We start from the raw sequence: 62,056 nt of genomic DNA, 5'->3' as shown, positions 1-62,056 counted from the left end.
TTTTTGGTCGCACCCGCCCACACAGACGAACAGTAGAGCAGCTTACTAAACACCAAAGCATTTATGATTGTTATCAGCGTTGATCTGTCAAATAAGTGCTTGACACGATTTAATTGACACAAGCTACCTGTACATTTGGATACTAAGTCTGTGACATGTTCATCGAAACTTAGATGTGAATCCAGAACAAGCCCCAGACTTTTGGCAGAAAGGGATGGTGATATCTCTTTGCCAAGTAAGGAAACAGCAAATCCCTCTGGTACGCGAGCCAGCATCTGAGGAGTCCCGAGCAGCAACAACTTCGTCTTGTCCGGGTTAATCAAGAGACTATGCGCACAGCACCAGGCCGCAATCCTTTGTAGATCTTCGATCAAATGCACCTTAGCCACCTCTGTCTCTTGGACTCGAAAAGAAAAATATAACTGCGAATCATCGACATAACTCTTCAGGGAGCAAAGGTTGGGGACGCTTGGAAGATCGTTTATGTAGATGTTGAAGAGCGCCGGTCCCAAGATCGACCCCTGAGGCACACCATGTACTACTTCCCTGAGATCCGACACTTCGTGGCCAATTCTTACACGCTGAGCTCTGTCTGACAAATAGCTCCTAAACTTTTTCCTCCTCGTTGACCTCTACTTGGCGCTAACAAATCCAGAGCTTTCAGCCTTGTCCAAACATCGTTTGAAAACTGCTTTGTTGGCGAGGTGTGACCCAACTTATTCCAAACTTTCCAGCAATTTCGAATGGTTAAAAGTGAGCTGCGAGAGTAAAACATCCTGAAAGCAGTCCCTTGTTCTTAATAAATTGTGTAATGACAGAAAAAGTGGTGAAACGTTTCCACTGAAGAGGGTAAAAGAAATCTTAAACTAGAACGCTAAACTAAGCGGCCGCAATGGCGCTAATTACATGCAATGTAATTAGTAATGTAACATGCATGCTCTTGGTATTCAAAACGAAAATTAGGGGTAACCATGCTTTATAATAAAAAAAAAATGTCATACAATGCTTTGTATTTTACTGCTTATGAGTTATTTTTTGCTTAATTGTCTCTGAAAAATGCGTGGTTACCGCAATTTTGGTTATGGATTCCAATAGCCCTTGCTCAAATCTGCTTTTCCCGCATTGTCATAAACCGCACAAAAATACTTCTGTAGTGGTAGGCACCGTCCTTTACTGCATTTCACATCATGACTTATTTCAACTCTTTGAAAATTGCAGTCCAGGTCCCAGTTGTTCAAAGAGCGGATAACTTTATCCACTGGATAAGTCGCTATCTAGCGGAGCAAATGTACTCCAACCAACACTTCTGGCAAGTTTTCCACGCAATCCCATACTTAAATTTGACGTATGTTTCTACTCTATTCACAAATTTTAGAATTATCGGGAAAATACTGCACACATTTTAACTGCCGGATAGCAACCTATCCGGTGTATAAAATTATCCGCTCTTTGAACAACTGGGGCCAGGCTCACCTACAGTATTAAGCGATGGAGCAATCAAACACTGAATAGGTTTAAAAAAGAAATCCTTTACTTTGAAAATTCTTTACATAGTTGACAAAACTAGAAACTGTTCAAAAATAAGGAAATATATCTTGCTTCTACACAGAAGTTTGCAGAGCAGCTAGATCTATAAACATTTAAACGACTATCGTGTAAAAATAACTGATTCCAATCTTCAAAAGGCATATCATAAACAATTCCTGCAAAAATGTCGTTATTTATACAAATATATGCTTGCCAAAAATGTTGAAACGTCACCTAAATTGTCCTTCATTGAAAGTTCTTTGAAAACATGTTTTTTTTTTGCCCACCTAATAGTTACAAACATTATAATATTTAATTATGATAATTATAGTATTATATGTAATACATGTATTATGATTGGAATTTAGTCTGTCCAAGCTAAGGAACATTTATTTAGCCTTGTTCCCAGGCCTTTATGTACAAATCGAGTAAATTGATCGAGTGAAGAGAGCCCGGATGGAGGACTAAGGCTGAGTGCGTTAATCTTTTCTGACCAGTTCCACGGGTCACGTCATATTCGATAACAGTCTACGAAAAGGAAATGAAAATTACTACTTAAGAAAAATGCACTCCTTCGATTTCCCTCGTACGCGTAACTAGCTTTTCTCCGTACAAGCTCCTGCTCCGCTCTACAATTAAACTCAACAATGGAATGAAATGTTCAGGATTCGATCGGTGAATTTATTGTTTGGGTAGATACGCATACTAACCAAAAATAATACATCAATCTTCTTTTCGGAAAATCAAGTGCTATTTTGTCCCACTTTTAATTTTTTTTACAGACCCGTTGAAATCATAATGTAAGGTAATTATATACAAGGGAAAACAATTAACAACAGAAATAAGTGATTTCCCTTCTGGAAAAGTGTCCTAGTCTAGACTTGATGTTAAGTTGTTTTGGCTCCTATTTGAAACATTACATTTTTTTTAAGTTTCCTTATGAACATTTTACTTTTTTGCGCCTTTTGTTCATACGGCCTAAAAATCATTAATATCTTCTCAATTTTTTTTGGATGGGGGTGGGGGGACCACACCAATGAAAACGCGACCAAAAATAAGCCAACAACCCACGCTACTTGTCCTATTCATGTGTTAAACTGGGTTTTTTCATGAGTAAAAAAGGTTCTGTCAAGCTGGTTGTACGTAGTCCACGTATATTAGCGAGGAAACAGCTTTTCCAATGAGACAAGGAAAATTGTCAGTTTTACCATTTAATCGGTCGACAGTGCAATTTGCGTCCGTCCGAGTTTTTTTTTGCTGACAAAGTGGACTTGAAATTTAGATTCTTTATCATCTAAGTGATGTCGTTGCCAGTGAGTAGGTTAAGATTCTCTCAACGACATCAATTTTCACCTTAACATTCTCAGTAGTAATTGAAAGGCATAAGCGGCTCGCATGCTTTGACTCAAGTAGATTTTCTTAAATCTTTAAGCCCTAACAATGATAATCATCAAATTTCTCCTTGTAATATCCATACTTATTCAACTCCTGAGGTCATGAGAATTAGGATCACCCAAGGTGAATTTTCTTGATATTTTAATAACTTCTCCCAAGTACTTCTATAAGAAAAGTATGAGACAAGATAGGAGAATTTATTCTTTGATATCAGTTAGGGTTTAAAGGGTTACCGCGGACAAACAAAAACTTGTAACGATAAGAGTTTTTACTTCGAGAGCTCAAAGCTGATAGTTGTTTTGTGAGTCTGTGAGTTTACTAAATCATTTTACGATTTACTAAAAAAAGTTTCAGAAACCATCGGGTAAATTGGTTTTCCGCATGTCACACATCCCTATGGCACAAAGCGCCAACTATTCTCCACAGACATCATCTTCATTAAGTAGGGCACGAGGTACCTTTTGCAATCTATCAACGACCTACGTTTAAACATACCTTTCCGTAACTCTTATACAACACTAGTAGCCTGTTCCAGGCCTTGCGAGAGACTGAAAGAGCGGGCGAGAGGAACGAAAACGACATTGGGACTCGTTTTCGTTGCTCTCGCCCGCTCCTTCGCGTCTCTTGCAAAGCCTGGAACAGGCTGCAACACTAGGTCACCGTTCATTTACCATAGCTTCACCACAAGTATGAAACTCTCTTCCATATCCATAAGGAAAACTGCCATAGTTAACCTCTTTAAACGTCAGCTTATTAGACCCACTATTTTACTCTTAGAATATTCTCAGCTTAGAGTTAATTATTTGGAATTTTAATTTTATTTCATGCTATTTTCATTTTGATCTGTTATTTTAAACTTTTAGGCGCCATACAATTGGCAATTGTACACGGATATATCATAATTATATTGATCTACACATGCAAAGCGCATACTATCATTCCGTTTTGTAGCATGCGCTGTATAAGTTAATAAATCAATAATCTATTATTAGTTATTATGCACAGTTGATAAACGTATGGATGCTAACATAGAACCACATAGGGCGCGCAGCGTAACCTATGCGATCTGAAGGAACTATAAAGTAAAGATAAAAAAATTGTCGATAAAAGATAAAAATCTAATAGACAATCTAAAGCTCTGATACTCAAACTCCTATGCTATTCGCTCAGGGAAAGTCAATTGACGGTAGTTTAAAGTTCTCACTATGTTGAGAGAACTCGAGATGGTAGCCTTCTGCATCCTTCTCAATACGTCATAGCCCCTGCTGCCAAAGAGCTTCCTCATTGCCATTATCATTATTATTATTATTATTATTATTATTATTATTATTATTATTATTATTATTATTATTATTATTATTGTTACTTTGCTTTACTTTACTTTAAAAAGAGACTTGAAACCTTTTTAATAAATAGTAAAATAATAACTCACAGCCTCACACACAAAAAAATTCTTTCAGTTGTTTGAGCTTGCAAAGTAAAAGCCGTAAAAAAAACCTTACGTTTGATCGCGGTTTAAGTTTTTCCATTTCGCATTATATCATTTTTTTTTTTTTTCAAAAGTAATGCCTTTGACCAAGAAAATATATCTGAACGCACGGACACTAATAACAAGGGTCCTGTTCTTTCCAAATGCGATTAATATCTCGAGAACAAGTATAAACGATGGCGATGCTGAATGTTGTAGTGTGTCAGAGTGAGGTCATCCTTTAAATCATAGTTTAAATAGGTGATTAAGAGTTGTTTGTCTGGCAGAATTCCGATTATTTCTTGAATTTTCAGCTTGACGCTTTTTAAAGTTTCACTTGGATCGACGTGCAACGAAAGCGTCCTTATTTCTCCGCCGATTATTGCAGTTTTTACGAAGATTTTCATACCGTATTCGATCAACTCCACAGTTGATTTTGCTTGGATGTCGTAGTAACTCAGACGGCGGTTATCTTCAAGCTCCTGCCCATCAAGTTTAAGAAGTTGCCGGGAGGCTGGTATCCCTTCTGTGACTTCAATTTTGTTTTTTACCATCTTGATGGTGTCACTTGACTTGAATTCAAAACTGATCCTTTTGCCGGTCGGCAATTCCACACAGATGTTGGTCTTTTCTTGTGGAAGATGAGCCTCTACATGTAAAAGAAAAAAAAATCATTTTACCAAAAACGTACATCCAGTCTTCTTTTATCGCTGCTAGGCAACGTCAAGCTGATATGCCAAAGGTATATCATTCTAATTTTTCTACGTAAAAAATAAAATAAAATAAATGAATAAATAAATCAACTTTGTTGAACGAGCGTGACACTTTACAGTCTGTTACGACTGACAAACCTGTGGCCCTCAGATTCCAGATCGAATTGGAATTTAAAAATGTTGGTTTTTGAGGAGAGGGGAAAACTGGAGTACCCGAATAAAAACTTCTCGGAGCAAAGACGAGAACCAACAACAAACTCAACCCACTTATGACGCCGAGTTCGAGAATCAGACTCCGGCCACACTGGTGGGCGGGGAGTGTTCTCACCACTGCGCCATCCCTGCTCCCAATATTTTCGGCACGATCGGTATGAGAGGTTATCTTCTCTTTCCCTGTCAGCTCACCGAGGCTCCACGTTTTTGCGGAGAAAGAAGAAAAAACCACTGGGAACAAGGTAACTGGCCATCAATGATGATCTAAGCACAAGGGGGCAAGGGAAAGAGAAGGGGGCTCACCTAAATAACCTAATTAGTTTTGCAGAATGGAATTAACAAAATGATCGTTGTGAATTAGATTTGTAGCTTTGATAGTGTAAGAACGTACCAGACAGTCTGACAAACGTTGTTTCCAAGATTTAGTATGGTTGTCGAGTCTTACAGTTATTTAATCCAGTATTGTGATCACCGGCTGCAAGGGCTGTACCCTCAGCTCCACATAATGTTCTTTCTTTCTTCAACTACAAGTTTTAGATTTTATCTCAGATTTTAAAGACTAGACTTTAGATTTTATCCGGGCGTTGTCCTGGGCTCACTCGCTCCCTCCCTTCCTCCCTCCCTCCCTCACACACGCACGCACGCACGCACGCACGCTCGTACGCACGCACTCACACACTCACTCACTCACTCACTCACTCACTCACTCACTCACTCACTCACTCACTCACTCACTCACTCACTGACTCAAATACTAATTGGAACGTTTACTATGTGGAATTACTCACCAAGTGCATCAACAAGTTCTTGTTCTTTGTCTGTTGTATAGCACGAGGCTCTAGAAAAAAAGATAACTGTGAGTTTATAAGTACAGTACTTATACTGTCATTATCCATTAATTTTTCTCTGTCGTTCTATAGTCTTTACGGGAATATAAAAGGATCGACAAAGACTAAGGTATTCACCATGTAAGCCTCAGATTAGCATAAGATATACCCCCCACCCCCACCCTCCCCCGTCTAGCCCACCATAACGAGCATCCCTTACAGTTTGGGGAGGAAGGTAATGTAAATGAACACGTTGATTTTTCCTGTACTGTCCTAGCTACCAGATAAACGCAATGAAGACAGCGAATAAGAGAAAGATAGGCACTTTCAAATTAGCAGGCAAGAGCGATGCTGATGAATTAATTGACACTGTAAGTGTAAGTAAGAGAGCCCTCAAAGTGATTAAAATCCGCGAACTAGCGACAAAGCAAAATATTGACGTGTAAGGCGCCTTCTTTAAACCTTCAACGCTGATTAATATGTAAATTCGTTTTCAATCTTGTTATTCATTTATCGATCTACAGCCCACACACGGTATACCTCAAAATCATGTACCTTATCTCATCAAAAGTCTCGTCCACTTCGTCTCTATTTGTGATGGTTACTTCCAGTTCCTCTTTGAACCCGATTCCTCTCATCTGACTTTCCAATCTTTCCTTTGCTTCTTTTCTCTCAAAATCCAACAGAAATGCCAGGAATCTCTGCCTCGAGCAACACCGCAGGGTGACCAGAATCGAACCCGCTGTAATGTCCTCCACCTGAATCCCTGGTGCTTCCAGTACGCTTCTTAAGAGTGCCTGACTGTAACTTTCGAGAATCGCTGGCCAAGCTTGAAAAATCGAAACTCCTGATAATTTGCCTGAAGTTTACTTTTGGGGAACTATCTTCGAAAATATTATTTGAATGTTCTGGAAATTTTTAGTTTTCGAGAATTTTGGAGAAAACAAAATAACGGGTTTTGCCTCATTAATTATGCAAAAATCTCACTCAAAATTAGCCAAGTTCAATACGCTTGTGTTGAAACAGTACGCAACGCTAGAAAGCGAGGTCGGTTTTGAATAAGAGCATAACTCACCTACTTTCTATCAATGGGACCTATGTAAACTTTTGTAGAACTTTGGAGGGTTTTATGGCTCTTTGAAAAAGTGACATTTTGAGGACTTCGCGATGAGGCGAAAATTGAGTAAGTTTGAAGGTTTAAAATGCATCTTGGTATGTCAGGTATCGACTCGAGAGGAACATTGTGATAAAGCTTGGGTCTTCGTCTTTAATAATACGAAATAAAAAATCTGGGCAATCAATGCACGCGCTGACGAAAACCAAAGTTAGCGAGGCTTCGTTAACAAATTTGCATAATTCGCAGCTGTTGAGAAAATGCTATGTTGTGGCGACTCGGTGAAAACATTGACCCAGGCTATCTTCAAATGGTTATTTTACCCCACATTGCATTTGTCTGTTTCTCTTTCTTGTTTTAATAAGGTGTTAGAAAAGGTCTGGAAAAAAATGCGTGATCGGAAAAGAAAATATTCGTCAAATTCTGGTGGGAAATTTGCATAATGCAAATCTTCCAATAAATCTTTCTGCAAAGGAATCTGATTGGGAAGGTTTCGTTAAGAGACCATTTGACCGAAACACCCCACATAAAAGGAGTCAAAACAACGTTTAATAATTCGATTTTAACCAATTATTGTCCAATCTTAACCTTTAAATTAATAGTGCCAAAGTGATACTCGCTATTGCGTTATCTGCGTCACGTCAGTAGCTGTCGATAAGTCTTAGAATATAATGCCCACAAACCAACTTGTGCTGCGAAATTGCCAATTACAACAACTAGAAAAAAGACCTTTATTTACTGGCATATGAGTGGTTTTGATAAAAGTAAAACGTTCACATGACACTTGAATCACGTTTAAAAGATTCATGCTTGTCAAATGAGATGCGAAAGTTGGACACAGGGTCGGTCAAAGTGAATATTTTTAATTAAATCAAGTTTGTTTACTGGAATGCATGCTTTTTCAAATAGCTAGTCCAACCTTCTTCAGTGGCCTTCCAAATAATGATCACCCAGAATTGTGTCAGTCAAAAAAGCTCTCAATTCGTGTTGTTTGATACTGTACCTTCGCAAGTGACTGAAAAACAATGTCAGCTGGCACGCCATATTTTAACGTAATTACTGGTATGAAATATCACACATGCACGGATACACGCTTCAAAAAACCTGTGTGCCAATTTCCGTTTGACAAAATAATAACCTACCTACAGTCCACATTGGCTGAAGGGCATGCATTTATCTTTTTCGAATGTCAACAACAGAAACACGGGTATCTCAGTGACACTGTATACACGCAATGTCTAGTGCATACATCACAGTTAGCCGAAGCTCTATGACCTTTGTTTGACCTTTATATTTTGATGTCACGATGAGTGTTACGCAATGGCGTAAATTATAAGGGTTTGTATGGGAATTTACGAATGTGTTTTGGAGTCGAAAGTAAAGGGCATGAATTGAACAAAAATTGCTTACCTTGTCTCCTTGATCTCTTGCCAGTGTTTGTGCGCCATATTTTGGCCATTTTAGTACGATTCCAGTGGGTTTTAAAAGTAGACGATGAGAAGTCCAAAGACTACTGCAAAGCTGACACAACGTAATATATTTTAAAACAATATTTCGGCTGGCCAAACCAGCCTTCTTCAGGTTTAGATGTTACTAAATTATATAAATGAAATTACAATATATATCATGGAGGATGTTGCAATACATGGGAGCAGCGGAAATGACGTTTACGAGGTGGTACCAAAGGATGAGGAAATAAGTAAAATAAAATAAAAAAATTAAAAGGTTTGCTGAAAATTTTCCTCTCTCTATACGATATCCCACTATCGATATATATCCCCAAAATCGTGGTCACTTTGGTAGCAATAGTATTCTTTGAAATAAATTGCAACGTTAACAACGCGGTCATTTTAAAACACGAGTCGCAGACGAAGAACTGCGGACCACGGGGTGCGCATAAAGTTCGTATCAGGATAGGAGGTCTTTGGACTACGAACTATGGACTGACTCCACGCCCTACAGTTTACATTGGCTGTAGGGCATGCATTTATCTTTGTCGAATGTCAACAACAGAAACACGGGTATCTCAGTGACACTGTATACACGAAATGTCTACTGCATACATGTCTTTGTACGACATCTAGATGATTGCGCACGTGGGCTCATTGGCTGATCACGATCATGATCATCAAACATCCTTTTGCGAATTTAATTACGCCAGTTTTCACCATATCGAACCCTGAGATGAATGCTTAAAACTAAAATGACGGCTCTCTTCAGCGCGTATTTAAAATCCAGCTGTTTCGCTGAGATAAAGCAAGATTTTATGTTTGCACTGTCGATCCTCACTATTTTATTCCAAGTCCTTGTTTTGTTTCTAAAAAAAAAAAAAACAATAAAGGGACAAAAACAACTACCGAAACTTGATTTGATACATATTAAACTTACTGAGAATGAATACAAGAAAAATATGATTTTCAGACTTCAGTTCTCCTTTAAACCCAGTCCGTAGTCCGTAGTCCGTAGTCCGAAGCCCGAAGCTTACTTTAGTTTCTCTTTTATACCCAGTCCGTGGTCCGCAGTCCTTTGTCTGCGACTCAGACTTTGTACTGACCTCATTGTTGACGTTGCAACGAAAACTATTGCTACTGAAGTGACCAACCTTTTGGGGACATATATAGCAGGATATAGAGCAAGGAAAATGTTCAACAAACCTTTAAATACCCACTGGAATCGTACTAAAATGGCCAAAATATGGCGCACAAACACTGGCAAGAGATCAAGGAGACAAGGTAAGCAATTCTTGTTCAATTTATGTCCTTTATTTTCGACTCCAAAACACGTTCGTAAATTCCCATACAAACCGTAACGATTTACGCCATTGCGTAACACTCATAATGACATCAAAATATAAAGGTCAAACAAAGGTCATAGAGCTTCGGCTACCTGTGATGTATGCACTAGACATTGCGTGTATACAGTGTCACTGAGATACCCGTGTTTCTGTTGTTGACATTCGACAAAGATAAATGCATCTCCTACAGCCAATGTGGACTGTAGGTAGGTTATTATTTTGTCAAACGGAAATTGGCACACAGGTTTTTTGAAGCGTGTATCCGTGCATGTGTGATATTTCATACCAGTAATTACGTTAAAATATGGCGTGCCAGCTGACATTGTTTTTCAGTCACTTGCGAAGGTACAGTATCAAACAACACGAATTGAGAGCTTTTTTGACTGACCCAATTCTGGGTGATCATTATTTGGAAGGCCACTGAAGAAGGTTGGACTAGCTATTTGAAAAAGCATGCATTCCAGTAAACAAACTTGATTTAATTAAAAATATTCACTTTGACCGACCCTGTGTCCAACTTTCGCATCTCATTTGACAAGCATGAATCTTTTAAACGTGATTCAAGTGTCATGTGAACGTTTTACTTTTATCAAAACCACTCATATGCCAGTAAATAAAGGTCTTTTTTCTAGTTGTTGTAATTGGCAATTTCGCAGCACAAGTTGGTTTGTGGGCATTATATTCTAAGACTTATCGACAGCTACTGACGTGACGCAGATAACGCAATAGCGAGTATCACTTTGGCACTATTAATTTAAAGGTTAAGATTCGACAATAATTGGTTAAAATCGAATTATTAAACGTTGTTTTGGCTCCTTTTATGTGGGGTGTTTCGGTCAAATGGTCTCTTAACGAAACCTTCCCAATCAGATTCCTTTGCAGAAAGATTTATTGGAAGATTTGCATTATGCAAATTTCCCACCAGAATTTGACGAATATTTTCTTTTCCGATCACGCATTTTTTTCCAGACCTTTTCTGACACCTTATTAAAACAAGAAAGAGAAACAGACAAATGCAATGTAGGGTAAAATAACCATTTGAAGATAGCCTGGGTCAATGTTTTCACCGAGTCGCCACAACATAGCATTTTCTCAACAGCTGCGAATTATGCAAATTTGTTAACGAAGCCTCGCTAACTTTGGTTTTCGTCAGCGCGTGCATTGATTGCCCAGATTTTTTATTTCGTATTATTAAAGACGAAGACCCAAGCTTTATCACAATGTTCCTCTCGAGTCGATACCTGACATACCAAGATGCATTTTAAACCTTCAAACTTACTCAATTTTCGCCTCATCGCGAAGTCCTCAAAATGTCACTTTTTCAAAGAGCCATAAAACCCTCCAAAGTTCTACAAAAGTTTACATAGGTCCCATTGATAGAAAGTAGGTGAGTTATGCTCTTATTCAAAACCGACCTCGCTTTCTAGCGTTGCGTGCTGTTTCAACACAAGCGTATTGAACTTGGCTAATTTTGAGTGAGATTTTTGCATAATTAATGAGGCAAAACCCGTTATTTCGTTTTCTCCAAAATTCTCGAAAACTAAAAATTTCCAGAACATTCAAATAATATTTTCGAAGATAGTTCCCCAAAAGTAAACTTCAGGCAAATTATCAGGAGTTTCGATTTTTCAAGCTTGGCCAGCGATTCTCGAAAGTTACAGTCAGGCACTCTTAATGCTTTTTTAACTTGCTCCGGTTGTTTGTAAAGCAACGCTGCCAACGCACCGCCAAACCCAATGCCCTGAATTGCTGCCTCTGCAGTTAAGAGTTTATCAGCAATTTTCAGGAAGAAGGAGTGTGAAAAGTGCAGAACATTCTTACTTGATGGCTCTTCAAGTTCTGTCACGGATCGAGGTCAAAGAAAAAAAGAAATATTTATTTAGACGTGAGCTGAATTAATAAATAAGAAATTGTTATTGATGTGGTAAGTTCCTCATTTGGGATAGTTTCACTTCTCATTATAGTCAGTGCCAGGTATAATCCAAGTTTCAACTTACGATGGAATACGCATCTTGTTGAACTTGTTGAAAGTGGAGCGTGTGGCTAGCCATTTACAGAGCGACGTAAAGCAAAACCAAAGCAGGTGCAAATTTCTTTAATTGGACACTCAAATGAAAACTGCTTTACCATTGGCCTGATTTACTGTGATTTTTGCCATATATTTTGAGGCTTCAACTACATACATAAAGTTATTGCAACTATAAATTATAAATTATGAGAATTATTATTCGACGAAGCTGAAATGAACAAATTAATTAATTGAGTTTAAGTAAGGCTTAGTTTTTTACCTTGAAATGTGTCAGACGAAGTTAATTCAGATTTAAGTCGTGAGTTAGTTATTATTTGCAAATGTAAAATAATTCGGTCGACAAATTTTGATGTGTAGCTTTGCCCATGCAATTGAATCCTGTAGTCGTGTAAAGTAACCTTAGATATTACAGTGATTTGATAAATATAAGGCATTTTGCCTAAATCTGAACCAGGTAGGTAGGTAGGTAGGTAGCGGGTAGGTAAATTAGAGAAAGGTATCTAGGAAGGTTGTAGGTTAGGTAAGTAAGTGGGTAGGTAGGTAGATAGATCACGGGCGGTAGATAGGTTGGATGGTAGGTAGGTCCGTAAGTAGTTGAATAGGTCTAAATAGGGTTGTAGTTGTATTCTAAAGTAGATAAGTAGGTTGGTTGGATAGGTCAGTATGTGAGTAGGTAGGTAGGTACGTAGGTGTAGGTAGGTAGGTAGGTAGGTAGGTAGGTAGGTAGGTAGGTAGGTAGGTAGGTAGGTAGGTAGGTAGGTAGGTAGGTAGGTAACTCGATAGGGAAGTAGGAGGATTCTTTTGTTCTAGAGAATTAAGTATTCGACGGGGGATATGATAAACATCAAATTAAACTTACCATCACTGGCAACTTCGCATAAGGTTGAAGACTTTTGAATATTGTGCTGAGCGAGAGTCGCATCATCATCGAGTTGTCTTCCATCATAAGCCAGGATAGATATATTTCCAGGTGGGAAGCCTTCCACCTTCTCTATTTCTCTTTTGACCATTCTAATAGTGTCACTTCGTAACACGTTCAACTCGACTATCTGTCCGGATAGCGTTTTGATAAATATTTTCATCACTATTTCTTTCAAGTTCGAGTCTAGGATGGATTTGTGCTCAATTTCGTACTCTTCAAGTTGCTCATCATCTTCCAGAACCATGTCACCAAAAACAAGACGTTGTTGGTGTGATGGAAATCCTTCCCTGTGTTCAATTTTCGTCTTCACACTCGCAATGGTACTTGTTCGTGCCACTGTTAGGGTGATCATTTTTCCAGTCAACGTTCTTATGGCGATATCAATGTTGAAGACATTTGCATGTGCTGAACTTAATAATACCACGCAGCCATTGTGAATGTTGTAATCACTCAGAGTGCCGTGATCACTCAGAGTGCGGTAATCACTCAGAGTGTTCCCGGATGTCCAAAACGAGAAAGCTAATAGCTCTTGTTTGTCGGTTGGAATTCCTATCTTGTCTTGAATCTTCTCCTTTACGTTTTTGACAGAATCATCTGAGTCGGCTGCTAACGCGAAATATCTGTTAAAGCTCCACATTCGTATGATGATTTCAATTCTACCTGAAGAGATGCTACCAAGTTCACCTAAAAGAGAACAATTATTTTTACTCATTTATGTATAAAGTCTTCCCTCAAATGAAACATCCTTCACTCAGCGTTCAGAAACATGGCAAATATCCAAGTTTGAAACACACGCGCAATCTGCTGTAGCTAGGGTACAAAACTGAGTGTTTATTAACAAAATTAAAAAATACTCCTCATCGGCTAATAATAAACCAATAGAAAGTAACTCTCACAAGTAATCCAAAAATATATTCACGTCGTCGTTTTGTTCATCTTCTGATTTTTGCATTTGGGGTTTTCCTGTTTTTAAATATACCCTTCTGAATTAAAACCAATCTTTTTCGAAGAGAAGGAATAAAGGACATCCTTTTGAAACCTTACGCATTGTTGACAATCTAAAAGTAACATTTTCAACAGTTTGTGTTTTTATTATAGTAACGAAGTGCATGAACAAGCTCGATTGTCTAGTTTACGAAATGTTGCTAATAAGAGAGTTAACACCATCTCTCAATGTCCAATCGGACTCAATTCAAGCAAAACTATTTGCACGACATTATATATTCAGATGTTAAGTCAATTTTGGTAAACTATTTCTGACATTGACTCTATTTCAATTACTCCAAACTTGATAATGGCGTCATGACGACACCGAAACATTGCTCGTTTTTATCGTTTATTTTCACTTGCTTATGAATCGCTTTTTGGTGTCTATTTTGGCATTCTGTTGCCACTTTTTTCGCTGTCTCAAACAAGCCCATAGCTACCGTGTAGCACGAAAATTTTGAGGACTGGCGATTTTTTGTGGTTTTCGGGAACAAATTTTTGCGGTTCGAGATGAGTGAAATTTCTGATGAAAACTAATTTTTACGATGTTCTGTTCAAGTAGCAGAACATTTAAGTGGAAGAAACTTTAACATTTTCAACTTTTATTGTACGGTGTGTTGAGTCACAGTTCACTGTACTTACATATTAGAGACATATCACTGCATGTAATACCTAACTGACCTGGGAGCTAACAAGAAAACCATATGGCTCATTTAGCTTCCTTGCTTGCACATCACTTTCACTAAATTTAATTAAATTCTGTATATTCCTTTACACGATTGTAAAAATCAACCATCCACACCGAAAAAAGCATAACAACGATTATCATTATTCTATTCTATGCGCAAAAGGACTTCACAACAACCAAAAGCTTACCCCTACCATGCACAACAAAGCACTGTTTCATTAATAAGGTTTGCCACGACCAGTATTACCGTCTATTATTTTACAAGAGGGCAGTATGAATGTTTGAATTACCGTAGTTGCATGAAACCTTTCTAGGCTATAACCAATGGAAAATCACGTTAATGTTCTTGCTTGAGTCCAATGTATATCGCCCCAGTGGCACAAGTCTATTAAAAGCGGAGTTTTTAATTTGACTGAGGGGAGTTAATTTTTGCGGCGTTATATTTTGCGGGTTTTTCCGCGGCAACTAATTTTTGAGGATCTAGGTCAATCTGCAAAATCCGGTCGTAACTCTTCCTCAAATATACTAGACACACGATACGAAAATCGAGAATCGTGCGATCTAGGAGTGGCAGCGGGAAACGGCGAAACGCGATTGACGGGCCTAGCGAACATACGAAGAAGAAATTAAAAAAAGTGACTCAATGCTTTCGTGCGGTGATGACCATACGAATAACGCACACTTACATTGGAGCACTTAGCGGTACTACGAATGATAAACTTACTGATCATCCCTATAACGTCTTCAGAAATTAGTGTGAACCTTTAAGAAAAGGATTGGTAGGTAGCCACAAAGTTTTGAAACACCTTAAAGTAATAAAAGTTTATACAAAACAATTAATACGTATTTTTGTGTTTTTGCAAACGGTTAAAACATAAATTTAACAGGATTTAGAACCCAAGAAAGCAACCATGCAGTGAGAAGTCCGATATCGACAATTATTCTCGCCATGGAGAATCCTGAGCAGTGTCAAATTGTTTCCAGCCTTTCAAATTCCTAAAAATGAATTCAGTGTATGAAGCAATGGAAACTCGCACAAATCACTTCAACTGGCTTTAAACTACCTCCAAGAACTTATAAATGGCAACAAAAACAACTTTTAAGTTTTAACTTTAAAGCACAGTGTTTTCATTGAGAGTTCTTTGATATTAATTTCTAGCATTGGAGTGTATTGTATTGCGAAAAAAATACAGCCGAAGTTCTCGTAAGCGACCACCTCGGGAATTGTAAAAAGTGGTCGTAACTAGAGCTGGTCACTTACGAGAATGTACTCTAAGCACTCTGTTAGCGACCAAAAGCTAAAACAATAGAAGCTGGTCTCTTACCAGAACCTTTAGCATAAAGCTTGTTATCTCGGTCTCAGGGTAACACTCTCGATCCAGCCGTAAATCATCTTGAATTTTATATTCGAGATCTTTATTTACGAGTCACATTATTAGACAGTGCTTTATTACTGTAAATGTGATCACAAAGAGTATACTTTATAAAGGGCGATTTACACGGTACGACTTTGTCGCATGCGACAAGCTTACGACAGGCCTACGACACGAATTGTTTCGTGTAAATCAACCTACAACTCGCTTACGACTGTCGTATACGTCACAAAAAAATGTCGTAGGATTTAAAAAAATGTTTTAAAATCCTACGACAATCGTAGCTTTAGGCAATGTTGAGTGACGAGAGTTATGTGCGATGTTTTGCTTGACGCGAGGAGCGCGCGCTTTAGAAATCGCATGCACGATTCAGAATCTTTGAGTGGTTGTTTATGAGAGCTTAATCAAAGACTCCTGTGAGCCAACTCGTGAACGCAGAAGTGAATAGTGGTAGCCGTAAAGCGGTACTCGCATCAAACTATGCTACCAGGATTCGTGGACGCCATGCCGCATTCAGTGCGGAATGCGTTATGTAAACAACTAAACAATTAAATTACACACGCACTCTGATTCCTTCCGATACGCCAAGCAACGCAAATGTGGACGTGTGCGTGTTTTTGGCGGTTTTGCGTGATTGCCAATCAACAAGAAAGCGTCCAGTTTTTCTTTTAAGAACCTCAGTAATTTTTTTAACTCGCGCTGTGTTGTTGCCGAACGAAGCTTGATACATTTGAACGATTTTGGTTGCCTAGCACGTGACCTAAATGTTGCTGTTTTCAACACGGTAATATTTCTTTCTACGTTCAAACGACGGCTTTTGTCGCGTTTAATAACATCGGGAGAAGGTTTCAATCTTGCTTAAGTTGCTATTTTAGCTTTATTCAAGCGAACGTTAATATAGAAATACATCAAGCGTTGCCATGCAAAGTTTCAGTGATTACATTTTTTCTGTTGAATCGATCTTATCACATAGACTGAATCCCAAATGAATTTTATTGCGGCTTCTGTCTGAGCGAATTTCATCCGCTAATAGCCCTTTTCACGGTTAATGTTGCTCATTTGCATTACAATGTTATCCAACGTGGATGCGAGGTAATTTCGGGCTAAAACAACAAAATAGCCCGAAATTGCCTCACATACATGCTAGATTTCATTGTAATTCAAATGAACAGAGTTAACCGTGAAAAGGGCTATTGCGAGGGCGTGTTTGTTTACATTACGCTTAGTTGTCACATTTCATTAATAAAAATAAATAAAAACAAAAACAAAAACAAAAGCTTATTCAAATAGGTCTTTCTACAGGCCTAAGCAGCAAAAGCGTATAATTTTCGTCGCGAAGCGACTTGCCAGCGATTTGAATTCAAAATTTTGAAGCGAATTTATCAGAGCACGTTTATCAAACATTTTGCAAGAACTGTTCGGAATACGAAAAATCGGTCTATCACAATAGTATTTCAGTACAAATTCACAATCAAACCTGTAATTATTTGTGTGTTGTTTTCCTAGAAACACTGATTTAAGATCCGCCCGATCATCGGGATAATAAAATCAAAAATCGAAGAACAATTTCTTCGCCGTCAATGCTTGCTTGATTTCCGCTGTTGAAACTGTTGAGCATCCCTTAGAAGTTCCTCTTACGATTCACCGTTTCCAAGAGGTGTGTTTCCCTTCCGAAAACGCAAAATTTGCTTATTTCGACCAGAGCCAGAGTGAAATTCCGCCACATTACGATCACTCATTCACTGCGCACGCCTGGAAGTTAACAACCCACCAAGGACACAGCGGCAAAATGAGTGCGCATGCTCGTCACGCGTGAGCAATCTTACGTGGCGAAATGGCGGTATTTTCGTTACGCGGGGATAAGCCCAAATCAAAATAGATAAGGTTGCCGGGCGCTTTCAGGAAAGGTTCCTTCGAACTTCCTCCATCGCATATGTTATTCAACAAAAAAAAAATTATTGTGGTAACAGGTGTGAATTTGGCGATTGAAGTGGAGCATTCGTAATCGATTCTCGCTCGAATCACAAATCTGCGGAGCATGCGCACTCATTTTGCCACTGTGTCCCCATTAAAGTGCCCCTAATCCTTCAATTTGTTTTCTTTTGGTAGATTTCCATATCTGTGAAGAACTCATTTTCGAAGAAAGTTTTTAGAAATATTGAATCCTTTTTTTTTACAAGCGCTAAAAGTTACTGAAATTTTTAAATTTTTGCGCGCTTTAAGCCCCGCTGGACAAATTTTTGTCTCGTGGGCTCATTAGGAACGAGCCAATGAGAAGCGTCCGATATTTGACACTTTCTTAGTTGTGACGTAAGAAAAGGACACCAGAAGGATTCAGAAGGAATCTTATGCATGCTGATTCCTTTCTCTACATTTCGAGAGTTGCTGCATCCAAAAACCACACATTTTTCAACCATTTTCTCTGTTTACAATTGAAGCATTATCGCGAATCTTCGGATATTTTTGCACGATGTCCTTTTCTTACGTCACGCTCTATATTTGGCCGAGTGGGGGACTAATGCGAACGATAGGTGAAAATATCGACAATACTGCCATCACTTCCTAGCGCTCGTAAAAAAAAAAAGGATTCAATATTTCTCAAAACTTTTTTCGAAAATGAGTTCTTGAAAGATATGGAAATCTACCAAAAGAAAACAAATTCAAGGGTTAGGGGCACTTTAAGCAATCAACCAACCAAGTGAAAACCCCACTCATCGCTATAACTCGTTCATTGCGCATCCGCGCTTCACGAGCTAAAGGCAAAGGAAAAGACCAGTTGGTAATCCCCAAAAGTAGTCGCGGTCGCTTATGGGAGGCATACGAAAGCTTTTGATTAAATAGTTTGAGTGACATTTCTAACGGGGTTTCACAATGGTCGTCGTAACTAGAGAGTGCGCAAGGAGAGTTTTGACTGTATTATATTTTGCCAGACTCGTCCCCAGACGTCCTTGGCGCGCGGTCAAATGTGACGTCACGCGTTGACCGGATCGGGAAGACGCTCTGCCATCGACAAGCTTAGTCGGTTACTTCGTTAGACAAGCTCAGTTTCTTGGATAAGGCTTGGGAACGAAGCTGGTATTTTGCCGCAGTGTGATAATATATGCTTCATTTGGAAGAGGTTAATACAGTCGAACCTGTATATAACGGTCACCCTCGGGACTTGAGTAACTGGCCACTTAATAGAGGTGACCGCTTAATACAGGATGACTAAAAAATACTCACTGGGCGTGGTCTAATGTCAATTTTAATAGCGTATTAGACAAAAACACTTCATGCAAGGAAACAATAGGACAATCAACACTCTTTCAAGTGATCAATGGCCCACTTTGAAAAAGAGTGATGGCCTGGGTCGAGAGTAACTGCCCAAGTGATTGTGGGATTGTTTGGGGGGACGATGGCTATTATTATCGTCCCCCCAAACAATCCCACAATCGCTTGGGCAGCTACTCTCGACCCAGGCCATCACTCTTTTTCAAAGTGGGCTATACTTTAAACAAAGTTCAGTGACAACTTGTAACTTAACGGTATAATATACGTAACATTGTGTAAAAGTACTATGCAATAAATTGTCCTCTACTCTCCTACGGTATACAGTGCTCTATTTCTATGACTTACAGCTCACAACAAAATATCTCATTCCGTCATTTCATAGTTATTACGCTCAATGTTCAATGTCACATGGCTGAAGAACAAGTTAATGAAAGAGGAATTTTCTTGCTAAAGAGTGAAGCATATTCAAAACAAACTTTTTTTGAGCGTTCGTGATATATGGTACTGTACTTCAGCACATTGCGGACATCTGAAAAGCGTTAACTATATTTAACGGCCGAGTATCAGCTTACAGTAGCTTTGTACATGTTATTTCTTTATAGTGATGCTGGATCGCATTTTAAACACAATAAAATACCGCATAAAATGACATATGGCTTAGTTTCCATTCAAGGGTGGCCGCTTAATACAGGTAGAAATAACAAAGAAAGACAAACATAGGACTGCTACAGGGTGGCTGCGGCCGCTTAATAGAGGTGGCCGCCTAATACAGGTAACAAATACAGCTTTTGTATGAGCAAACAATCGGGACTTTAAAAACTGGTCGCTTAATAGAGAGTGGCCGCTTAATACAAGGCCGTTATATACAGGTTCGACTGTATATCCGCAAAATACACAGCTCATAGACGCACTAATTCTATCACTCACTTGGTCTGAATACTGAGGCATGACTTGCCTGATAATTTGGCTTGTTTTTGTCTGAAGGGGAAACATTTGATCAGTCCCCTAAACTCGACAAGCAGGTCGTTTCAGATCTCCTTATTACAGACCTTTGGATTCTAGTTCGAGTAAGATTAAGATTACCAGATTTGATTTCAAGTCTTTAGCGAAGTACTAAGAAGAGATATCTCCCAAGATGCTTCATTTTAGTCTGTGAACGACGAACTTGACGCAGTTGTTTTGAATGATGATAGCTAAGTCCTTTTGTGATTCCGAAAAGATAAGATCACCTAAATTTCGAGGACCTTTTTTCGCCACAATGCCGCTCTCATAAAAACTGGTAGTAAAATGACGACAGCGTATCTCGTTTTCCCGCCATAATGACACTGGTTTACAAGTGCACACTCTTACTCTATTGGAAAAAGTCGTACTCGTACTAGAATCTTATGGTCTCTTTTAATCTACAAACGTTGTTACTTGTTCCTTTAGTATTTACACCAGCACGTAATTTCCTAAAAATGGAGAGTTTGTCGGATACTTAACCTTGTCGCATTTAGAATTTTGCTTGTTTAAAGGGACACAGTCAGCTGGTGCACATGCGCATTAGAAACTATTTCTTAGATGATTTGCAATCACACTTCATCACAAGCCTCGCACTGAGAAGCTCATCCTTTGAAAAATCTAAACAAACCTTATCGAGATAAAGTATTTGCCAGTCAAAATAGTGATTATAGACCTAATTTCATATTAGAACACTCATTAGTTAATACTCAATCAAGAATTTACTGATGGACTTGTCCAGGGAAAGCCAAACGTCAACGAATACTTCTGAAGTCGAAGAATCATTTAATCGTTTATTTCGGTATCCGGTCGCCTGAAAAATTATCTTAGCTGTTTCTACGTTTCACAGTGTTAACATGAGAAGCAAATTGAGTTCAAATATTAGTAAATATGCCAATTTTAAAACGTAGCGAATCGACTGAACTGCAGTGTAGCGAAACGACCAATCAGCTTTATTTCTGCTTTCAATAATATGTTTTGCTTTTATAATTTCTCCACTTTCTAAATTTAGGAACCAAACCCATGTGATTGCATGAACGCTTGCTCAACCCGTAGAAAACAAGGTTCTACTAGAGGTTGTCCTTGTCGAGGAGATAATCGACTGTGTACCGAAGCTTGTCTTCGTCTGAGCTCCAAACCAAGCAGCCATGACAAACCTTTCACCAGGTTGAGAAAATGCGATCATGATTTTCCAAATCTATATCATAGTGATTTGCTCTCGAATGTTTTTGATTGGTTTCTCTCCACAGGCGATTTCTCCCGCCCGGCGCCTTCACGTTTCCCACCTCTTCTTTTTATGTTCTGTTGGAGACGCAATCCATACTGTTTTTAACCAAATATGATAAAATAATATCACAGGATGAGCAAAAGCATACTCAGAAACATGTTATCGGTGAAAGATTGAAAATCCAATAAAACACTGGGAAGATTAAAGCGGATTTCTGGATGTATTCGACGCGTACTTTTGATTTCAGGTTGAGGTAGATGGTTTTCAAACTGACAAAACTAATGTCCAGGTCACCGCGGTCACAAAGCTGGCGCCACTTTGAATCGACCAGTGAAGAATTTCTGTCCGAGCAAAACAGTTCAGTGTCACTTTGGCAGTTACAATCATGACAGCAAAGCCATGAAATAAATCCTGGTTCAAGTTGGTTCGGTCAAAATGGCTAGGTATTGGACGTCGATAATAAAGATGCAAAAAATAACTTCACCAATATCCAGCCATCTTTAACCAACAACGGAACAGACTGGGTTAATAGCTCATACATGCTGCGTTTCATCAACAACAGAGAGATGTGGAAAATATGTGATTAAACATATGGATAATGGTATTGGAGTTTTTAAATTGAAATAAAGAACGTGACTCATGGTTCCAAACATGGGGGATAGGCAGCTAACTTTAATCTTGCCGTTTTTTCGGCTGTACGTGATTGCCCCAGTAAAAAAAATCTTTCAATCATTCGAGAATGTTTCGGAAACATGCGCGAAAAGTAGTTCAACTCGTTTCAACGTCTGCCGTATTGAAATGTGGAGAAGTCACTTAGATATGTTTCTGTCCGAAGAGACAGCTAATACCTGATTGATAATGATTATTTTATCACTGTTTTCATTTTTGCAGTTTGATAAACCCATTCTTTAAATTTTGAAACGGCATTTAAAAAGACTTGCGGAGGTATCAGTAATTTGCTATATAAAAATAGGCAACCGGACAACCCTTATTGAACATTGACCTTACATGCACAACCACTCCATGCACAAATCCAATCCACTTGGTTTCAAACTATAGAACTTGGATAGATGGAATAAGGCTAGAAAAAAGTTTCTTTTGGCTTAGAGCATAATCATCAGGGTATTCACATATCCAGATTTCTTAAATAGATTGCCCTCAAAATGGTGGGTCTTCTCAATTTGCTATAGGTCTAACTTTGCAGTGAAAGACATTGCTTCTCTTGTCCAACTACAAATATGTGACGCATGGCGCACATTCTCTGGCTTTGGATCTCTGCAAGCTCGGCATCTGAGTTTAAAGGAGATTCGCCATCCACAATATCTCGAATTCATTTAGTCGCAGTTTCAAAGCTAGCAGAACAGCTCATTAAATACTGAAAAGTGGAAATATTTCAGAAATTCCTTCTCTTTGAAACACCAATTCGCAGCCCCCACGTTTGCTGTTAACGGCTTAGTCTCATTGGGTCAAAATTCTTAACTAGCGGAAGTTCTCCAAAACATGTTTTTCTTTAAACATGCTAGGTTGCAACATTCATACTATCTTCACTTACCATGAACACATTGCCTTAGTAACTTCTTTGACCAAATCCAAAAGCACTCTCGACCTTTTCTGTACTCCGACTCCATAATTGTTGTCATGAGTTTCACCTCAGTTAGGCCAAACTCCTTCAGCACATCCTCCGTGACCAGATACTTCTGTGCCATTTCATTTAGATAGCCTGTGTAATAATCTTCCCACAGCTCGTCCAGGATCAGCAGGGAGCTACACTCGACTGTGATTATTAAGCTCCCTAGCTGAGCATCAACAAACAGCACTTTGCGCATGTCTTGAAGATACTGCAGAAAACCATTATACTCTTCCTGGGTTGATGGTTTTACATCCTGAAGGTAATTTACTGCAATCGACCTCAGAATTTCATCTGCAGATGGAATGTTCCTACGCTGAGTACCAGGTCCTGTGATTGCTTTGCACTCAATCCTCATATGAAGACTAACTGTTGGTAAAGAAAGCCTCCATAAGTTTTAACTAAAACAAATAAAAAAAAAAACAACAACAACAACAACAATAAAAACTCAAAAAAGGTGTTCAAAGACCCAATGCAGAGGTATGCCGGAAAAGACAGGGATCCTCCAACCAAATATACTGATGATAAAAGAAGCAGAGACCGATACAACGTAGAATTACGGTTTTAAGGTTACTATATTTCGGCTGGCCAAACCAGCCTTCTTCAGGTACAATGAAAATTTACATTGGGTCATACGCTTATATAACAAATATTTGCGCAATAGCGGAACTACGTAAAATTAAATTGATTGACAGTATAAAATATGAAGCAAATGAAATAGTAATAACAAAAACTAAAAAATAATAAAAAATAATAAAAAAACAACAAAAGGAAAAAAGCTAGTAAATTTCTTCGGGAATATTGAGGCCATGTGGAAGAAGTGTTAGTGAGAAGTGTTACTGAGCCTGTAAGGCTATGCATGACACTAGAGGCTCAAGGGGAAACTATCGTCAGCTATCACGAGTTTCTTTGAGATGTCTGACCACCCGCTTGATACTTGATAATAGTGGATAATAGTTTTGACTATTATCAACTATTATTGACTATCACGCGCCGTTTGACCAGGGCTTAAAGATTCTTCCTCAGACTTCCTCGGAAGTCAGCTTATTATTATGCGCATGCGTGACCCTTTGTTTTCCGAAACAATGTTCCTCGTTTAGACACCGCGGCAGCAAAACATTTTCTTTGCTTCTCGTTAATCAAGGCACGACGGAAACATAACAAGAAACAATGTTTCCGTAACAATGTTCCTAGTTTGGCCAGGCCTTAAGGAACTTAAGGTTGGTGTAAAACTACAATTATAAATTTATCACCACTCCAGGAATTTAAAAAAAATATCGATTTCAAAGGTCGCTATTTTAACTTCGCTGGGGGTCTTAATTAAGGAATGAGGCATGCCTTATTTGCTTGGGTTTGTCCCAGTGTAGAGTTGCAAGACGATTGATTGAAACAATCAGTGTCCCAAATATAACAAAGACCGAATTTATACTGAGAAAAGTTTAATACCTTAGGTTCCCCGACATGGCTATCAATGGTTCAATGACTTAATCCCTGGGGGCACTAAGTAACCAAAACCTAATATAGGGCAGCCAGATTGAAAACGTGATTCAAAAGATTGCTTCTTGCAGTGCAGCCATTGACCTTTTGTCCCCTGGTCGTCATTATAATTATCTACAAGCGTTAATTCAACCGCACTTCGATTATTGTAGTCAGGTTGTACGGGGGAAATTTTGGCATAAAGCCATCGAAACTACACGCGTTCCAAAATCTTGTAGACAGTATCTTAAACCACTAGGCTGGAAAAATCTTCTAAATACTCCAAAATTATAAGCCGAACTTATACAACTTCATACTCTTTTCGAGATTCCGTAAATAGCTTGGTTATTCTACACTATCACGGAAACTGTCTTAAAAAGAGTTTTTCACTACAGTATGGGTGGTGGACGTTTGCACTTTGGAATTGTTTTCCAGGAATTTACAACAAGCGGAATCTCTATATAAGTTAGTATTAATGCAATACAAATGATTCAGATTTTAGCTTTTGATATTGTAATAAGTACTTTAACCCCACATTTTGTATACCTCCGTTATTTACTTACTTTCTAGCACTTACGTACCTACTCACTTACTGACTTACCAGCTGGCTGAGTGCCGGGAGGAGAGGAGCTCAGTCTGTCTAAAGCCTCATGTATTTCTCCAAGCTGATCTTTTACCTGAGCTGATCCTTTCTCCAAACGCTCGATCCCTTCACGGACTTCCTCAGTCACTTCACGGACTTCCTCGGTCGCGCTGTTTAGACGTTCTATGGATTTCTTAACTTCCATATCGTCTTTATACCATCTGTCCAGTTCTTGGGTATTTTTTTCATCCTCTAATGTAAGGGGATCCTTCAAAAAATTATCAACGGTCCTCTGCCATTCATGTTTCCTTGCAGCACTGATCTGTCCTGCAATTCTCACAAGAGCTCCGCTGATTTCTTGCCAAAGCGATGGAAATTCGTCATCTGTCACCTCCATACTTTGATTCACATGACCGTAAACTGAGTTTCTGTAATATTTGATTCTTGCCAATTCTGCAGTCACGCTGTGGTCAGAACTGGGAGGTAGCACATCCCAGCCTGTGGCAGGAGGGGCGAGGCCACATATTGTCCTCAGCAAACGGAAGATAAGAGTGACATCAAAATCTGTTGACTTGCCGTACACCGCTGGGGAAGGGTAAAGACAGTCCCACTGTGGCTTGGTGAGTTTTGCTGCCTTGAGCTGTTTCTGCGTGACAGGATTGCTTAGCATTGTGGGAAGATTACTTGGTGGACAACGGGCATCAAAAATCTCCCTCAGTAAGCTAGTTCCGCCAGCAATAAGAAGCCGTGTGACACGTTGGAAATTTCCTTTTCCAGCTGTCGAGCGGAGCACTTCATCTGGGTCTGGAGCAGCTGCCATTTGAAATGGTAGCCAGTTGACGTTTTTTTACCTCAAAACGTATGACTCTGTTACCATTCAGGTTTCAATGAGCAGTTATTCAACGACGTGTCAAATTCCACGAGGAAATCCACGGTCAATAACATAACTGTAAAATGAGATCAGAGTCAGAATTACTGAATCAGTAACACACTTGGATAGAAAGGTTAATTTCTAAACAGACTGTGGTGCTCCGTCTGCTGAGGAGGAGTGTTTGGTTTTATCAACACCAGAGTTGATAAGGTAATTTGCCCACCGTAAAGAGATTCGAGTGCAAGTCCTAGCACTCGATTCTCTTTAACGGGGGGCAAATTACTTTATCAACTGTGCTGTTGATAAAACAAACATTCGTAATATACTTTGTATTTTTTTTATTTACTCCACGTGATCTTAATAGTATATCAGATTACAGTACAAAAGGAGTGCAGAAGGGCATAATATAGTTAGCTAATTGTGTGCCCTTTAAAATTACGTTACAATATTTGGTAAGATAAAAAAAAAAAAAAGAAAAGAAGAAGATGGAGAACTAATTATAAATAGAGGAGATGAAAGACAGGTTGTGTGGCACTGATTAATACTGTGCAAAATAATACTGGAAGAGAGCTCGTTTAAATAGTTGTTTTGTTGGTTTTTGACGAATAGATATAGGAATATCATTGCAGTAATAGCATCCAATAACTGTTGGGCAAAATTTCCTAATATTTATTCTGAAAGGACCACGATTCAGATGTTGTAGGGAAGCAATTCGAGTGGCGTAATTATGTTGCTCAGGTACTAGGGTAAAGGTGAAATTGGAAGGGTTTCCATCTACAATACAGTCATAAAAAAGTTAGCAGGTATGAAATTTAACGATGTCAGGAAGCTTGATAAGACCAAGATTTACATAATGAGGGGTGATGTGATCACGAAGCGGGACGTTATTTATGATTCTAACTGCTTTGTTTTGTAACTTTACCAGTTGTGCTAAGGGTGCCTCATAGTTATACGCAACCAAAGGTTAGATAGGGATATACACGAAGTGCATAATTAGATACTTATAAGTGACTGGTTTGTAACATGACGTTTTAAAAGTTTTGTGATAACATTTACACTTTTGCTAATTTTACTACTTATATAAACAATGTGGTCTTGCCAAGACGAAAAGCAATCAATGACTACTCCTAAATATTTTATATTATGAGACTGCTTGAGACGCTGATCTGCTAGTTTCAGAGGGCGGTAAATATTATAGTTAATTTTTTGTTTTGGCTGAAATATCAAGTATTTCGTCTTGCTTAAATAGGCCTTATCACGGTTTTCGACGCCATTTTGACGAGCAGGCAAACAGGCTCGAAATAACAGTGTTTGTATGGAAATCCGATGTCAAATAATTTTCATAAAACATCGCTTCTGAAACATTCATGAATTGGAAACTTTTGGCAATAGGGAAAGGATTTTAAGAAAAAAATTGGAGGGATGTAGCTGTGCCAGAAAGCGTCCAGTCGTGTTTTGAACTTTCCATACATCTGTCTGTTAGAGAACCAGCCGTGAAATGTTTTCTTAAAATCCTTTTCCTAGTGCCAAAAGTTTCCACTTCATGAATTTTTCAGAAGCGATGTTTTATAAAAATTATTTAACATCGGATTCCCATACAAACACTGTTATTTCTCACTGCCTACTCGTCAAAATGGCGTCGAAAACCGTGATAAGGCCTATTCAGGGTAAGTTTATTTGAACATAACCACTCATAAATGACTGGCAGTTAATGGTTTGTTTGATGAAGCAAAAGGTCTAGATCTTTACCAGTCGCAGTTAAGGAGGTATCATCAGCACAAAGTCTTAGTGAAAAATATTTAGTTGCGTTGACAATGTCATTGATATAAGTCAGAAAAAGAAGTGGAGCTAAGATCGACCCTTGTGGTACTCCCGAATTTATCACATGAGAATCGGACAACACGCCATTAATATACACCTTTTGCCTCCTTTTGCTTAGGTAAGACCTAAACTACTGGTTTTCAAGATTTATTATTCCGTATAGGTCAAGTTTGGATAACAAGATAAAGTGATTGACTGTGTCAAATGCTTTACTTAGGTCGAGAAATAGAGATACAGCATAACTTTCTTCATCCAGGGCTCTCGTTATCTCATCTATTAAGTCTACAAAGCAGTCAGTTGTCGAGTTTCCAGGTCTAAATCCATATTGATTAGATACCAAAATACGTTCGGTCGTTAAATAATACATTAGCTGGTTAAGAATACACCTCTCAAATTATAAAACTTTACTCAATGCCGAAAGAACTGAAATGGGCCTGTAGTTATCACAAACAGAACGAGAGCCCCGTTTAAAAATTGGAATAACCTTGGCAGATATTAGACTATCAGGAAATATAGCTTGCTTAAGTGTTAAATCAATAATATGTGTCAGTGGTCTAAATATTTCGAGCGCGGCAGAAGATAATAGCAGGGGGTGAACCTTGTCAATACCAAATGATTTCTCTGTATCGATATTTTCCAATAGCAGGAAAACTTCAACTTCATTTACTTTAGTAAAGTAAAAAGTGCATTTTTCCGCTTCATGTACGACGAAAAATGGCGACCCGCTTTAGGCAGTTTAGATGCAAGGTCACTTGGAACATTGCAGAAGTACTTAGTCCATTGAGGCATGGCATGACTTCTGTGTAACGAGAGAATACTTGGGGTCGGTCACCTATTTTTAGTGCCAATTTGAACAGCCTAAAAACATTATTTGTATCGGTGGAAGATATTTACGGCATATTCTTGGTTTATGTTTGGAGAACGCTTCCTTGTCTGGTTGATGCCCGGGGATTTCGTGGGTTTACGGTATAATCAGGAAAAAATCTTCAAGGAGTTTGTTTCGATGGGCTCTCATGTACCATTTTTGGCAGTACTAATTGTCATCAGTGAATACAATGTAACGAGTATTGCCAGGCGTGATCAATCGATGAAACCCATAATCGATAACAGTCGATGGCAATCAATGACAGTCGAGAACAATTAATCGATTGATATCGTAAACTAATGACCAATCGATGCCCGAAAAATTTGGTTTTTCATTGCCAACGATTGTTATCGATTATTATATATTGTCATCGCTCTGCATATTTTTTCGAACGCCACAAAGAACTATGGAGAAGAAATACGGAGAAATTTAAATACATAACAGTTGTAAAAATTGCAGGGTACGTATCTAGCGAGGCCCAAGTTACAAGCTAGCCAAAGAAATTAAGAACGCAATATAAATGCAGCCGGGCCTCCTAGACCACGAGCAGTCCATTATTTTTCTCAGGGATAGTAAAAGCCAGTGAACCACGAGAGGAGATGCTCCTTCGAGGAGACGCGACGCGTGGAGGGAAGCGAAAAATAACGTACTACAGACAAAGCCAGAGCGTTTGATTTATGGTTGTGTCTAGAATGAATACCCCAAAAATTAGTTGCCCGCTGGGAGACTGCATGTAGTTGTGAATAGCCGGGTAACCGTATTAAAAGCGGTACTCGCATGAAACTAAGCTACAAGGATTTGTGGACACCATGCCGCATTGCGGGAATGCATTATTTACATAATGCTATTTGCTTAGCACGCAAAGCAATAAAATAACACACGCACTCTGATTCCTTTCCATAAGCGATACCCGGGGGGGTACTTGGGTTCAGTTTTGCTGGGTATGTGCCGCTGGCCTCTCAGAGCCCCTGCCCCATTATAGTCTAGTTTGTGGCCAGTTATAGACCCCATCTTAGTCACTTTTGGGAAAACGTAATTTTCGCGATCCCAACTGTCACTTTCTACTTATGCATTTACTTTATCAATCCTTTAAATAGGTCATCCTAAAATGATTGAAAGAACGGAATGTAGTGCGAAGTGATTGTTACATTTAATAACCAAGAACTTCTGAACTTTTTTACAGAGACCATTTTGAATCCCTACTTAATAGAATTTTCTTACCCCAAAAATCCGAAAATGTGCGACCCCATTCTAGTAACTCCATTGAAAATACAACCCCATTCTAGTCAATCCAGTCGTGAAAATGCTACCCCATCCAGCGGCACATCCCCATTAGCCTCTTATAAGGAAGTAACCCCCCCCCCCCCCCCCTCCCGGGATGCGATGCAACGCAAAGGTGGACGTACACGGTCTTTTGGTGGTTTTGCGTGGTTGCCAATCGACAAGAAAGTGTCCAGTTTTTCTTCCAAGAACCTCCGTAATTGTTTTTCCTCGCATCGTGCTCTTATTGAATGAAACTTGATACATGTGGACGATTTTGGTTGCCTAGCACGTGACTAAAATCTTGCTGTTTTCAGTACGGTAATATTCCTTTCTACGTTCAAACGACGGCTTCTGTCAGCGTTTCGTAACATCGGAAGAAGCTTTCAATCTTGTTAAAGCGTTGCGATGACTGTTTGCGAGGGAGGTTAATCGAAGTCCGACTTTTGGAAAATATTCTTCCTGAAAGGAAAGTTGCCCCTTAGTTTCTTTTTTTTTTTTTTGATACAAATTTTATTTTAATAAAGACAATACTTACAATACTTATTGATATACATATACGTACGTAAAGTACTAACTAGTACTACACTAATACAATACTAACAATATTTACATTACTTACTAACAATAAAATACTTATGCTATTACATACAATACTTGCAAAAAATGTCGGCCGTTAAAATTTTGGACGTTTTATTTCGGACGCTTAATTTTCGGACACTTTTTCCCTCGTTTCGGACAATTTTCGGACAAAAATTTCGGACACTGCGCTGAAACATGCCTAAAGTAAATTTACGCCTAAAAAATATGAATTAAACTGAAATAAAATCGGTGGAAATGATAGTTTTACTGTACCTTTAATAAAAGAAACAAATATTTTCCTTTCCAGTGACAAAAAGAATGACTGAGCAAAGCCGCCTAATCCGAATTCTAGCCATATCATGCATATTGGGTTTGAATATGTGATGCCGTCGCCCAGAAAGTACTTTTAAAGTTTACTATACTGTAAAAATTTCGGACGGTTTTATTTTCGGACACTATTTTTGTCCGAAATTAAAATCGTCCGAAATTTTTTGCAAGTAATGTAATACATAATACTCTTCCCCCACCCCCACCCCCCCCCCCCCCAAAAAAGTAGAAAATCTTCAATATGTATAAAATTCTATAAATACCAAACCCAAGCGCAGAGCCGGTTTTTAATAAATACACTTATAAACAATTAAGAATATTGCAAAGTCTAAGCACAGAGCCCACTTCTTATTGAATTTGTCCATGCAATTGGTTTTAACACATATAAACTTTTCTGTTTCGTATTTAATTTTCGCCCTATGTTTAAAGCCGGTTATGTTTGGTAATGTCTGATTTCTTCTGCAACCCCATATAAATGAGTTAGCAATGAGCAACAAATAATTCAGTAAAGGGCATTTTGCATATAGTATTCCGATCATGACACCTTGCAAAGTTAGGTGGAAGAACTCTTTTATCAATAAGTCAAAATAGTATTCAAAGTCTTTCCAAAAACGTTGTACATGACTACAATAAAAAGGACATGATAGAGGGTTTCTGGTTCCGATTTACAGAATGAACAATTATCATCAGATGTAACCTATCTTACATAACTTTGTATTTGTAAATAATATCTAATTAAGGACTTTCAATTTAAATGCTTTTATATAAGGTTCAAACGACACTTTGTGGGGCAGCCGAAAGATCTTTTTCAAGTGATCTTGTCATAAATTAAAAGCTTGTCTCAGATGTTGAGAACTTTTTGGAAACTGGGCTTTTCTACTTTTGATTAATGCGTAGTAATCCTTAGATTTTTTTTGGTACATATCAAAGTCCATATTTTCAATCGTCAAACAATTAGGGAAATTTCCCAAGGAACACAGATGTCTGTTTTTAGATATGATGGCATGGAGTGACGAAGTCCTGCCCAAATCGAAAAATTAGTTTTGCTGATTTTGTTGTTCCACAATATAAATTGCCACTCTTTTCCAGAATCAAAACCGTCTCGAAATTCGGACCACCACCGAATTAAATCGGAATAGAACAAAGAAGGGATAGAATGATCCTTAATGTCATAATTACAGTAAAATAAAAAGAGACCTCCGAAATGCTGCAATGAAACGGGTAGATAGCTTTTCCAAGCACCATCATTCTTTTCAAAGATTCTTTTCAACCAGGCTAGCCGTAATGATTTGATCATACTTTCAAGGTCAATCATTTTAAATCCACCGTTTTCATAGTCATTTATCGTCGACAGTCTTGTTACTTTATCAGTCCCTTTCCATAGAAATTTAAATAACAATCGGTTTAACTCTTGGATGATTCCCTTGGGTGCAGGGAGAAGTGACAAAATGTAGACAAATTTTGGAATAATTTAAAAAGACTTAATAATTGTCACTTTCCCATAAACAGAAAGACCTCTTGAGGGCCAAATATTTATATGCTTTTTAACACTATCTTATCTTTCAATAAAGTCTTTTTTCGTGCAGCAATTTAACGTCATAAGTATAATAGATTCCGAGGGCTTTCATTGGTTCATCGGGCCATTTAATGAATTTATCCTAAGTCCTGACAGTTCCTTACAAACATCCAAGAGAGTAAATAGAGTCCGTGCTGAATCCATATCTGACAGAATTGCTGTCGTATCATCAGCGTATTGGAGAAGCTTTGTCTCCTCTTACCAATTGTTATACCTTTTATCGCTGTATTTTGTCGAATGGCTATTGCAAGAGTTTCCATCCCAACCACGAATAAATACGGGGAGAGGGGATCACCTTGTGTTACACCCCGTTTCAAAGCAAAATAATCCGTTGTAAGGCCATTATTAATAACACAGCTTTGTATATTATGGTACAATGTCTTAACCCACCGAATAAAATCTGGACCAAACTGAAATGCTTTTAAACAACTAATAAGATAATTCCACTCTATGCTGTCAAATGCGTGATGGAAGTCTATAAAATCATTAAACCTGGGATGTTTTCTTTAAGAGTAAAATCCATTAAATTAAAGATTGAACGCACAGTTTCACCTATATACCGATCCTTAGCATAGCTACTCTCGTTGTGATGAATAATATTTGGTAGGACGTTCTTTATCCTAACGGCTAAAACCTTGGGCATAATTTTTGCATCCACGTTTACAAGAGAGATTGGTCTCCAAGTTTCTAAAAAAGAACGATCTTTTCCTGTATTTTCAATAAGGGTAATTACTGCTTGTTTCTGTGATCACGACATTTCACCTTTTTCAAAGCATTCATTCACACAACTAATGAAAGGTTCACTAATAAGTGGCCAAAATGTTTTGTAAAATTCAACTGGAATTCCGTCATTTCCTGGAGCTTTGTTGTTTTGAAAACATTCCAAAACTTTGGCACATTCTTCGAAAGTTATTTTGCCTTCGCATGAAAGCATTTGTTGTTCTGTTCGTCTAGGAATATTTCAATTATTCAAGAAAAGTTCCGTTGCTTGCAGGTTATCTGCATTGTTATACTTGCTTATACTATATAATTTTTGATTAAAACGTTTTCCTTCAGATAGTATGTTAAAAAGGTCAGTGACAATCGAACCACTGATTTTCAATTTCCGCACATGTTTTTAACATGGTTTCTTTTCTCTAAAATTAAGAATTTATTTTGTGCTCTTTTCACAAATGTTCCCACCAACGCGCCCGTGCACGGATGATGATATCTTAAAGTTTTTCTTCATAAAGAAGTTCTAATTTTTCCTTGGTTGAATTAAGAGCGTTTGCAATTATGTCATTAGGGTCGGAATCAAATATTTTTTTTACTTTTTCAAATTCCCTTTGAAGATTCATTTCTTTTTCTTTTCTTTCCATTGCTTTTTGTTTCGCATGCCTAAATGTTGTATTTAATCCAATTCTATTGTCTGTCAGTTCATTACAACCCTCTGTCAGCCAGATAGGTATTTTAGCTGTAACTTCCCTGATATAATCTTTATCCTCTAAAAGCGAGCAATTCATTTTCCAAAAAGTTGCCCCTTAGTTTCGGTCAAAGGAATGAGTAAGCAGGTAACACACCTACTAGCTGTTTTATTTGTTGAGTTGATTTTACGTCCTTACTTTTTGTCTCGTAATGGCAGCTGATTGTGAATAATTGACTTATAAATAATTTCTGCTTTTGATTAAATTCCGATCAAATTGATATAAAGTTTACAGCTTATCGAGCGAGCGAGTGACATTCAGCCCACAGCGGTAACTCGCTCATTGTGCAAGCGCATTCACGAGTTAAAAGGGGCGAAACATGCCTAAATATAATGAGTCCTTGACATCGCAGCGGTTAGCGGTAGTAGCTGTTCATACACTGAAGTTATCTATATGACAATGGAGACTCCAAAACAAAGGTTGGATACCTTAGAAAAATTGGGAAGTGCTGACCCACGAGAACCCATAACCGAATTTTCAGAATACATTGATACGTGTAACATTCCTGTAAAAAAAATTAATAAATAATAATAATAATAATAATAATAATAATAATAATAATAATAATAATAATAATCTTTATTAACATATACCAAGCAGCTGAAATTGTTATTTACAATTTAAAAGTTGAGAAAAGAACTATTAGAACCTATTTACAATTCATTCCGCTTTCGAGACTAATTTTCAAGCACAAACTTTTCAAAAGAAAATACAAATGTCATAATAATAATAAAAATAATAAAAAACAACATCTTAATCAACATATTCCAAACTATTTACAAGTGAAAAGTTCCGATTCCAAAAAAAAAAAAATTCACAGAAAATCAACGGACACACGCTTGGCCAGCGTTTAGGCGACAGTCATCGATGAAATCCCCTTGTGGAATTCTGTGAAAAGGTGTCCTGGAGCCTCTTACGCATGTGTGTACCGACCTTAAAATCTCAAAAGAAAGCAATGTTCTAATCCAAGTGATAGTAATGTGATAAGGTTCCTCATTCTTTTCTGAGAGCTTCTCGGCTAGGCGTTTGAGAAAGCAATTGCAGTCGGCTCCCATCCCACCGTTGGTTCCAAAAACTAGGCATAACTAGCATATAATAATAAAAATAATAATAATAATAATAATAATAATAATAATAATAATAATAATAATAATAATTATAACAAGAGGGCAAAATTACTAACTCCTGATTGGTCGAAACAGAGGACATTTTTAGTTAATTTTGCTTTCAACGAGGGCAAAATTACTAACTCCTGATTGGTCGAACACCGACAATACTTGCTCCTGATTGGCTGAGCACGCCATTTCTACATTTAGTTGGTCTCTTCATTTTGTGCAGCAAGAACAACGACATCTTTCAGGTGATTTGGAGTTTTAATACGGATTGTTTGTGCCAAAACTGTTTAAAAGACTTGGAAATCAAGTGCTACAGCTAAAAGGAAATTCCTGAAGGTGAACTTTCGTTTCTTAGAAGAAACAGCAAAAGATTATGTGTCAAAAGTAAAACTTTGATCGGATTTGTTTGGTTGAAAAACTGAAATCATTCATTGGACCAGAGGCCCGCGACCAAGTGCTTCTTTCACCTTGCTACGGCTTCTTCCAACAAACAATAACCGAACAATAATAGCAGTGCCCGGCTCAGTTTTATGGGAGGAAGAAGCAAGTCAAATTCAGTCAAACAAATTACTCTGCAAGTTCCTTCTTTGGACCCACGGTTTGCTATTTTTATCGATCTGTGTTCGTGTGATTTTCAAGCGGTAGAAAGCTTCACAGTGCAACTACAGGTGAATTTGTTTTATTCTCGTTAGTTTGCTCATGAATTAAACTTGTATTTTCTCTAAATTACATGTTATAATAATCAACTTTTCTCGTTTTGTCTGATTTGTAAGTTAAGAGACAGGTTGTTTGTTTTGCTCACGGGTGAGTGTTTTTTCTCCAGGCCGGGGCGGACTGTTTTGTATTTACGAAGCTAGCGCCTTGATAGTTTCAAGACAATTTTGCCCTCAATGTTATAAACACGTAATCGCAATGAGTCCTCGTAGAATTAAGGATTAATTTTCACTTGTATTTTCAAAGGTTTCGCAAATAGCACTTTTCACGGTTGATTTTTCTCATTTGCATTACAATGTTATCCAACGTGGATGCGAGGCAATTTCGGGCTAAAACTACAAAATAGCCCGAAATTGCCTCACATACGTGCTAGATTTCATTATAATGCAAATGAGCAGAGTTAACCGTGAAAAGGGCTCTTGCTTAAACTTTGAAAATACGCGTGAAAATTAATCCTTAATTCTACTCGGCCTCATACGATTACATATACTTATAATAATAATAATAATAATAATAATAATAATAATAATAATAATAATAATAATAATAATAATAATAATAATAATAATAAGTAATAATAATAATAATAATAAGTTAAGAAATTATTGTTAGGTTTTTCCAAATAAAGTGATAGTTGTTACATTCCCATCCGCTGTGTGCTACTAACAGCTTTTCTAAGGAAAACTGCAATACATAATACCTTTCATTAGTGCGCCTTTCAATAACATAAGGACTCAACTTACTGCAGTCGATATCAATCATAATTACGCCAACAACTGGCTGACCGAAAAAATACAGACACCGACAAAGTGGATCGAAATCCGCAAATCACAGCGCACGAACATGACCTCTTGACCGCGTTGAGCCAAACGTTATTGTTTCTAAGGGGGCCGCTGCGGTAATTGACGGCAGTGAAAAGCGCAACGGTTCGGTTGAATTTTGAACCTCGGAGTCCGCATATTAGGGACCGATCGTTCATTACGTCCTAGGGGGGGGGGGGGGTGGTTTTTGAGGGGGGGTAATGTTTTTAAACGAGCTCTTTTTGAGGGGATAATTTTTTACCTTGTACGAAAAGTGAGGGGGGTAAAATTTTAAGGATACCAACTAAATGTATTTAGCAATCATTCTTCTCATCAATCATAGAGTTGGTAAAATCGACTAGATGCTTCTCCATATCGCTACTATTCTTCAGAGCGACAAAGATCTTGCACGTAATAGGTTGAGTAATGACATAGACAGGCAAACCGTGTATTTCATCAACCAATTTATCTCTGAAGGCTTGTTTATCTGGGCATAAAAATTGACCAAAAGACGAATAGAGATGGTACGCTTCTTCAAAATCTATAAATCCACATCCTTGATCCACATCCATACATCAAATGCTCCTGTACTGCTCTCAAACCCCGAGCTGCTTTGACCTTCTGTGTACCTTAATTCTTTTGACGACTGAAGAATAGCCTCCAGCAATAACAAAACATCGTTATTATCAAGACATTCCCTTACTTGAATTTCGCCTAACTTCTGATTGTTTCCCTTGCCAGTTCAGATTCAGAGAGCTAGCGATTTCCGTCACTGCAGTGGGGGGTAAAACGTTTGTTTGAAAGATTTTTTTTTTTTTTTTTGGGGGGGGGGGGATTTTCATACACTCGATTTTTTAGAAACCCCCCCCCCCCTCCCCCCCTAGACGTAATAAACGATCGGTCCCTTATTGAAAGACGCAGTGTTCTTGCTTGGGACAAAGTTACCTTCCCAAACACATCAAAGTCGTTGAAGCTATAATGTTTACATACCTAGTTTATTTGATAAGTAGATTGTTAAAAAAGTACAGCCACAGCTGATGTGGATCCATTATAAACAAAGAAAAACTACAATACACAAGAAAAATAACAAAGCAGGAAGAGAACTATTTACACAATTCTTCCATTGCAATTAAAATATAAAATATATTAAAAATAAATAAAATCTTTGGTATTTATTTAAAATCATGACATTCTTTATTGAAAGAAAATGCATCAACATGCGAACAATTCTATTAAAGTGTTGTAGGTTGTCCGCTACATCAGAAAGTCTATTGAAGGATTTCAAACTAATGCAGACTTCTAAATTGAAGTTAATAGACAACGTTAAAGGAGGTAAATATTCTTAGTGAGACCGGGTTGAGATATATTTTGGATTTCATTATGGCCAACCAACGAAAGGTTCAGTTTCCCATAGCCCAAACGACTCAATTTAATTATTACTGTTATTTTTCTTTTGAAAAAGGTTCCTGATTCATCACATGCTTCTTTTTCCCAGGTGTTTCTAAGTTTTAACAAGAAGCTGTTTCCAGCTTATACTCGGGCCATATTTGACTGTGTGGTGCGTAAAGCCTACAATCTTTTAACAGTGATAACCTCCAGCATCGCCAATTCCCCCAAATAGATAGCCGGCGAGCAAGCTCTCTTGGGGGTGGATCCTCTTTCCCCTCCCGCCTCCCACCCCCAAGAGAGCTTGCTCGGTATGATCTAGACCCTTATGTGACCTTAACGGGGACGTGCGGCCCGATAGGGTGTGGTTTTCAGGGTGTTTTGTCTTGAACAGGGTATCTATTTCATCACTTTCTGTCTTAAACAGGGTATCCCTACATGACCTAATGGCTTAAACAGGTTGTGCTTGCCAATGCATTAAAATACAGTAAGAAACTAGTGTATTCTCATTTCATTCTAGCCTTAAACAGGGTGTGATTTTGGGTTAAATGTCTTAGAAAGGGCCTCAAAGTTTTGAATTCTGTCTTAAACAGGATAGGGTAATCGGAGAATTGTGTCTTAAACAGGGTCAGGGTTTGAACGCCCGGGCCGCACCTCCCTACCCAAGCATCTGTTGAGTACCCCCCCCCCCCCCCCAGAGTAACGTTACGCATTACGCGTACGTTTATATCCTTGTACGTTTTTCAATGTTTCGCTGTTTACATGTATATTTTCAAATGAAATTCAGGGGAAAGCATTTGTTATTCACCTTTCATTTGAAGACAGAAACCGTTTCTACATTGATTGTTTTTCTATGGTAAACGTGAGACGTCTTTATCTATCTTGGCCTGCGAGGTCATAGACGTACTGATTTAGTAGCCACCTTTTCGGACCGAGAACAATAACTCGTGGCCCGAAGTCTTATCTCTCGGCCCATCGCGACCCCCAAAAGAAAAAAGAATTTGATAATGCTACCGAAACCTTAACTCGGTCCGCCTTACGGCCCGAGTAATAATGTTTGTCTTGGCCCAACTTACTGGCCCATCTTCTAAGGGGGGAGGGGCAGTGGGGGCGATGGGAATGGCCTATGATTAATTAATTTAACAACTTAAAGGGGAAGTATCGTGGGGTTTTTGACCTCTTTTGTTAAAAATTGGGAAATAAGACCTTCACTTTGCTACAAAATATTTCTAGAACAACGAGAGGAGAGAAATCAACTCAATTCTTGACAGGAACAACTCGTACTCTGTTCTAACGCATTTTGGAAAGAAAAAAATTAATGCGAAAACTTGAAAAACATTAGCCTAACTTTTTCAAGTTTCAATCCATTCCGACCTACTCTGCCTCTGGCCTGGGGCACTAATCGACAGTTTTATTGCACTGGGGCAGGCCCGTGGTAGGGGGAGGGGCAGGGGGGGGGGGGGGCTTGAGCCCCCCCAGAATTTTTGGAAGTTAAAAAACAATGTGCTAAAAAATATATCATTAAAACAAAAAAAATGTGCCCTGATCAATCAGTCTAGAATTCTGATGCTGAAAGTGCCTTTTCACAACCTTCAATAATTTGTCTACTACAGTACCTGTCAGTTTCCTTCGCTAACAGTTTGTTTTTATATACAACAGCAACAAAGGCACTCCTACCTTGTGAATCGGAAATAAGAACCAAAATGGATCGAAATCAACCAATTTCAAGCAGTGAAAGCTGTTGAAATAAACTGACATCCGCTCATTGATAGCAATATAAATGCCCTTAGTTTATAACAATTTAGTGTTCACGCGTTGTTAAAAGCCACACAAGTATGTCCTCTCAAGAGCCAGAGAAATGGGAGCCTGTTCACAGGGTAAAAAAAATTATTCTGCAGTCGGATTCTTACTGCCCGATTCCAAATTTAAAATGTGAAAGAAAAATCTGTCGTCGTTTGTTTATGTCCTTCTTCAAACGGGAAATTACGAAATTTCATGTGGTAGTCTGCGTAAAAGAAACGGCAAAGAACTGTACCAAAAAGTGTGATGCAGGTGCAAAGTTGTTGTTTTTCTTACTAAATCTACTGCTTTTTTGATCTTCTCGTTGTATTTTAAACTGCCTAATCGGTCTGTTTTTTGAGTGACCGGCGGGGGGGGGGGGGGGAGGGGAGGGTAGTTTGTTTAACCATTTTTTGCTCGGCCTCTCCAGTTGTTTTAGCCTTGCTACGGGCCTGTGGGGTCATAATTTATAACAAAACTAGACAATTATTTTTTGTTTCTGTTGTCGGACAAACATTTTTGGGTTTTGAAATGATAACAAATTTTCCTCGTGATACTTCCCCTTTGAGGAGAGGCCAAGTCAACGACACAGCTCATTCTTTTTCAGTTCTTTATGTATCATTAAACTATAAACTATCATAAGTAATCTAATGTACTTCTTATTATTCATCCATTTCATTGTTATTATGATTATTATTGTTTTGGAAACTGATTATTATTACTATTGATTAAAAACTAAAAGCAATTTTCATTATAATCCTTATGCATCTATTTCTTAAGGTTTTGCACTAGAGCCACCATAACTCATCGTAAAAAGACCACGCAAATTAAAGCCACTACATACTTGAGTACATGGCTATGATAAAATTAAACCATTAATATTAATATCACTTTAATTGTATTAATTAAAATCAAATTCTGAAGTTTTAGACATTGCATACTAGGCAGACTAAACTTGTTTGTGTTTTTCAATGCAGAGATTAAGTATATTGTACTAAACTTGTCACTGTTACTCAGTCAGTTTTCGATTCTGGGTAATGCCTCTTATACAAGCAGTCAGAGCAGTGAAGACTAACAATGTTGTTTCTTGATCGTTTTGTGTGGGATCTATATTTTTAGTTACCTGAATAATGCATGGGGACATCTCTCCATAAGCTGACTGAAACAGTTAAGAAGTGCCATATTTTGCTATTTTAACATCAAGGATGTTACGTTTTTTCTCTGGAGGTAATATTCTTTAAATAGATAGATTACATGTAGCGCTCACTTTTCCTTTTTGTGGACTTTTGGGTGTTTAACAATGAGGTGTCAGCTTGCTTATGAGGGGTAGAGCTCTTTTCCCTTTTCAGGAAGTCAGTGAGAATTACTTCTACCAGTTAAAGAGACTGTAAATTCTCTTTCATTAACTCCATTACGTACATCGGCTCTTAATTTCTTTCCGAACATTTCTACATCAAAGGCGAAAAGCTGATCGGCATGAGTTTCCATGCAATGATCTTGGTGCAAGATGTTCAGAATGAACTTGATCACCATTAACTGGTTCCTGTATAACTCTTTCTCAACTGTGGGCCAAATGAGCGAATCAGAGGTAGGTTCCTCCATGGAGTTTGATTCACTGAGGTATTGGAAATGACCAGATCGTCAAGAAGAAAAAGGGTTTGGGTGTATTTAATTGTTCCAAGCTCTGGATAAGCTTTCATACACTGCAGGCACACAGATGCTTGCATGGAAGTCGGTACCTCCTACAGCCTGGACATTGGCACTGGGAAAGTGTTTTGTCTTCCCCACATTTCACCTCATACGTCGACATCTGCTTGCCACCACCACTGTTTGCATTAAATACTTCTGATGATGACATACAATTGTGGTTTGGGATGATGTCCATCTCCCAGCATAAATTAATCCATTATGTGAATTACCATTCAGCGGGGCCTAGCTATTATGCAGGAAGGGAGGGAAGTTATCTGTACCGCCTCAATAACCTTCATGGTACTGGACATTGAACTCAATATCCCTGAAAGTAATTGAGAACAAGGGCATCAAACAGTATTAAATTAAGCCAACACCAAGCCATCAAATTTATTTATACCAAAAGGTATATTAAATCATTAATTAGTAAATTGCTATTAACATTTAAACAATTTAACCTAAATGTGGATGGATGTATATTATACATGTCATAAAACATTTACTTCAAAAGTAGATTTCAGGGAGGGGTTTGTGATATAAGCACAGTCAACATCTCCCTCAGGGAGCGGTTCTTGTATCCCAAGAGGAAATCATACTTATTTATAAGGGATTCATTTTGCCATTAAAGCCATTTGTTTACAAGTGTCCATAACAGCAGCAACAAGGTCATCAAATTATGATATATAAGTTTGGCACCAAAGCTAAAAAAGTGAACAAGTTCAGAAATATTTGTTATTACTTGTTTGATGTTGATTAGGGCTGTTGTTAAAAGATTTTATAATTGCATGGATTTAATTACTGGTAATTACTACCAGCTAGTACAATGGTAATCCAGCATGAGCATGAGCATGAGCATGAGCTGACAATGACATTTTATTGTATAAACTTGATTTGAAAAAATTAATGTTGTCAGGCAAAAGGTATAAACCATGAATAATATGACCCAACAGCTTTCTGGGATTATCATTTGACTTGCAAGCTTATTAATTTGGCATTCTTGCTGCAAAATTTAAAGGGTCACTATGTCACCCCAGGCGCGTGCGCATGCTGATGAGAAGCACCTTGAAATCGTTGACCCAACTTTTTCAAATACTATCTGAGAATTCAGGAAGCTGTTTTGATCTGTTTGGATTGCATTCATCTTCTGGGCCCAGTTGTTCAAAAGCCTATTAACGCTCATCCATTTCTAAGTCAAAAATTGAGGGACAAAAATCTTTGGAATAATCTTAAATGATTATAGTCATTAAACTATTAAACTAGAAATCAAAGGTCACGTTGATCTAGGATTAGCTCAATTGGGCTTTGAACAACTAGGCCCTGAAAGTTAGCTGATTTTTTTAATTTACAAATGTCCTTTGAGCTGAGTGTCATCAAGTATAATCTATGATAATAACAATAAATGAATAAACTTTATAACTAGCTAATTAATTTAAAATATTATTAGTTTATAACAATATTTTACGTTAATTATAATTCCCCGGCTATTACAGGCATAACAATATTTTACGTTAATTATAATTCCCTATTACAGGCAGAGAATTATTTGACCCTGCTTACAATTATCTGCTCTGTACATACACAACTTTTTATGCCAGGGCTCATTAATGCTATTATTAAAGAGGCATTTGATCAAGTGATATACACCCATCTACACATCTTATGCCAGCAGAAATAGTATAACTGATGACTTTCTTTTTTCTTCTGATCCCTTAGTATTTTCATAAAGGTTTGTTCAAGGGGTGGTATGATGTGTTACTGACACCTGTCAATAACAAGGTAATCAGGTAGTGGTAAAATACTTTTATACCACATGCCTAAAACAATAATATTAGTCTCATGATGGTTTACAATTCTTCTTTGGGGTTAGGTACTCGAACATCAGCATGTAAATTATAGAGGCACCACGGGCAGCCACTATCAGTCCACATAATGATCTCACCACCCACCCAACCCAGATGAAATTTGGGATAGAGATTTAAAGACTACCAAACCTGGAACTATCAGTCCCCTACTCTATTCAAACAGTGTGTGGCTTCTTTAATGTCCTACAGATTAAATTATTGGGAACATTAATAAGGCATTGTAAGACAGGACCTGCGGTTTAATCATCCCCCAGAGAAGACTAAAAGGTACCTGTATAAACATTTGTAGATGTTATTTAACAAAAGCAGCCCTTCTCTCCTCAGTTTTTTTTAAAAGACCCCAAGAGTTGGTCTGGCAGGGCTTTTTAACTGATCAAGCTTAAGCTGGCTGGCTACTATTCCCCAAGCCTATACCCACAGTGCATGCTTAAGTTATTAATCACTGTTTCAATGATAGACATTGACCTTTTTGAAGCCTGTGAAACACAGCTGACTGGGTAATTAATACATGCATGTTCAAAAGTATGCAAATTCAAAACTATAAAAATTTCATAATTAACTGATTACTTTGACTTCAATCCATAAGGAAAGACTAATTATAACTTATACCTCTGGCTGTATTAATAATATTTTAAAAAAAAATGCAGTACAGGATTAGCTAGTATTGAATTTGTCCATAAGTTTAACAGTCAAAGTAATTCCTACTTTAAAATCAGGGAACTAAGCAATTTGCTGAACATAGATAATGTTGCAGGGAAGGTTTTGTTTTTGGATACTAATGAGTACGTGTACATGTATGACTGCCTGCTCTGTAACTACAGCAAAAATTTGAACTTATAATTAAGCTGCAATAGGTATCAATAATTTATTGAACTAAAATTACCAGATAGGGTTTAAGGAGAAATTGTGACCTTTTTTTCTAGAGGTAGAAATCTTACTAGCAGGAACAATTAAATCCAAATTCTTACTTTTTCCAGACTTTGATTTTTTTGCATCACCACGTCGCTCATTTCTTTTGCTCAAGATCTTGTCCTTTCCTTTATGGCACCTCATAATTTCCCCACCCACATGTACAAAAGGTACTCCATCAAATGAAATGCTGGCGCAGCACCATAATCCTTTCTGGCCTTTTCTCTGTCCTAAAATGACGAATCATATTCTGTGGTTATGAACAATACCAGGAATTCTCATTAGAAGCTGAAAGTTATTACATGGATGCCTTGATTGTCTCAAACCAACTAACTCTTTTAAACTTTTATACTGTCCTATCTAATTAGTAATAATAATAATAATAATAATAATAATTTACAGTTGATATAGGCCATTGTTTACTTTCTGGTCACCTATCCTCCCTAAATTATTTGGCAATGAAATCCAGAACTTCTATTCCCCATCTCACATCCATGATCCTCACAAGTTCTCCCTGTTATATAATTATACAATATTCTGTTGGAAAGATATTTTTTATGAAAGTTGCTAATTCTTCAAGAAAGGGTGGGTAGGACATGGAGCAAAATTAATGTGCTATATATAAATTATTAACCAAAAATATAATGGTTCCAGCTTCTACGGGTCTTATATCACCAGGCAAAACTAAACAGTTAAATTTTAATTAAAACATTTCTTCTTTTTTCCCCCATTTTAAACTTTCACATTTCAATTGTTAAACCACAATAATTATTATTATTAATACTCAACGCATCAGGTACGCTTGATATTCGTCTTCTGTACACAATGGATCCATGTAATTTTCTGCAATTATATATATGCATTATTCCATGTGCTGGGGAGAAGAAGTAACAAACAAAGACCAGCTCCAGCTTTTTTTTTTTTTTTTAATAAAACTGCGCTTTTATTGTTACCCATAAGCTGAATTAACTGTACAAAAGTTATCCTGCTAAAATATTGCATAATATCTCCTGATTTTAGCCATTACTCAGTCCATTGTGTGGTTGTGGAGATTTCAGATAAAAAAACACGTTTGCTAAACTAAGAATTTTATATGGTTGTAATTATATATAATAGGCTAAAAATGCTTTGCATTACTTACCGTTTGAGTCACTTTATCTACCTCCGCTACACTGTTAGGTGTAAAACATAGCTTCCAGGAGCAATGACGGTCTTCTTTCACCTTCCAGAGCAGGCTTACAATTTTCAACTCGTTAAACCAATAAAAAGAATCGAACCCATAATCCTCAAAATTTAATTAACAATTTCAGAACTACAAAAATTTCCAAAACTTCAAAGTATGTGATTTTGAGGTAACCGCGCTGAAGCCGTGAAAGGAACTTGTTTCCAGCATTCCCAACCAAAGAGAAGTTCTGAAGAGTCAAGAGTTGGATGTGTTCAGTGAAGAATTATTCTTTCAGTTCCAGTCTCTGTGCAGGAACCTGCATGATTCTGAAGGCACAACCTTTGGAATTATGCATTCCTCTCACAAAAATGCAAATCCTGATTGGTTCTTTTTTGGAGCTGACTCAGGCAATAAAGAATCTGTCAACAACATGCAAGCTGCTGTCAACACTCGTGAGAATTTTTAAAATATCTTTTATGCAGATGGCTGATCTGCATCTACTAAGAAAAACTGTTAACACAGGCAGAAAGAAAAATAACTTTTTTCTGGCAAGACTCGACATTTACAACAGTCATAATCCCAATGTCAACAAAGCCAGTAATGATCATGTTCTGGTTTTCTTTAGTTTGAAAGCTAGACTATATGCTCATATTTCTTTAATTCTCATCAAGCTATCAAGTGTGAATATAATTATATATATACCTGCCAACTTTTTCTGACTCAAAGGCATGAGATTTTTAACCTAAGAGTGCCAGGATTTTCGAAGACGACACAACTATATCCGAAGATTGCCAAAGACCTCTGAAGACGCTCAAAGATTTCTCAAACAGTTTTACCTGGTCCCAGTCTCAGGATGTGTAGTGCTAAACATTACCTCATCCCCAGGGCCTTTCCTTCAATAATCAGTGATTTCGTTTCTCATATTGCTTTGAGTAAATTTACATGCATGTTTTTAGAAAGTGTGTCATTTGCAATTTTGTTTGTAAAGATTGTAATAGCTTACATATTTTCAACCAGGTGTGAGAAATTAGCCTGTAAGCATGAGCTAGTGTGGGATCAAAGTTTTCAACCCACAGGCATGAGACCCACGCTTAATGTGTGAGATTTGGCAGGTAAAATATTAATGCATGCAGCATGTAGACTACTGGCTTTATAGACATCTGCTGATAAGGGGCTTCCACACCTGTATATATTAATTTTAATCTAAAAGCTTTGCCGGCTCAATCTTGATTCACATATTTCTCTTACTTTTCTACCAGTTATTCCAGGAAGGAGGGCATCAATTAGTAAATTTATTTGCCATTCATCATAATCCTCAGATCGAAATCTCACTGCCATAGGCAAATACAAACCACTGTACAAATATTGTTCACGGAGAATTCCATGTAAAGCAAAACATTGTATCCCCCTTTAAAGTTATGGAGACCAATAAAGTGAAGGGGCAGAGTCAAAAATATTTCATTATCATGAAAACCAAAGCCAGTAAATAAATTTTCAAAGAACCAATAATAATAAATATCGGCCATGACTCCAGTCCATGATCATGAAGGTATTTTTTTTGTGAAATAATCTTTGCTTGAAAATACTATTAAATAAAAAATGTTTCGGCAGTTGCATCCCCAAGCCTTGCAAAAATCGTGGAAGCTTAAGTGCCGTTTTTAAAGGCCTTGACCTGTTTCGTTTTGGAGTTTTTCCACAACAGTAATTGTAATAATTTTACATGTGAAAACTAGCACTGTATTTGTCAAAGTTCATTGAGACAGGAGTAAAGAAAAGAAATTTGAGAGAAAGGACCCAATAATTGGCTTGAAACCCCTTTATGAAATTAACACTTCCAAATCAGTTGGCTGTGAAAGGACAAAAATCTCTGGCAATGCCTAAAGTCCCTTATGTAATTAATTTGCTTTCCTCTGTTGTCTCCACCACGTCATGTCTCCTAAATGCAGGAAACAATAATATTTTCAACTGCGCTCACTTAGCAGTCACTGCTGAATGGTATGGAGTTTTGAGGTGTAAACAATAATTGCAAAGCTTTTCAGTTTTGTGCTTTGATAATTGATGAAACAAAATAATTATATATTTGCTTTCACAAGGAAGAGAAGTACCAGATTTAATGACTAGCTAGTAAAATGGGGGCCTTTCACCAGTTGAAGAAGATTGACCATAGTAGTCACAGGTCCTCAATAGGGTCTACTGGAAGACATTATTAGCGAAACACCCATGCAATAAAATGACAACATTGTGATATTTACACTAATTAATTTTACGCTTGTTTTTGCATGTACTGAGTTTTGATGAGCATTAGTTACTTTTTGTTCTTAATCTTAGCAATCCTGTTATTATATTCAGTAGAACAATTAAATTATGCACATTCTATTTGGGACACACCAGCAAACCTAATTTAATTTGACAGAAAAAAAGAGTACCTCTTATTTCCAATAAATTTTGCTAATAATTGCAGCATTTCATAAAATCAATTAATACAGTCATTGTCCAGAACAATTGATTAAAAACACTGGACATGTGCTGGTGCTTGCAATACATCATAAACAATAAAATTATATTCAACTGAAACAATGTCAAGTGTAATTGAAATCTCACATTAAGTAAAAATATGTTATGGTTGAGAGAGCACTAAAACACTAATCTATGGCTCATTTTCAGCATCACCATTAGCCACAATGCGTACGAAACAAAAACATGTCACTCATTATATAATTATGTTCTTCTGGTCTTTTGTTAATTGTTGACATGGTATTGCGGAATTTCTTCGTGTCTTTCAAGGTTTTAATGCACCCCAAATGTCAGACTGTCAGACTTTTCTCGGTGAAAAGTTGTCTGGAATTGAGATTCGTAAACCTTGTACAAGCTCGAAATTTAAAGTCTAGCCAATCCCATAGTTATTGGAACGGCCCTCAGTCTCACGCGTGAAGGATACGTTCGACGCCGATTACAAGATACGCTTAAAAAGCATTTCAAACGATACATCCAACAAGTGGAATCATTTATCGATTGTACCCCAGTTAAGGTTTCTTCCGTCTTTAAATTTGGAGTTTGGACACAGCGTTGAAAATGTAAATTTTGCGTGCTTTAATTAACAGTAAGCTGCAATTAGTATCCACAAAACCAATGTCTGTAAGTTGGGCATATCTGATCACGCGATGCATTATAGTTTTACGCGAATAAAGAGCAAGCCACAATTGATTGATTTTTCACAGCGCTTGCAAAATCCCCACGCACGCCTGTAAATATTGGCAAAAAGCTGGCGACAACTACCAGAATCCTTTTCGATTTTCCTTTCTCATTTAAATTTATAATCCCCAGTGAGCTCCCTAATTAATATTTGCAAGAGACAACAACAAACTAAAGGATTAGTTGCCGTAAATGACGCCATCTGGCCTATTAAACGAGTGCATGTCAGTGTGCAGTGAACGATCTAGTACTGCGTTTACTGAATGTAGAAGAAACCAGGTTATAGTAGGTCCCTTACCTTTATTCCTTGATAGACATTTAGTTTCTTTGAAAGGAGTCGCTAAACGCTTCGAATTCAAAGCGAAGCTTTGAAAAGATTCACGGGTAATATAATACTGGAAACCTACCGAGGGTAGGGACATGAGAAACTCCAGGGGCAAATAGTGGGGCAAGGACAAAGTCCGAAAAGGATGGCGGGAAAATGGTTTTGACTTTTTTCCATGTCCCAGAGCCTCCGAGGACGGAGTCGGGCAGTCCATGTACAAGACGAATGAATGCCATCGTATGTGTGAAGTGAGCACAAACAAACCAAATATTCTAACATGTCAGGAGCCATCATCAGGGATGGACTGACCGTAACGGCGTGGGGTCCACGAGTCTCCTGAGGTGTTGTACCAAAAAATTTAGTTTTAGAAAAAATTGCGCCACCCTTCACGTCATGAACCCGCGCGGATACACGTACATTTGCGTGGGGCTACTACCTTATATGGAAAATGGAAGAGAAAATCCAGTTCGGTTTCGACAAAATTATATTCAAAATATTTAAATACAGTCGAACCTGTATTAAGCGGTCACCCTCGGGGAATGGCTAAGTGACCGCTTAATACAGGTTGCACAGAATACATCACTTACTTGGTAAAGAAAGTTCGGCAATAAAATGGTATGACAAAGGACAGGGGCACCGGCAACGACAATTTTCCCTCAGATCCTTTGAAACGTTATTTTAGGCGATCTGGAGTGGCTTTAAAGCTCAATAGGTTCGTTTTAGGCAGCGCTATAATGTTTTTATCTGTTCGGTCATTCTAGGGGAAATTGAGTTTTTTCGAAAGTAGTAGGGCATTTTTGTCCATTTCTCGAAAACCTTAGGTCTTATTTCATTTCCAAAAATCTTAGCTGACCTTTTCTCGGTACCCGAAACAACATTTTGATCAATCCGAAAACACTAGGCCTTAAATTTCCCATATCACGAAATTTGGTGGTGAAAATTCCCTTTAGAAAATTGCAGGAGATTAAGAGCCTTCCGAACAGATAATTTATTGAAACGATCCGTTGGGTGCCCCTGAAAGGAGAGCATGGTATTAAAACAGACTAGTAAAACATTAACGCCACGATTGTGCTCAATTGCCTGGCCACGCCATTTGTTACCCTATTTCAGTGGTTTCCTTTTAGAAAGTGACCATTTAAAACAGGTCAAGACACTGAATAGAAACAGCTCGCTGGGACTTAGTATAGGGTGACCGCGACCGCTTAATAGAGGTGACCGTTTAATACAGGTCAGGATTACAGTAAATAAGAGAAGAAATTTTCGGGACTTTGACAACTAAGCGCTTAATAGAGGGTGACCGCTTAATAGACGGTGCCGCTTAATACAGGTTCGACTGTGCTTTGAAAATAACGTTTTATTACCCTGCACATGTTTAGGTTCCTCCGTCTAACCTTACTAAACTACAGCTGTAAACTAAAGCATTGGGGACAACTTCAGGAAATTCTCCTGACTGAGTAGAAAACATTAAACATTTAACCTTAAATAGTACTAATATAAAATATTCTCCGCGATGCTGGTATACATAAACTTAATTTTTATTCGAGAAGTCAGTTTCAACCGTTTATGTAAATCCTTGAGGAGACAAATATTAAGGCCATCGTCTCAAACGTTTTCTACGCGCTCACTGGCATAAATATTCGGGTCTTCCACCAAATTTTGTAAACTGGCATCTTACGAGTGTATGGTACGTAATAAGCCGACCAACATTTAGCATAAAAAACTTTCAATGCCGAGTGCCTGTGAAACAGGTAATGGTTAAACAAGTTAGGGATTACCGTGCGAAAGGTTAAAAATAATTCAGTTTATTGGCAGAAATTAGTCAAGCTAAAAGCTGTCGAATTGAACAGATTTCGTTCACAGAGCAGTGCCAAATTTTTCAACATAGGTCAGAAGTGAATTTCTCGATTACCTCTTTTTGCCGAAAAGCTTACTGCTTCTTATGACGGCTGTTGGCTTACTGCTTTCAAGAAGTAGTTAATACACGTAAGACTTGATATTAATGTTCATTCAGTTTATTGGTTGTTGATTTCTATGATTTATATTCAAGGGACAAGAAAGCTGTAAATACGTTCTTATTAGCCTGCGTAGCAGTCGTTTCCGTTTCCTTCAAGCCAAGCGGGATAAGCGCGCGAGGGAAGTCTCTGAAATCGCGGATTACGAATTAGAAGTTGAAGGCTCATCAAGCGCAAGCAATCAATTCAGCGATACAGACAAAATGGTCAGAGCACACATGTGAGAACTGGCTGGGCTGCCAATGCGCTCGTTTGGATTGAATCCAATCGACCCATTTCTTTCTCCTTTTTTCTTTTCTGTGGGTCGTCACTTCCATAAAAAGGTATCGGATGAAGCTTTATACCTTTGTCCTTGTCCCTAACGTTACTACAGCCAAAAGCAACACATGTTTCTGGCATTTTTACACAACAACAACGCTCACGAGCGACCAAGCGAGTCACCTATCTCCGGGAATGACGTCACAAAATGTACTCGACCGAGACCCTTTTGGTTGACTCTGCGGCCCGGTAATGTTTTTCACAAGTGTAATTTTTGCCGACTTTGACGGCTCATAAAAAAATCGAGGTTTTAACCCAAAACAAAAATTTTTGCGGCATTTTGCTCAGTATAATACAAAGATTTATTTGGGCCAAAAAATTTTTTTGGGGTTATAGGCACTTTAAGATAAAATGACAGAAGAGATTTTTTACCTTATTTTGAAGTATTATCCTCTCTTGCTAAAACCCAGAAACCAATCCAAATGTTTCAACTCGGTGTCGGTCACAGTCAAATGCATCCTCCACTGTTTTTTATCCCGGCATCAGTAAGACTTATAATAGGCTTTGTTTTATAGCCAAGAAACCGGTTGCGGTTTGACGAATGTGAGAAGATATAATATTTCGGCGTATTTTTTTCTGGCTAGAAATTCCAGCCAAGTAGCCGGTTGTTGTTTTGCTTCTTCCTTTGTATGGCCACGGAACTTGATTCCAAGCAGCAAAAAGCTCTTTTTCCAATTTAGCATGAGCAAGAAAACAGTGAGGGCTGACAGAATTCAATATTGGGGTTGCGAAAACTGCGTGCGATTCTTTGCAGCATCATAACTTTTCACAACTGTTTAGACTTTTTCTAACAACAAACAAGTGAACTTTAGACAAATTTCGGGTACTATTTGAACCACTTGACTCGGAAAGCAGCTGAGAAAAAAAAATCACTGAAGTTAAGTACTTACGTGTTTGAGAACATTCGTGGAAGTGTAAGCTTTTTTCATTCATTCATCTGTAGCAACGCACGCAGCGCCACCGTTTTGGCGCCTATTTGACTTTACTGTGAGAGTCATGTGATCAATGTGCCGTTTATTCCAACTTTCGCCGTCTTCTTTCAATTCTCACGTTTTCGTTGTGAGAGTAGAGACTTTAAGCATCGACGACGGGAACGGCAACGGCGACGTGAGATTGTGAGGGAAAACCCAAATGACACATTGCGCATGTCTGGCGGGAAATATCTAGACGTTCTGCTCCGGGGCCCGACGTGAGAAAGCTTCGTTTGGCGTTGCCCGAAAACGTGAGTAACATTTCACATATTTTACCTCCGTTTCGCCCCGAAAAAAATGATATTTTTAATATCGCTTGGCACTTAAGGATACCGTAGGAAAAGTACGCGTTGAGTTTTTGTTTTATTTTTTCCGAAACTATAATAACTCCATCAGTCGGCTGTTTCAAAACAGAAAGCTAGTGACGATGCCTGCAAAATTAGAAATGACTTGCGAGTCTGACACTAAAGGCCCGTTTACACGTTAAAAGAGAAGGAACGGCTCGGTTAGAAACAAGTACCGGTTCCAGACGAAATCTTCCGTTTACACGTACAAATTCTGTAATGTACCTAACAGAAAAAGGCACGGTACTTGAGAGCCCCTTGGAACGGGTACTAGACCGTTTACACGTTGTTTTCTTCGATACCGGTAACGATAGAGCCCACGATAATTAAACAAAGCTGCTTCGATTAGCTGTTCATATGCACTTACACATACAGTCACTGTGCGTATCTCCGACTATCATAAATTTACCAGCACTTTTCTGGTTTCTTCTGAAGAGGAGAACACGAAATTCACGTTTGACAGCGCGAGTGATTCTTCAAAGAAATGCTTCTGAGAGAATGTACCGAATTAGGAGAAAAACAAGGCTTACGGTTCTCCTATTAACAGCCCTTGTATCGCACTTCACAGTCGCACGGAGCTTGTGGCAAATTCCAAGAACAAGCGCTTGGTTTGATCTTGCATACAGCCCTTACTCTGACGATCAATGTATGCTAAACAACTGACATGGAGTACAACGGGCTCAGAAAAAACGTAATAGAACGGTGCCGAAAAAAGGGCGAGCGTTTAAACGTTGAAAAGAAGACAAAAATGTGGGTACGGAACCGTTTTTTATCGGTTCCGTTCCGAAAGGGGTCCATAGCCGCCTATGGACCTTTTTAGGAACGGAACGGATAAGACTGTAACGGGTCAAGTACTGTTTACACGTCAAATTTTGTCGGAGCCGTTCGTCTTTTTATCCGAGCCGTTCCAATTTTTTCGGTCGTGTAAACGGCCCTTAATTATCGATGTTTCTCTCTAACATCAGTGTAACATTACTTTTTCTTATTCAAAACAAGACACACTAGAACTTTTAATTTACGTTTAAGCTGGAGAAAAATAAACAGTCTATGTTGCTCAAAAATAGCATCTAAACCACAAACCACTGTGTCATATCGTAGTTTTCAGTTCAAATTTTTAGATGTAAAGATAACGAAATTCTCACGCGTGCTCGCACTGCTAAAGCGTTTCTTGAAATCCCAGCCTTCGATGCAGAACATTTGAAGTAATTAATGTTAATCTAGTTGCTATTTCTAGTTATATCGGTGATTTTTATTACGACCTAACAATATATCAAATGGTCTGAATTGTTTACATCGGAAAACTGCAACTCCGACAAACACGTTCTCGTTAACAGCAGTAAAAATTCTTCATCGGTTATTTCATTATTAAAATCGATTTCTGACTTCTTTTAACGAAGACTTGATAGCTGCTTTCAATTCGACGAAATTTTCGAAAATTTCGGGTGGGAATCGAATGGAACAGCATCTTTACCGGAAAAGATTTTCGAAAATTTAGGACAACCTTTTCAGCTGTTCCCGAAAAGTGGAAACCGACCGAGAATAAGCCCGTTCCATTCGAGACCGAAATTTCCGAAAATTCAAATCGAAAATTTGTGGTGAATGGAAAGCACCCATCCTATTTAATCCTCTTCGAGGGAAGTTGTCGTCGTATTGCGCCTGCTTAACTGCTTCCAATTTCGCGACGCAACCGCGTCCTCTCCTCAGTCTTTCCTCGGTTTCTCCGTCGCCGTTGCCGTTCCCGTCGTCGATGCTTAAAGTCTCTAGTGCAATTCCCTAAACGGGGCACCGAGCATATATTCCGTGGCAGCATTTTAAAATTTGGACGCCATTTTGAACGGGTAGGAAAAAAATTACAATTTCTCCACGCACGATCCTGGCCATTAACACGCGTGTGCGCACGCGTGTATGGCGCGATTTTTTCTAAAAATGGATTTTCTGGTACAACACGGTACAACACATGGTGACAAGTCCACAAGTCAAAATGGCATCTCGTTACGGTCTCCATCCCTAATTATGGCTCCTGATTCTATCTGTGAGTGTTTTGCTATTATCTATGCTGTTGGCTCTACCCCGACTCAGAATGCATTCTGAACAGTAACCTCATTCTCTTTAATGATTTCCAGAAAAATAAATAAATAAATAAATAAATATAATAAAAGATAAAAAAAAAGATCGAACGTTGGGGAGGGAAGATGGCGTGACGAGCCAAAAGAGCGTCTGCGTGGGGGCTAAGATTTGTGGTGCTAAACCGATCCCTGGAAGGGTGGTGCGGCGAGGTCATGAACTCCCGGTTTTACCCTATTTAAGACAAATAATACACTTCGTAACCATGTTTCTGATTATTATTATTATTATTATTATTATTATTATTATTATTATTATTATTATTATTATTATTATTATTTATTATTATTATTATTATTATTATTATTGTCATCATCATCATCAACATCATCATCATCATCACTGCACCATCATTATCATCATCATCATCATCATCATGGGATCTATTATTATTTTGGACTGTAGGGGCCAATCGAATAAGGGATCACCCCTCCCCCGCCCCCACCAAGGATTGTGTCTAATCAGTAATTTTTGCAGAGATGCTTATTGATGTCAAGTACTCCTTAGTAGCTAAGGCGAGTTGGAACTGGGCGATTTTGATTCCCGCGGACGTTCTTGCTGCGCAGATTGGAACTCATTCTGACTCGCTTCCAGTCTTTGCACTCATTCTTAAATAATGACATTTCTCTCTCTCTTCCAAGTTTCATGACGTGCAAGGATGCCTTTTTTCACGAGGAGATGATTTCGTACAACCTGAAAAGAATGTGATGTGAATGTGAATGCGAATGGGAATAAAATATGCAAATTTACGAGATCGCTAGCTTGTGGCTCGGATGGTCACATTTCCTTCTATTTCCGAAAAAAGGACGCATTCAATCACAATTTTATGTAACGCTGCATTAACACACGTCTTCAAAAACATTGATAATTCATAAGCCCAAATGGTCGATGAAACATCACGTGCGGTGGTTTTAAAACCCGATAAAACCTCTTCCTTATTAGTATTCGGTGTTTAATGTTTTTCTCTTATGCTAATTTCCAACTTTCACAAAAGCATCATGGTTATGAACTCTCTTGACAAACGCTTTTCCAGAAATGTTTTTGAAGCCTAAATCCCGATAAAACACTGCTGCTCATGTTTTAAACATTACATAAGCCACGGTATCACCTGTATAACATAACACGTGCACCCCTCCCCCTCCTGCTATATTGAAGGGCAGAAGGGGAAAAGAAAGGTGACCGTTTCAACATTTGTGACTGAGGGTGTAGTTTTTTCTTCTTGAGGCAGAGGTATTCTATTGACGTATTCTCGAGAAAAACGCATGCTAAGGTGCTAAAACCTTTTATTTTAGTGTGACAGCCTGTCATTTCAGAGCAATAGTCTCTTATGTTCGTACAATGGATTGCTTCCGCCCTGGCTTCCGCTGTTTATTTGAAGCACTTGAGGTAAGACAGTTCACCTTCGTCTCCAAGCATCACCTACAACCTTAAAAAGCTGGCAGCTAATACAATACAATACGATATCAAAACTATCACAGGTGCCTAAGGCTTTTAATGGTAAACAAGCAAGCAGCCATATTTGAAACATCCCCTCCTCAGACTCAATGTTAGTTTTTGGTTCATGAACAGTTTCCTGACAAATACAACTTTCCAAATCAACATTGCATAGGGGAAGGGGGAAGGAGAAGTAACTGTGGTAGAATTTAGAAGGAAGATATAGTAAAGACTAATTAAATGACAAGAACACATTCATTCATGTTTAAGGCAAATCTTTTTTGCAGCAAAATGCTCACAAATAAATGTGAATATGTGAATAGCCATATATTTCAACTAACGATTGATACTCACATGAACGAAAGACCCTTGCAGTGAAACTACCAACTTATTCAGAGAAATAAAAACTTTACAAAGTTCAGGCTTTTAGCAAAATCAAGCTTGGATTTTTCCAGGTTATCTATTTTTTTTTTCATATTAAATTAATGGCTTCCCTTGAAGGGTCTTTCTCTTTTCTGGGTTTGACTAAGCAAAAGTCATGTTGAAGATAACATCCTACTAATTCCTACTGGCTGTGAAGTACTTTGAGAATAAATCGGCTTACATTACCTGTGCTGCTCTGCGGGATCCAACTTTTGAGACAACAAATTCCCTTCAAACTTGCTCATATACTGGTTTTAAACCTGCCCTTTTAGTATGACGTTTAAATAAAGTGTTGTAATACTATGTTAACTGTTCAATTATAACCCACATCTCTTTGTGAGAGTAAGCGGGGCCATCTATATCTGGCCAGCAGACCTCAAGGTTACAGACTGTCCATGCACGTGGATTCACACAGTCTCCGAATAACACCAGTTTAAGCTGAATTGTATTGTTGGTTTTCACATGACGCCATAAAAAACATAGTCATTGGTTATTTTGACCAATTTTCCCCTGAAATCTTACAGTACATGCTGACTAAGCTTTAATCTATGATTAAAGCTGAAAACCTGCCATTATCATATTGCAACAACGTACCTTACGAAAAGTTATAATTACACGGTAACGAAGATTTGTAAACGATGTCGGATGGCTGCCTTGTCGGTGAATTATCTGAAAACGTTTTCCCGTTGGCAGCTATAACATTTGCCCTCCGTTTGTGGTAAGTTATTGCTGCTATCGTGCGTCAGTGCTAGGGGAATTCACTTGAAACAACTTTGTCAACAACTTTTGAATGTATGATAGCACCAAATCTGGAAGAAATATTCATTTTATAGCGATAGGACATCCAGGATGCCATTGTCTAACGTCGTCCAATCAGAAAGGGGTAATCAGCGGGACGGTTTGTGGCTGGCACGTATGAATTTTGCTACGCATTCCAGTCGCTTGAATACTGTGGGATTTTGATTTTCTTCGAGGACTAGCTCCGGGCCGTTTGGATGGATTTTCGATTGGAAGGTACGAGAAGAATCGAAAATCGTTTGACCTTTATGCTGTGAAGTTTGAAATTGGAGCGATGCGTTTTTTGGGGGAAAAATCGCTCCGGCGCTAGAACCCTTTTAAAACAAGTTTTCCTCCCATGTCACTCTTCTATTACGCTCGAGTGAACGTTCAACGCCGAACCCTTCAAATGGCTAAAATCGCCGTCTTCAACCTCAGGAACGACAACACACAACATTTAAGGTAAAACTACGTTTATTTTGATGTTAACAAGTAAACACAGTCTTCGGAATTGTACCGATTGGCTCGATTCTGAGCTATCAAGTGAAAGACCTTAAAGAAGATGCTGTCTTATTTAGTATTGATCGACCACCTGATCAAGTAGTTGCCACAGGAAATGAAATCATACTTTCATTTCCTGATCTGCCCAGAACTCTTTGTACAGCCACACCCTTCGCACCCCAACACAATCTACCCACTGATCAGTCTCAGTTTCTCTCCAAACTAAACTTGAACCTAGAGACTGCACGGCAAGTCGAGAAGAAGACAGTGAAACAGCGCGGTTGTGGGATACGGCATTCAAATTTCTCCCCCAGTCCCCCAAGTTACGTCACCAGATCACCCGGAAAGGATTAGGAATTTGTATGGCTATTACGTTCATACCATAAGCAGAGTTATATATTCTATTAAAAAGGAATTGTGGAGTTCCGCTTTTAGTTTTGGCTAAATATATACATATATTCCCATGAACCTAGTTTAATGGCCTTAGCTCCCACGAGTCTCCTGTAGCTCAGTGGTAGAGCATCCGAACTAGTAATAGGAAGGTCTTAGGTTGGACTCCTGATAAGAGCACTCGGAATTTCTTTTTCCCAGTATGCCTGTATCATTACTGAATAAAGCATCATACTTACATATACACTCGATTGCAAAAACGTTGACACCTAAATAGCATAAACCGTTAACGATGAGACACAACAGATTTGTGGGTAGTGTTTAAACAATGACCTCATTTCCATAATCATTAATTTACCATTCTCATTCTTTGCAATAAAAAATACAGTGCTGACTTAATTCTTCCTAATAATTTTCTACCAAATATTGCTTAAGTTCATGGACTGATTTGGACTTAGGCATATCGAGAATTGCATATCACTCAATTTGGCCCTTGTTGGTCAACTTGGACATTTTAAGGAAAGCTTGGACAGTTTCCATCATTCACCACGTGCAACTAATTTTGGTTATCAACCTTCCCCCGGAATAGAATATTATGCAAATCAATTTAGTACACTTATACCCATATAGCCATTGGGTATCATCCTTCACGGTTTGTGCTTTTTAGGTGTCAACGTTTTTGCAATCGAGTGTATATCATTGGGTAAGGTGTTAAATATTTCTGGGTTGACTTCCGGACTGAGCTATATCCCATTTCAGTTGTCATTCGTTCCCAGGACTTTGACGAGTCGGCTAAGAAGGCACCTTTCCGATGCGTGCTATCAAAGCCAGTTCAGCATGTTGATGTTTCTTAGTGAGGAGGAATTATTGTTGATCATTAACATTAACTGGCTAGGTTATCTTACGGCCTTTGTATTCTACATGTGGCATGAAAAGACCGAGAGAATAACACGAGCGGAACTTCTAGCTTAAATCTGTAGCGTATTGGATAACTGCTGGTCTTTTAATTTAGACATGGTTCTTTGTCGTCGACAATGGACGCTGTCCCTTCGGTATTCAGTTTGAAGGGGGCTTGTTGGCCGTCAATCTTGTCGACTTCTTCGAGATCTACATCCTTGTTAAGGGTCGTTCGCTTTCGATCATGGAAGCTAATACACCTTAAGTCTTTTACATGGCATAATTCCGTTTGTGTTACTTGAGACCATACCAACTATTTTCGCTCTTACTTCCATCAAGTTTTGGTTGCCTTCGCTGCAAGCCTGTACAAATCATAAAATGAAGGCAACCACTGAGTCGCCATCCAGCCGACTGGATAGGCTAACCTGTTAACTTACGGTGCGTTCTTTTGGGATTATTCCGGAATAGACGGTACTAGTTTTCTTTTGGAAGCTATTCCGTTTTCGGAATGAACGGGATATCATTCTGATCATTCTGATCTCATATAGCAGAATAAACAGAATAGAAGGAATACGTACGGTATACTCGAAATAGACAGAACACGCGTTCTTTCGGTTAAAAAAGTTGGAATGGTAATAGCATGTTTTCGGCGACGCTGTACAAGGTGCAAAACACTTAGAAGTACAAAAAGTTCTCCTACATCTTCTTTAAATTCCTTCATCTTCGCTGTGTTCGGAAAAATCGAAGATATGGCCAAAACGTTGGTAGTTATGGCAAACACTTTTTGGCCATGTTCAGCCGCCATGTTCGCTGACACTCAAGTGCGTGCGCAGACATAGTAGTTCTCAGGTTATCGCCGCCATAAGTATTCCGTTTCCGTTTTAAGGAGCGTTCTTTTCGAAATTGAAATTCCGTGCATTCTGTTATTCCTAAACGGGAATAACAATGGTTAGAATAGCCCCAAAAGAATACACCCTTAGGCTTGTTCCGTTTGTTAAACTCATAGGACTCGTTGTATTATGAGACTGCAGCGTACATCGTAATAACTATTGAGGGTGGTGGGAAGGTTTTTTGTACCTAGTTACGTTTGGCTTCGTCAATTCGGAGCTTGGATAGAATATCTTTCATCGCGTACAGTAGGATTCTCATTCGCTCGCGTTCAGGTTTATTCTTCAGTCCGGAATATAACCTATAGCGCAAACGAACGACTTCCCTTTCACGTAACATCCTGCTTGGTCTGGTACGTTCGCCTCACTGAACTTCGCCGGCGGGGTGGAAGTTGAGTTGGCTATTGCGGGGGAATTCTGTTCTCTTCCACGTTAAGTTGCCGTTTCAGTTCTCGTATAATCTTCCAACCGTATCTGTCACAACGCGGTATTTTTATTCAATATGGAGTCCAGTTAAAAGCACATGCTCCTCGCACCTTAGAGTCTTCAGGCTCTTTGGCCTGCGGTTGGTCGCCAGTAGAGACTCTCGGGAACCGCAGGATTTCTGCAGTAAAACAATGCAATCTGTTGCGAGGCAGTTAATCAAAAAAATTAAATTCTGTTCGAATTCCCAAGAGTCTCTCCTGGCGACCAATCGCTGGCCAAAGAGCGTGGGGACTCTGGGTACGAGATTGGGAGCTGCCATGGTCGACAAAGGCACAAAGGTATAGATTTGTCTAACCTTACAAGAATGGAGGAGCTCACCGAAAAAAAATATTGTTTTTGACTTATTCTATTCCGTACCCAGCCGCAGCCAAGCTTACCACTTGACGAATAGTGTTAAATTCCTGGCAAGAATGTGAATTAGTCATTCAAAATGATTGGGTTGATCCAATCCCCACCATTTGCGAAGCTCGTGTAACAAGTCACATCGAAATTTATTTATTCAGCTCAAAGATCTTATATATACCGATCTTCTTCTATTGGCAAGCATCTTCTTAACAAACACCGTAATGTCCCTAAAGACCTTGACAGATAATTTTCTGTCCTTAAGAGTGCACGAATAAGTTCGATTGCTTAGTTTACGAAATGTTGCTAATTAGAGAGTTAACACCATCTCTCACTGTCCAATCGGACTCAATTCAAGCTAAACTATTTTAATTAATTGTTTTGGTGAACTATTTCTGACACGGACTTTATTTATTTCTATTACTACGAACTTGATAATGGCGTCATGACGACTCCGAAACGTTATTCGGTTTTATCGTTTATTTTCACTTTCCTATGTATATCTAAACCTTTATTTATAAGGAATTTGGTTTTGAAATATTATATTGGGAATTTTACCTGGTGATGTCCTGATTGGAGTTCTTAATGCATATATCAATAACATCTTTTCGATTTTTTGAATACTAGTGCGGAAGTAAATATTTCAAATGTACTTTGGTATCGTCAAAAAAATCTTTCAGCATAGTTAACAAACGTTTAGAAGAGAACAGTAAATTGGAGGTTTGGTTTTAATTTCCTGAAATTTCAAACTGCCGTAAGATCTTTCCCTTGGATGGTTTGGATTTCACAATTAGCATCTGGAACAAGTTTGATGTTCTCTTTCTGTTTCTGATATCCTCGGTGTTTCTGTGTATAGTTTTTGGGGTGGACCATGTAATTACAAGATTAGAAAAGTATCTTCTGAAGTGGAGAAAGCTGAAAAGTTAAGAAGTACGACAAGCTTAACTACTTTGGATTTACAACACGGAAACTTGGTACAAGAAACTGAAAATCTGTCTGCTTGATGAAGAAACTGAGACTGTCGTCGACCACAAAACAGCAAAGAAAGGACACTTTAACCAGGGAAGGCCAATAATGGCTTCTGCTGCTGAAGGCCAATTGTTTTTGTTTAGTGGCTAAAATCGTATGATGATCATGTGGCAAAAAAAAAAAAGCTATACTCGAAATGGAAACAAACTGAGCAGTGGGCAGTCGTGTATGAAGGCACAATTAGGAC

The 62,056-nt window shown here is 38.3% G+C and overlaps 2 protein-coding genes across 2 annotated transcripts; both read right to left on the bottom strand.

Annotated features, from left to right (window-relative positions):
• Window positions 1-1,524: 1,524 nt before the first annotated feature.
• On the bottom strand, window positions 1,525-6,928 carry LOC146472364 (polyubiquitin-like). Its single transcript, XM_085119760.1, has 3 exons — window positions 6,699-6,928; window positions 6,105-6,154; window positions 1,525-5,039 (listed from the first exon to the last, which is right to left on the bottom strand). The coding sequence occupies exons 1-3, from the start codon at window positions 6,779-6,781 to the stop codon at window positions 4,561-4,563; spliced, it is 612 nt and encodes a 203-aa protein (XP_084975886.1). The 5' UTR covers window positions 6,782-6,928; the 3' UTR covers window positions 1,525-4,560.
• A 4,176-nt stretch (window positions 6,929-11,104) lies between these two features.
• On the bottom strand, window positions 11,105-48,975 carry LOC146472363 (uncharacterized). Its single transcript, XM_085119543.1, has 5 exons — window positions 48,908-48,975; window positions 25,252-26,180; window positions 23,100-23,543; window positions 12,940-13,686; window positions 11,105-11,890 (listed from the first exon to the last, which is right to left on the bottom strand). The coding sequence occupies exons 2-5, from the start codon at window positions 26,051-26,053 to the stop codon at window positions 11,592-11,594; spliced, it is 2,292 nt and encodes a 763-aa protein (XP_084975669.1). The 5' UTR covers window positions 26,054-26,180; window positions 48,908-48,975; the 3' UTR covers window positions 11,105-11,591.
• Between the last annotated feature and the right edge of the window lie 13,081 nt (window positions 48,976-62,056).

This window comes from Pavona decussata, unplaced genomic scaffold (genome assembly GCF_977016875.1).
Source record: "Pavona decussata unplaced genomic scaffold, jaPavDecu1.1 SCAFFOLD_100, whole genome shotgun sequence".
NCBI lineage: Eukaryota > Metazoa > Cnidaria > Anthozoa > Scleractinia > Agariciidae > Pavona > Pavona decussata.
This window is presented reverse-complemented; position numbering and strand designations above follow the sequence as displayed.

Bases quoted from the DNA above. Each gene is read 5' to 3' on its own strand.
- LOC146472364 (XM_085119760.1), bottom strand. From the start codon at position 6,781: ATGAGAGGAATCGGGTTCAAAGAGGAACTGGAAGTAACCATCACAAAT. The intron at 6,155-6,698 runs GTACATGATTTT...CTTTTTTTCTAG, and splicing joins GAGACTTTTGATGAGATAAG to AGCCTCGTGCTATACAACAG. The intron at 5,040-6,104 runs GTGAGTAATTCC...TTTTACATGTAG, and splicing joins AGAACTTGTTGATGCACTTG to AGGCTCATCTTCCACAAGAA.
- LOC146472363 (XM_085119543.1), bottom strand. From the start codon at position 26,053: ATGGCAGCTGCTCCAGACCCAGATGAAGTGCTCCGCTCGACAGCTGGA. The intron at 13,687-23,099 runs GTAAGTGAAGAT...GTTCTCTTTTAG, and splicing joins ACTAAGGCAATGTGTTCATG to GTGAACTTGGTAGCATCTCT. The intron at 11,891-12,939 runs GTAAGTTTAATT...GATCCGTGACAG, and splicing joins ATGCGAAGTTGCCAGTGATG to AACTTGAAGAGCCATCAAGT.